This window comes from Homo sapiens, chromosome 10 (assembly GCF_000001405.40).
Source record: "Homo sapiens chromosome 10, GRCh38.p14 Primary Assembly".
Taxonomy (NCBI): domain Eukaryota; kingdom Metazoa; phylum Chordata; class Mammalia; order Primates; family Hominidae; genus Homo; species Homo sapiens.
This window is the reverse complement of record NC_000010.11, coordinates 4,199,368-4,271,456: the sequence shown is the minus strand read 5'-3', so window position 1 is coordinate 4,271,456 and position 72,089 is coordinate 4,199,368. Positions and strand designations below refer to the sequence as shown.

The 72,089-nt window shown below is 39.8% G+C and overlaps 2 long non-coding RNA genes across 2 annotated transcripts, besides 1 other annotated feature; one reads left to right on the top strand and one right to left on the bottom strand.

The window, feature by feature from the left end:
- Positions 1-14,605: 14,605 nt before the first annotated feature.
- Positions 14,606-24,411, bottom strand: LOC105376369 (uncharacterized). The gene is made up of 2 exons (XR_930588.2): positions 24,097-24,411; positions 14,606-15,637 (listed from the first exon to the last, which is right to left on the bottom strand). It is a non-coding gene; the product is annotated as an uncharacterized LOC105376369 (long non-coding RNA).
- A 3,133-nt stretch (positions 24,412-27,544) lies between these two features.
- On the top strand, positions 27,545-64,581 carry LINC00702 (long intergenic non-protein coding RNA 702). The gene is made up of 3 exons (NR_108040.1): positions 27,545-27,634; positions 27,770-27,953; positions 64,291-64,581. It is a non-coding gene; the product is annotated as a long intergenic non-protein coding RNA 702 (long non-coding RNA).
- Positions 51,096-51,606: an enhancer, noted in NCBI's record as "NANOG hESC enhancer chr10:4262043-4262553 (GRCh37/hg19 assembly coordinates)". NCBI's record gives its function as "activates a minimal SCP1, AML or CMV promoter by ChIP-STARR-seq in naive H9 embryonic stem cells {active_cell/tissue: H9 hESC(naive)}" and the evidence as "EXISTENCE:reporter gene assay evidence [ECO:0000049][PMID:30033119]".
- Positions 64,582-72,089: the final 7,508 nt, after the last annotated feature.

Genomic DNA, 72,089 nt, shown 5'->3' with positions numbered 1-72,089 from the left:
GCTCCCGCATTTCAGCGGCTTGCGGCCCCTGCATGTTGTTGCTGGTGTTCTGTGGAGTGTGCTGGAGACTACAGCTCCCTACGCTACTCCTGTCTTCTTCTGGGACCAAGGCTGGATAAGCGTGGTACCCTGCAGCAGCTAAGTGTGTCTGTGCCTGCTAAACGAACTGCAAAAGGAGCTGCATGCTACCAGCAAATCCTAGACACATGTTCCTAAAAAAGACTAGCAAAAAAAAAAATAAAACATCCTTCACTCCGTGCACTATTATTAGAATCAGTCTTAAGGAGCATAACAGAAGAAAAGAAAAATAACTGAAATATTCACACCACAGAATACTACAAAACAGTTAACAAGTTTGCTTGGGTAACAGAATAAATTCTCCAAAAACTTTGTGACAAAAATATGTAAGAAATGGAATGTGCAGTGTGAGACACTTAAATTTTAAAATAGATAAAGCACTGCATGAAAAATTCATGAATATGCATATATAAAGGTAGCATAAAATATGAATAGGGTGACTGAAAACAAATTAAGGGTAACAGGTTATCTCAAAAGGGGAGAAAAGGGGTATTTCAGGGCTCAATAAGGGACCTCATGTTTAGTTTAATTTCTTTGAAAAGTGTGAAATGCATATGCCAAAATATGAAGATTTAAGAAAGCTGGCGGTTCATTATGTTATTCCCTATACCTTTTTTTATTCTTCATAATAAATTCTAAAATCTCAGACACTATGTAAACTGTAAATGCCCCTCTTATTGTCATCATTGGTGCAACTTGTGCAGCCCTGGGCAAGTACCTTCTGAGTACCTGGAGGTAAGGCTGATTATCTGCTTCATCTACTGGCATAAAATGAAAACTTAAAAAAAATGAATCAAAATTATGACCTCAGCAAAACTGGAGACTAAAATTAACATCCCTTCCCAAAACTCACCCTATCACCTAGTACCAAACTGACAAGTCATTGTGCTTATATATTCATGTGCATTCTTGCTAACTGACAGTTTCCCTTACAAAACTTTTTGCCCATTGTCTATCCTCTGCCTAATTCTTATCCTTCCCCAAATGCTCTCCAGGCTAAGTAAGAACAGATACACATGTAGTAGCCGAGATGACATCACAGCTCCAAGATTCACTTCCTGTGGCTGTCTGTGTTCTCTTACTGTGACGGTTATGGGCAGCCGGTGAGCAGGTCCTGCCCAGTAGTCCCGAATCTCAAACCCTTAAGGCTAAACTCACAGGAATTTAGCAAACATGCAACAAAGGAATGTAAAGGAAACAAACACATTACACAGTCCCTGTTTGCTCTCTTCCCATTTCTCTCTCAGGCATTTCTAATAGTTTTACAAAGTATAGCTAAAACAGGGAAAATGTACAGTTTTCCTAAAGCTAGGGTGGCCCAAGCCTAAGGGAAAAGAAATGTAGAATATCCCTTTGTGTGGGATCATCGCAGAACCACCACAAATCGATTTGTATTTTTTTAAAAGCAATAGAAATTTCATTTCCAAAAAAAAAAAAAAATCCTATGCTAACCTCTAAATTTTTATTTATGTATGTATGTATGTATGTATGTATTTATTTATTTTGAGCTAGGGACTCACTCTGTCACCCAGGCTGGAGTGCAGTGGCACAATCATGGCTCACTGCAGCCTCAAACTGTTCAGTTCAAGTGATTTTTCTGCCTCAACCTCCCCAGTAGCTGGGACTACAGGTGTGTGCCACTATGCCTGGCTAATTTTTTTTAAATTTTTTGTAGAGAAAGGGTCTCACTTTGTTGCCCAGGTTGGTCTCGAACTCATGGCCTCAAGCAATCCTCCTGCCTCTGCCTCCCAAAGTGTTAGGATTGTCGGCATGAGCCACTATGCCTGGCTCACATGCTCATTTTAGCCAGGGATCATTAGCAATAGCGGTTATAGAGTCAAATCTGTGTTTGTGATTTTTGGATATTTTATTGCCTGGAAGGTAAGAATTAATTGATTTTTTTAAGTTTGCTTGTGATTATATTATGTTCCTGAGCCATGAATATCATGCAAACCTTGCAATATCTTGCTGTGTTTGGCACTCAGAGTGTGGCTCTTGCTGACATGAAGTGAAGACTGCATTGGCTCTGACTTAGTCACATGCAGAATCTGAAATCCGATGAGCCCAATTCTAAATCTTGGGTCACCTTTAGCCTTACCTTTGAATTGTTTTCTTCACTTTCTTCCCTGGGAGAAAGCTCATTGCTAAAGACCTATGATAGCTTCAACATTTGAGTGAATTTTCATGCTATAAAATGATATGGGTTATTTTAAAACAAAATAGTACAAAATAATTTATCATTCATAACATTTTTCTATATCCATTTGCTCAAGCATGAGTTAGAATCCTCTTAAATTAAGGAAATGAAATTTCCTACACTGTTCTCTGGCATGGAAGCAGCATTCATTATGCATCTCCTAAATTTCCTCTTTACACCACCTCCCCTAAGGAAGGAGCTTGAACTCCCATGGAGAGTTTTCATCTCTTCTCATGTTTCCCTTCTTCAAGTCAATGGCCAGTCCTAAGCCACTTTGTTTTTCCTATCTGTCTAGTTTTATCTCTTTTCCCATCCCCGTGTCCATGGCAAAGCTTGTGGCAAGTATAGGTAGGTAGAAATAATTAATGCTGCGATATGGTTTGGCTGTGTCCCTACCCAAATCTCAACTTGAATTGTATCTCCCAGAATTCCCACGTGTAGAGGGAGGGACCCAGGAGGAGGTAATTGAATCACGGGGGCCAGTCTTTCCCATGCTAGTCTCATGACAGTGAATAAATCTCATGAGATCTGATGGGTTTATCACGGGTCTCTGCTTTTGCTTCTTCCTCATTTTCTCTTGCTGCCACCATTTAAGAAGTGCCTTTTGCCTCTCGCCATGATTCTGAAGCTTCCCCAGCCATGTGGAACTGTAAGTCCAATTAAAACTCTTTTTCTTCCCAGTCTTGGGTATGTTTTTATCAGCAGTGTGAAAACAGACAAATACGTGCTGAGACACGTGGCGTGGTCGGGGTAGAGCGGCAGATTTTATCAGGCTCCGGGTCTAGGTACAGCTGTGATGGGCATTGTGTTACTGTCCGTTTGAAAACTCAATTTACCATCTTAACCTCAGCCTTGAGGTAAGAAGCATGTTATGTTTCTTAGCATCTACTTATTGAGTACAAGTAACAATGTGTCTTCCCTGAGCTGGGTTTGCCTTTGGAGTTGCTCTGAAGTTTCAAATACAATAAGTCACGCCAGATCTTCCCACGGCTTAAAAACGCTTTAAACGTCACTTAGGATTCCTGAAGTCTTGCACATACCTCTTGATCATTTCAATAAAGTGGAATCAAATTTATCTGTCTAATCGAATGAAGACTTTTCCATAGGAAGTCCTAGTAAAACACTGAGTCTTTTGATCCTGAATACTCAGCCTCCATTGTATTTTCTCAGTGTCTCATTGTGTCACTTTATTTTGTTTTAGTAAGCTTATTTTTTCTTTGTTTTTCTTATTTTGTTTAAATTTTCACCATCAGACATTTGTCTGAAATCCAAGCTGATTAAGATAGCAACTTTCCCCAAAAGTTAAATTTCACTGGGACCTTCATATTTATTGCCCTCATAGATAATACCACTTCTTAGCAAAGACTCATAAACCATTTCTCACAGTACTGAAAACCTTTTCTGTTTTTTGAATTTTTACTCTTTAGAGCAAGGATCTTCCAGTTTCATATTTTTCTTACATTCCTGAAACAGCGAAATGGAACAGCTACCACTTTTTATTTGAGTAGCACAGAGAACAGAATACATGTAACTCATCATCACAGGGGCTACCATCATAAATACAGTTTGTAAAAGGAGACAGGATCCTTGGAAATGTTTCCAGCAGGTGGAGCACATCATGGCTCCAATCCATGTGCGGCTCCCCTTTATTGCTTACTAAGGATGCATATTTCATATCCTTTAAAAAAATAATAAAATCACACACATGACAGCAAGATTTAATAAGAGAGTCTCAAGCCAAAGAGTAACACCTAGTGCCAATCTGGATATTTTCTGGGGCATAGGATTGAGAAATTTCAGGAGACCTCTGAAAAAATACACATACAAATCCCCAAAATAAAAGCTCCAGAACACCTGGTGCTCCTCCCTGGGCCTCTGCGCCTGGCCATGCCTAGGACACAGGAGAAGGTGTGGGAGAAGTGCAACGCTCAAAGTCCACTCGTAATCCCTGCAAGACGCCCACGCATATTCCAGGAAGATGAGAAGGTATTCATTTTAATGCAGCATTCATAGTTTAACTAAATACATGACAGAACCCACGAATCAAAAAAAAAAAAAACAGCAAAACCCCATTTGTTTAAAACTGGGCAACAATTCCAGAAACTAATCAGTAAGCTCTTTCTACTCAACACACAAATTTGTCATCAACCTAATCATCGTCCTCAGCACACAATTACTAAGTTCCCACATCTGCAGGATGCTGTGCCAAACACTCTTGAAAACAAGTTACTCTGTCCCCGCAGGACTTGAGTCTTGAATACAGATGCATAAAGCAGGGCATTTGGATTGCACAATGTGAACACACACACACAAGCATGTCCATTCACACACACTCACATGTGAACATATACACACACACACACATGCATACCCACTTACACACCCTCGTGTGTGTGCATATATGCAGACACATGCATGCACACATACATGTGCATGCACACACTTGTGCACACACACACAATCTAATTATTAAATATATATATTGCAACCAACTGGGACACCCTCAGCTCTACTAAACAAAGAGGAACTTTATTGTATGCCATTGTATTGCATAATGTTTATGAATTAAAAGCAAAAGCCTTAGTGTGCTTGGCAGAGAACATAGATGCATACATCCTGTTTTCCTTCTTAGAGGAACAAATTGTATCTTAACTGCTTCACAGAAAATCATTACGTGTAGTACTCTCACATAGAATCTTTTAGTTATGCAATAAATACTTGTTGAATATAAATGATTACTTTCTAATCTATCTGTATTGTGAGAATGATTTTTTCCTCTATTTCTATATTAGCTGTTATTAAGAAGATTCATGCCTAAGTTCTTCTTTGCTGTCAATCTCTAAAACCCAATAGTCTGGTACTCCCTCAGATGAATCTATAACTTATTAAAAAGATCCTATGAGAATAACACAAATTCTATTATTTGTTGCCATTTTCTAGTCTACCACTGGGATATGATGGAAACACAGGTGTTAAGTGCCACCTCAAAAGCAATCATCTATGTACATAGACCGACTCCCTTTTACTCTGTTGGCTGCTAAGGGAAAGTACCTGATGTGCCATAATTAACATTCAACTGATGCCGCTGGAATTCACAGAATTTTAGTGTTTCTTGTTCCCCCTCAGCTTGTTACAGCCTCAGAGCATTCACCCACCGTGTCTCTGCCTGAAACACACTTCCTGAAGGTGCTTGCATGGACTGCTTCCTTGCTTTATTTAAATCTTTGCTTAAAAGCTTATTGCCACCACCACCAAGCTTCCCCACCAAGTCCAGTCTCTCTCACTTTTGCCAACCCATCAACCTTCCGAGTGTTCATTTATTGTTTCTCTCAGCCAACTAGAATATCAAACAGGAAGGCAAAATATGTCTGCGTTTGGTCACTTCTGTGCTCCCAATGTCTAGACCAGGGCCTAGCACATACAAAGTGCTAAATAAAGATTTCTTGAATTAATAAATCATTGAGTTAAATGTCTCACAGGATATATATTTTTTTAAAAAATTAAATGTGACATCCATTCTTCTGCATCCTCTGTGTTTGTTTTTTGAGACAGGGTTGTGCCTTGTCACCCAGGCTGGAGTACGGTGGTATGATCACAGCTCATTGCAGCCTTGACATTTCAGGCTCAAGTAATCATCTTGCCTCAACCTCCAGAGTAGCTGGGACTACAGGAGCTCATCACCACATCCACCTAATTTCTTTTTTTTTTTTTTTTTTTTTTGAGACAAAGTTTCATTCTTGTCGCCCAGGCTGGAGTGCAATGGCGTGATCTCAGCTCACCGCAACCTCCGCCTCCCGGGTTCAAGCCATTCTCCTGCTTCAGCCTCCTGAGTAGCTGGGATTACAGGCATGCACCACCACACCTGGCTAATTTTGTATTTTTTAGTAGAGACGGGGTTTCTCCATGTTGGTCAGGCTAGTCTCAAACTCCCGACCTCAGGGGATCCACCTGCCTCGGCCTCCCAAAGTGCTGGGATTACACACCTAATTTCTTATATATGTAGAGTTGGGGTCTAACTTTGCTGCCCAAACTGGTCTTGAATTCTTGGGCTCAAGCGATCTTCCTGGCTTGGCCTCCCAAAGTGCTGGGATTACAGGCATGAACCACCTTGCCTGGTCCATTCTTCTGCATATTCTATCACACACATTTGCCAAATGGTGAAAGGTCATAAGGAACTTGTTCCATTCACTTCTGCTTTCTGCATCCCCTACTCCCAGAAAAGCTAGGAAGCAGACATTCCGGTGCCTGATCTCCAGGGAAATGTCCTCACCAGGCTCCACTCCCTGGGCAACCACCTGAGCTCCTCAGGGTTTATCGAGGGTGCTTGTGCTTTTACCAGCTCCACCTGGGGAAGTAAATCTCGCTGAGCTAGAAAAGGACCACACTCTTCATAATGCATGCTCCTTTCCTAATGGTCATGCCCAGGCGCCCTGAGAAAGCTTTTAGGCATCTCAAAAATTGGCCATCAGGCACTACCACTGTTCGCTCTTCACAGGTACATGCCCTCATAAATTCCTGCAGCCACCAGCCCTGCTGGCCCCAGGAGCCAGGGCAACAAGGATAGGCCGAGAAGCTGAGGGTCAGCAGAGACAATGACGCAGCTTATGGAAATGGGGATGTAAGAATTTGGTGAAGAGAGGCAGGATCTTCCTCTTCGAGAGCAAGGTTCTCATGTCCCCAGCATCCAGCAGCACCTGCCTTCTCTGCGTGCCATCATGGCAGCCAAGGTGTGGCAGTGAAGGGTGCAAATGAAGCTGCTGTTTCCATAGAGAGTGTGACTTACTGGAGGAAACCAATATTCACATAAACAAAGGATGCATAATTACAGATAGTAATAAGTCTCATCAAGGGAATAAACAGAGAAAATATAAAACATGCAGCCCAGGCTGGAGGCAGTGCCCCCAATCCCAGGGACCCCATGCTTGGGATCCTGGGGGGCCCTGGACTTGAAACGAATACTAGGTCCCTGAATGGGCTGTCTTTGTCAGAAGGGGGTTGGAGGTGGCTTTGGAGCTGCCATTTGTCTTGCCTCAGACTTCCCAGAGGTACATGCTGAGATGAAGATTTACCTGTAAGCGATCGATTAAAGAACTGCTTCCAGAAGAAGCCAATCTGGCAATGTAAGGGTCAAGAGAGGGAAGCAGGAGATGCCAGGCGGGGACAGCTTCTCAGGGGGTCTCAGCCTCAGCCTGTGTGCTCAGATGCTTGGTGATGATGCTACCTCTGCAGTTTGCTGTGGAGGGAAGGGAGCTGGGCTTCACACACCCACCCGGCAGTCACCTCCCTTGTGGGAGGCCTACAAGCCCCAGGAAGATGCCCTGAACCAGGATGCAACTCCCTAGAAGCTGGGCAGAGCCCACAGAGCTGGTTAAGGGGTCTGTGGGAGGTTAGGCAGAGCCCCAGCAGTGCTAGAAGGAGCCAGCTTACAGAGACCAGCCCCAGGGAGTGGCCATCTCAGGCTGAAGAAACGGAAGGAGCCTGTGTCCTAAGGCTGGCAGGAAGCCAGTGAGGTCTAGGGTGGGAGCTTAGAGAGCTGGGGTGGGTTGGGGGCAGTCATGGCGTAGGAGCTAGGAGAGGCAGGCTGTAGCCGGGAGTTTAGATTTGGTTCTAAGTGTGATGCCAGCCCTTTCGAAGGTCTAAAATATTTGTATTTTATTTTTAAATCACTTTGGCTGCTACAGGAAAGATAGTTTGCAAGAGGGCAAAGGTGAATGTTGGGAAATAACAAACATACACACAGGATTTAAAATAGCTCAAACCTTTTATTTTCATATGCACCTGGATGTAATTAGGAGTCAAGATGTGACAATATATGATAATTTAGGTACCTTAAATGTCCATATAGCTATCTTCCGTCTGTATAGCTATTATTTATCATCTATCATCTATCTACCAATCTACACACCCTCACACACACAAATACACACATTGTTTTATTCTGATAGTTATCTATGGCATTCCACTTTAAACCAAACTAAATTTACATTTCAAATTAAAGGAGACAAATAAGAACATCTTTGTTTCTCAAATGCTAGCCATCTCAGACATACTGTGTCATAGAATACATAGATAACCTTTTATAAACATTTTGATTTAATATCTCTTGCAATTCAAATGGCCCAGAGATTATGTAATGAGACTCATAAACAGCAAATGACTTACTTTCTAAAAATTCTAGAAAATAGCTCACTAAAGCTCCATCGAAGATTAAGCTAAATTACATTATTAAAACAAGCTGATTTCCATTACAGCTTAATGTTTGGAAATAAAGAAATATATAACTACACATTATCTGTGTTCTCTAAAAAGAAAATAAATGTGTGTGTGTGTGTGTGTGTGTGTGTTTGTATTTTTCTATGGAAATATGGAAATCTTTGGGTTAACTGCTGCTCCTTCTTGCCTGCCATATCCCAGATCATTTTGACAGGAGCCCCTGTCTCTCTTGATGTCTGCTGCCACCCGTTATATGAGAAAGGTCAGAAGATATTCCCATGACACATACTCTCTGATAGTCATCTGTGACGAGCTGGACATCACTACTGCCGGTCATCTGTGATGGGCCGGACATCACTACTGCTTTGTGACATATACCCATTACAAATACTGTGTCACATCAAGTATTCAAACCTAAGGAGTATTTAATTGCTTTTATTAGTACCAAATTATATGCAAACATTATTTTTAACATGGCTGAACATTATACCTTTCTCCTACTATTTATCTTCTATACTTTTTTTAACAGGTTTCTGTCTTAGAGTTAATGTTCTTATTCTCCATTTAAAATATGTGTATCTATTTTAAAGCCAGAGACATTTGTACTAGTCTGCTTTCTTAAAGATTACAGTACAGATTGATATTCTTATGGGATTGAAATAACGGCCAGGCATGGTGGCTCATACCTGTAATCCCAGCACATTGGGAGGCTGAAGCAGGTGGATCACCTGAGGCCAGGATTTCAAGACAAGCCTGGTTAAGATGGCGAAACCCCATCTCTACTAAAAATACAAAAATTAGCCAGGTGTGGTAGTGCCACGCCTGTAATCCCAGCTACTTGGGAGACTGAGGCAGGAGATTCGCTTGAACCCAGGAAGTGGAGGTTACAGTGAGCGGAGATCATGCCACCGCACTCCAGCCTGGGCAAAAGAGTGAGACTCCATCTCAAAAAACAAAAAAAAAAAAAAAAGAAAGAAAGAAAGAGGGAAAGAAAGAAAGAAGGAAGGAAGGAAGGAAAGAAAGAAAGAAAGAAGAAAGAAAGAAAGAAAGAAAGAAAGAAAGAAAGAAAGAAAGAAAGAAAGAAAGAAAGAAGAAAGAAAGAAAGAGAAAGAGAGAGAGAGAAAGAAAGAAAGAAAGAAAGAAAGAAAGAAAGAAAGAAAGAAAGAAAGACCCATTATTTCTTCTGCCATAATTTTCAAAAGTTGCTTATGTCTTTAACTTCAACGAAAATAGATTCTAAAGAGAAAAAAAAGTACCAACGACTGCCTCATAAGCAGCCAACCTTGGTTTCATCCCCTGGATTTAAAGCTGCACCTTGACAGATTTCCAACCTTGTTCGGAACTTGAACCATGCCTGTTGCATTTGAAAATAGAACTCATGCAAATAAAGATTTAAATCTCACCAAAGTGGCCCTCTTCCCTTGAATTCTTATGTCTGCTAGATTGTACTTTTTCTATACAGGCAAAAATAGACAACATTTCCAAGGTGTGATGATCACAGCCCAAAAATGAAAATGTAGGAAACTAACTCAGTCCTACATTCTAGTAATAGCAACCATCCCCATCCTCTTCACTCTTTATTTTTGTCAGAGAATTTTTCAGGCTTTTAAAAATTACAGTAGATTTAAATTTTCTATTTTTATTTCCTTAATTATCTTTTTCTTCTTACGATTTAAAAATGTAGTTTTGTCAAAAAATGTTTAATTGAAACTTTTCGGAAAGCACACTTGTTACTGAAAAATTAATCAGCAAAATCAGTGAGCTAATTTTAATGATGATTACTATTTTAATGGGTGAATATTTTTAGCTCTATCTCAAATGCAAAAATGCTCTCTGACTTGGTGAGATTTAAAGTGAGTACAAACCGCGTTATGCCATATCTAACAAGCACAGATAGCACATTATCTTAATTCAAACTAGAAAGATCTTTATAGAATAGATGAAGATGCTGCAATATAGGTAATGAATAAATGATGCCAGAGGAGCTGAAATCCCTATAAGTGGGTAATGACACTGCCCCGGCCCTGGCTGTAGCCAGTTAACTGTTGGGCTGAGAACTGCAGTAATTTTACTTATCCCATTTTTCTTGTTTTATGAAGAAAAAAATATATCTGTCAATTTAGGTTAGAGCTGTAAACTACTGTATTATACCTGGTGGGATATGTTTATGACTCTCATTAATCAAAAATGAGTGCTGTGTGTCTACTATTTAGTTGGAGTGGAGAATGGAATTTTCCATAGCACACCATGTTATGAATTGCTATGACTCATAATATGTTCCCATAAATAAGCTCTCCATGAAATGTGTAATAGTTGCCATGTGGAATATCTGTACCGATAGTTTTTGACCTCAGTATCTGTTATGTGAACTACATTTTCTGTCTTTTGTTTTCACAGTTGAAGCATTAGATGAAACCATAATATTTACTGCTGCACATATGCTCACTGTCAGTATAATATATTTCAAAGCAGCCTCCTGCTATGATGGCGAGGGGAAGGGAGAAACCAGGAAGGGAAAGTGTCAAGGTTTATTCGGTGTGTCAGCTAAAAAGAGCAACAAGCAACTCACTTGTTTCTAGAATACCCTTGTGAGTGAGGTGAATTACACTGAAACTTGTTTTGAAATAAAGAAATTGCTGCTTGAGAAAGCAGCCTCATGGCACTGGGAACAAATATTAACAAATAATAATAATAGTCATGATGACAACCATGTCACTAACAGCCAGGTGGCTGTGCTTACCTGCTCCCAGGTGTCTTACTGCAGTGGTCATGCTGTCTCTTCTGGGCATGCACTACTGTCAAGGACAATGACCCCTGCAAGAGAAGGCATCTCTGTCTTCCCATTTAGCCCTTTTCCTCACCCAGAAAACTGTGGATAAATGAACAATTAGAACTTTTGACTTCAGTAGCAACTGGCTTGAAACTAAAAATATTTCTTATTTGGCGACTGGCATCCATCAAACTGTGGAAGACAAAGAGATGCATCCACTATTTACCTCTCTACCCCCAGCCCAGAGACAGGCCCTGGAATCAACCCAGTGGATCCCAGCCTTCCCTCCTGTCGCAAAAAGGAATAAAATTAAACTGGAAAGAATTATTTTCCTTTCTCTGAGAGATGATTTTTTTTTAGTGATGTCCCTAGTGAAAATGTTTACTTAACCTTTGATAATAAATGAAATAACCACCTTATCAGATAGATACCCAGTTCTATTTTTAGAGTGAAGATTTTAAATATTCAAAAGCATCTAACCATTTGCAGAAAATACCATATGGCCACTGCTCTGAGGGGTTCTTTTTACATGCCTAGGATCACACCGTCGTACCCACTAGATGTTATGTATACCACACACCAACACACTCACATTCACCTGCATGGACCTCCTTTCCCACCACTTGAAAGATAAAGCTTACTTTCATTCACCTTAAAAGGGAGATTTTATTCTTTCTAAATATATACCTAGCAGCAAATTGCTATTTCTATATGTCAGAATGGGACTTTGGTTGAAATCAGAGGGTAGATTTCAGTCCTTGTGAAACTAAGCAGGAAGCAATATAAGGCCAGGTGCCGTGGCTCACACCTGTAATCCCAGCTTTTGGGAGGCCAAGGTAGGAGAATCACTTGAGGCCAGGAGCTTGAGACCAGCCTGGGCAGTACAGTGAGACTCTCATCTCTACAAACAAGGTAAAACAAACAAACAAACAACAACAACAAAAAACCAGCGGGTTGTGGTGGCATGCACTTGCAGTCCCAGCTGCTGAGCCTAGTGCTTGAGGCCAGGAGGTCAAGGTTATAGTGAACCATGATTGTGCCACTGCATTCCATCCTGGGCAATAGCATGAAACCTTATCTCAAAAAAAAAAAAAAAAAAAAAGAAAAAAGAAAAGAATAAGGAATATAATGACTTTTCTCCCTTCTCATCCCCATATAAAGGCATATTATTTTTCCAGCACAACAGAAACAAAAATTAATAGAAAATAAAGTGAGATTCTATGACCATTCTTACTGAGCTCTCATGTATTTGACTTTTCTTGTACACCTTTGATATGCAAGCATTGCCAAAAACAAAGGAACATAAATATTTACACAATAAAAAATCCTCTCACCTTAGAAAAGTCTACTGTGAAAAATATAGGCACCCAGCCACTCACCTCACACCCTGAAGCCTTTGATAATACACTGCCTTTGCATGATTTAATTCTCTTCCTTCTATTTTACTGCTCTCTCATAAGATTTTCACCTAGGGGGCTCATAATTTGCTGAAACCCATTTGTGGTTCTAAAGATCTTCCTGAAGGATTTTGACCTTGGGCTCTGCTAGACACTGCTCACATGATCAGGTCATCCGAATTAAGTCCCCATCCATCCCAGCTCCACACCCAATCTACTGAGCATGGTATCATAGAGAAGTTCTCATTATTAAGATTTCGAGACGTTCATCTGCCTTCTTTTTGTGAATTCCTTATATTGCCTCACCTTCTCAATTGCATTAAGTTTGTGCCCCTACATTTCTTTCTTTCCTTAGACTCTATCTGTACATTTCCATCTTAGGTCGAGTTCTCCCAGAAGCAAAATTTGAGGCGAGGGTTTGGGTGCAAGTGTTTGTGAAATAAATTCTTCCAGGAGAAACCAACTGGCCAGGAAGTGAGGACACTCAACAGCAGGAGGTTCAAGCGCAACCACAGACTCAGCCTGAGCTTGCAGGGAGACCAGGACAGCAAGTCACACTGTGTGGTTAGCTGCTCCTGGAGTCAAGAGCTCAGTCCTAGGAGGGAAGCAGGAGAACAGCCCTCCTGGAGGAGGCGATCCTCTGACGAAGGCCCTTCAGCAGCAGAGCACAGGGCGGAAAATGCACACGTTGCAGGCTGAAGCTGAGGGCAGGATGGGTGAGAGCAGCGCCTGCTGCGGCTTTGCTCTTCCAGGTTCCCGAGTTGACCGATTCATTCGTTCACTTTCTGCCCTTTTATTAAATCAATGCATTCGTGATAGTGTACTTTGCTCTGTACAGCAGTGATGTGTGAGAACTCTTTCGGAGTATCTCACATTTAACACATGCCATTCATGAGGGAAGCTTGAGTTTGCAGCACCTTTTAAATGAAGATTTGCCTCCAGAAATGTGTAACGAGAATTGGAAAAATAAGGAAAGAAAGGCAGAAAAGTTCTCCTGTTTACATTACCTCAGCCACACCACTATAATAAATTAATGCCACAAATTAAAGTTGAATTTGAGTACTTTCTTTAAAACAAAAGGAAAAAAAAACATAATTAGTTGGTTGTAGGTTTTTATAATTTGATATTTGTGTTTAACTTAATAACTCTTATTCAGGAGATGCAAGAAAATGAGTAAGAACTTACTCATTTGTTATTTATGATGGAAATAATATAAATTTAAAAGTGCAGCTGCCATTTTAAAAGTAGAAAGAAGGAAAATAGACATCGAGTGACAGAAAAATACTACTTAAAAAGTGAGTCTTTGAAATCTGTTATTTCATCCCTAATTTACTAAAAAATTTAACCAGAGACCTAAAACTGTCTTTATTTCTGTGGAATATTTAAATGATATTAGACTCTCCATTTAAAATAATGTGTTTTTACTGTAAACTATGACAAATATTAAGTCATGATTGAAAATTGCATTACGCAGTTACAAGTTGCATACATTTCCATTCACTTGCACATTCCTTCAACAAATTATTAGGCATTTACTATGTTTTCTGGGGACTTGGGATAAAAAGATGATTAAGCATAACCTCTAGCATCAAATGAGCTTATTATCTAGTAATTGGAGTCAAAGAAGTTCACTAAAATGCTGTAGGATCAGATGAAAGATGTGCTTTGTACCATAGGAACATGAACAATAGAATGGCCAATTCCACATAGAAGGCCCAGGACGGGCTTCATAAAGAAGATTCTGTTTAATCAAATACTTTAAAATTAATAGGTTGACTTCAGCTACAGAGAAAAAAAAAGAGAACACTCTAGGGAAAGGGAACCAGAAAAAGTAGATCAACAAAATTCAAATGTGTGCATCAGCATGGTTTTGTAACCTAAGTATAAGTGGAAATTCCTGTGACCTGGGATATCTGGATGCATATTCAAAGAAAAAACAGGCCAACTAAATACATAAGTTAAAGAATTTAATTAATTATAAAACATTTGAGAGACTGTCCAAAGATAAGATGACCATATTTTCTTTTTTGTGTTTATTAAACTATTCATTGAAGAAAAAAATACCTACAGAAAAGGCAACACATTATGTGAATGGTTTGATGAATTGTCACAAAGGGAACACCGCTGCATAACTACCACCCAGGTCAACACAGAAACCTCCAGAATTTTCCCTGTTGTGGGATCAAGCTGGGGCCTCAGGCCAGGAGGAAGGACTCACTGATTCGAGTTTCTGTGTGTCCCATTTGACCGCCTGGCTTCATGAAGGCCAGACAGCGGAAGTCACAGAGTCAGTGGCCCTGAAAACACAGTTTGATATTTCCTTCTTTGATTTTCTGTAGCTACTGACAGAAGAGAATTCAAGCCTCCAGCACCACCAGGTCTTCCGAGAGAATAGATTTTCCATGCATTGAGAAACTACCCCATCCTCTCCTCTAGTGTAGAATGTCGTTGCCACTTCCAGCTCCTTCATTCCGTACTCTGCAACCTTCACTTACTTTGTTCCTCTGTCTCTGTTTTCTTTAGTTTTCTCCACCTAGAATTCTCTATATTCACTTAAGACTGGTAGATACTTGAAATCCTCAGTTGACCTTTCTTTTCTGGGCATACAGTTACACTAAGTCTCCCTGCTTCCCTCTAAAATAGAGGTGGTTGTGTGAGTAAATTCCTACCAAGGGAATAGGAGCTGGTATGATAGGCATCACTTGGATTATGCCTCCACAGAAAATGGCTTTCTAAGTTCCTTTATCAACTTCACCAACAACATGCACAAGACAGGGCAGAGCCATGAGGAACAAAATGAGTCCCTGAGTCATCATGTGGAGGGGAGCTTCCTGACAACCAGGAATGTAGTCTGAAATTTTTCATGAGGAAGAATAGAACTCTTGTAGGAAGCCACTGGAACGTTGGTGTACGTTTGTTACATCAGCCAGTGCTACTCATATACCAGCCAGCAGCAAAGCCAACGAGCAGGAAGCATTCACCCTGTAGAAAAGAAAATGCATTCATGTGAGGGATTTTAATGTGCATGCATGAAGGAAATATGGACTGTTGGGAGAAAGGGGAGGGGATTGAGGATACAGGCCCTAAGAGGGAGGAGACAAGAAGAAAGCACTTTGCAGAAACGTGAGCTCATGCGCGTCCTCTGTCACTGTGAAGTCTTAGCTTATTGCTGGAGCAAGAGGGATAATGACAATCACTGGGTAGGAAAGAGATATGATGGCATTGTGTTTCCAAATGATCACCATATATGCAACTAGACTAAAAGGTGGAGGCAACGAGAGCAGCCTCTAGTCTCTTCTCAAGCCAGGCTCCAAGACCATGAGGTGAGACAGTAGCAAAAGAGAAGTGGAAGGGCGAGAGAAAGGGGTAAAAGAGTCATCACTCATGAAAACAGAATTCACCAGATCTGGTTGTAAGTGAAAAGAAAATGGAAGGCAAAACACAGAGACAACATGTTCAGTGGTTGATTGGATGTGGAGAGAGAGAGGGAAGGTTGAACAGGTGGAGCACTGGATATTATCAGGGCAAGGAATCAACACTGTGTGATGCTGCAACAGAGGATGCATTTATCAAAATCCATAGAATGTGCAACACAAAGTGGACCCCAGCATCAACTATCGACTTTAGTTAATAATGACATATCATCGATAATATTGGCTCATCCATTGTAACAAATACACCACATTAATGGAAGGAGTCCATTATAGTGGAGGCTGGAGCAGGAGAGAGGAAGCGTCTGGGAACCTGAGTACTTTCCATTCCAGTTTTCTCTAAATCTAAACCTGCTCTAATAAATAAAAGCTAATAACTCAGGAAAAAATGGATGCTTACAAGTTATAATTTGGATGCATGTTTTAAGATATGATTGTACATTCCTAACCTGGTTTATGTCTTCCTTTGTGTAGATCTTACGTCATGCTCATCCTGGAGAGTGGGAAGAGGAGGCCCTTCTCATGTTACTTTGTTGTGTCATCACTTATAAGATTAGAACTTGCCATCATTGCTTAAACATTCAACCACTAGCTTTAAACACTTTAAGCTAAGTTAAAAAAAAATCACCACAAGTTCAGTTTTAAAAAATCGTTTTCCATTTTACAGTTACTCAAACAAAAGAAATGAAAATTTGAGTGACTTAATTTTGATCTCCTTCCAAGGGTGAGCAGAGGCTGACAATGAAGTCATTACTAAGCTCCAGAATTTTCCCTGTTGTGGGATCAAGCTGGGACCTCAGGCCAGGAGGAAGGACTCACTGATTCGAGTTTCTGTGTGTCCCATTTGACCGCCTGGCTTCATGAAGACCAGACAGCGGGAGTCACAGAGTCAGTGGCCCTGAAAACACAGACCACTTGATATTTCCTTCTTTGATTTTCCGTAGCTACTGACAGAAGAGAATTCAAGCTTCCAGCACCACCTTCAGAAGGTACCACTGGAGTGAGCCACTCTAGACCACAGCCCCAGATCCAGTTTCAGACAAATGTTTTCCCTCTGTAACCACTGCTGCAGATCCCTGGGCTGAGGAAGATGAAACGTGATCACTAGTCTACAGGATGCACATCTAGGAAGAGCTTCTCTCAGTATCCTATTCCCGCCCGAAACACGAGCCTCTCTCAGCTGCACATGGGTGGGTTAGCCACCCTGGGGATCCTCGAACCCAAGAAGGGACAAAAATGGGTCACCAGGACCTGCCCTTCCACTGAACTGGGGCCACAGGCTCTCGCGTCATGTGTGGGATGGCACCAGAGTTGGGAGGGTCTTTACTGAAGGGACATGGGCAAAAACCAAGTGGAAGACAGGTTCCGACAAGATTCTTCCACTTGAAAGAAACTTATCAGGGTTCAGAACAGGGTATCTCCACCTCCCAGGTGACTACTGGTTTTTTGTTTTGTTTTGTTTTGTTTTGTTTCTTTTTTTTTTTTTTCTTTTTGACATGGAGTCTTGCTCCTGTCGCACACGCTGGTGGAGTGCGATGGTGCGATCTCGGCTCACCGCAACCTCCCCCTCGCAGGTTCAAGTGATTCTCCTTCCTAAGCCTCCCGAGTAGCTGGGATTACAGGCTTGCACCACCACGCCCAGCTAATTTTTGTATTTTTAGTAGAGACAGGGTTTCATCATGTTGGCCAGGCTGGTCTCGAATTCCTGACCTCAGGTCATCCACCTGCCTCGGCCTCCCAAACCGAAGTGCTGGGATTATAGGCGTGAGCCACTGCATCTGGCCCCCAGGTGACTATTAATACTTTTAGGTCTTATCGTTCCTTGTCGTGGAGGGCCGCCCTCTTCACTGTAGGATGCTTAGCAGCATACCTGGCCCTGACCCACTAGATACCAGCAGCAATGTCCCAGTTGAGACCATCAAAAAAAGTCTACAGACATTGCCAGATGTTCCCTGGTGAGGAATGAAGGGTCACAAAAATCACCCCACAATGAGAACGACTGGTATAGGAGATGCCCCTAATGTTACAGGGACTGGTGTTGGACAGGACAATAACGCTTACCTACTTTTCAACTTTTTAACTAGTAGCTGCTATGCGGTGCCCAAAGAAATAATCCACTGGATTCATAGTTCAGTAAATTATCTCTCCATTTTCAAAGAAAATGAGGGCTGAGAGCTGTCTATGCATCCATTCAACACAGAGCAGGTGAGGCTGAGTTTTAGCAAGCAATTTCACCAACAGAGCCTCCCAAGGTACTAAATCCCACAACAGAGAGGCTGCTTCTGATACAAAATGTATCTTTATGGGGAAAATTGCATCAGAATAGTTCATATGAAAAGGCCAAACTGCATGATTCATTTTGGAAGAGTATTTCTAAAAGTGAGCCCTATTTTAAAAATTCACATTTTTATTTTTATCCAGGACTCTGATAGTTCCACTAGAGATCAATGATTCGTTCTCAGAGGGGAAATAAGAAGCTGTTGAATCTTGGTCTTCTATTGCTTGAAACCATTCCACCTCTGTGAACTCATTTCATATTTTAAGCTCCCAAAAAAGACTAAAAAATTTAACAAACTCCCATGTGACCACATATTGCTAATAGAACAACTTATAATTTTTAAAATGTCCACCTTTCTGAAAAGATACTTAGTATCATCCGCCATAGGATAGGTTTCAGTGCAGTTCCGTCCCAATTTTGAGCTCATCCAAAACGTTCATATATATGTATTAATTTATCTGAAATATTTTCATTGAGACTACTTTATTCCAGAAATTATCCTAAGCATTGGGAATGATTCTTTGGCTAAAAGGCATGAGAAAGCCTACATAAGTCTGACAGTTCCATAGAAGATACACTCAGCTAACTGGAAACTGAAATCTTATGCTACAAGGTCTATGGCTGGGAGTGCAGGGTGCTTCTGTGTGGAAAGCACATAACCTAGACCCAGGGCCATGCAAGGATCCCCGTGGGCACAAGAAAACCCTGGCAAGATAACAGCAAGGAAGATTGTGCTACGCAGAGGCACATGCAAGCCCCACATCATAAAGGAATTGCTACTCTGTGGTCTCACATGTAACTACAGGACTGGCATGCCTGATGTATTAGCCTGGAAGATTCACCCCTGTCCTAGGGGAAACACAGAAGGGAGGATCATGTGCAATGAGGATGGTGGTGAGAATGACCCCCTCCTGGCTCAGGTGCAGGTGAGTCCCTCTTCCCTCAGATGCTTCACAGCCCTTCAGATTGGACTCAAGTTCTCTCCTCCTGGAAGCCTCCACTCCAGCTTTGATTTTTCCCTTCTCAAGTTGGCTCTGACTTTCTAGAAGATCCTAAGTAGGCTTCCTGTTAGGGTTCCAGAACCCTAATTGCCAATACTATTCAAATAGGCACTTATTATACACTTTATCACTTATGTGTTTCCTGTACAAATTCTTTTGACTTTTTAGAAAAAAATATCGCATAAATTCTTTAGGCATGGAGAATGCCTACCCTAAGATTTGCTGTGTTGTTTTGTTTTGTACCCTTGCCCTGTGAGCCTTACTCAGTTCTACAAATAAATGGCATTTCGATCTGCAAAGAAGTGACTCAAGCAAGTGTAAAACAAGAAACAAACAAGCACATATGAGTAGAAAATAAACTACTCTAACAAATTGACCTCAAATGCAATGGTTCATTGCAATACCACATAGAAGTTTCCTTCTCTGTCCAGTGGTAGTCTAGGGTGGATAGGCAGGTCCATCCACAAGGTATCAAATCCAGAACCAGGTGACCTGAGCAGCTCACCATCCTCAAAACACATTATCCTGAGATGCTCCAATCTTTGCAACTTACATCTAGCAGGAAGGAAAGAGGTCTTTTAGATTCAAGTTGAGCATATCATGGGTGCTCATAGTCTCCTGATGAGAACTGGATCCCATGGTTATGTGGGAGCTGGGAATTACAGTCTTCCTGGACACCTCTGACCAGGAAGAATGAGGAACTGATGTGTGCAGAGAAATGAGTGTCTCCTCCACCAAGCTCACCTCTTTGATACTCTCAAGCCTATTTGCTAGCTCCCATCAATCCATTATAAGCCCTTCCTTTTGCATCTCTACCATAGGTAGAAGTACGGAAAACATTCTAAGAAAATGTTACTTCCAAAACTGTCGAAAAATAATTATCTGGGATTTGTGTATCTGCAATAGAATAGAAAACTACTCCACTATCCCTGTACCCCCACCATAGACCAAAGAAAAACAATGGTTTAACTTTTTGAGCTAAAATAAAAGAATCATGATGAAAGAGCTATTTACAAATATGACATTCTTTTATGTACTTTTAGATAGAAGACATTTATCAGCAATGGTATCTAAAAACTGCAAAAGTAATTTATTGCTGAGCAGGGACAATGCACATTAAATTAATTTTTAATTTTAGGACTTACAAAATATGACAAAGGAAGAACAACAGAAAACTTGCATAACCCAATTGAAAGTAGGTAAAAGACTTGAATAGATATCTCCCTAAATAAGGCATAAAATAAGCCAATAAACTCATGAAAATTGTTCAACATCACTAATCACTATGGAAATGCAAATTAACACCACAGTGAGATATTGCCTTATATGCATTAGGATGACTACTATTAAAAACAAGAACAGAAAATAAAACAGAAAGTAACATGAGTTGGCCAGGTGTAAAGCCGTTGGAAACCTTGCATACTGTTGGTAGGAACATAAAATAATGACGTAGCCACTATGAGAAACTATGGTGGTTCCTCAAGAGTTAAAAATGGAATTATTACATCATTCAGCAATTCCATTTATGGGCATATATACTTGAAAGAAGTGAAAACAGAATATTGAAGAGATATTTGTACACCCATATTCATAGCAACATTATTCACAATAGCCAAGAAGTGGAAGCAACCCAAATGTTCTTTGGTAAATGAATAAACACAATGTGGTGTCTACATACAATGGAATATTTCTTGGCCTCCAAGAGGGAGGACATGTTGACACATGCTACACAGATATTTTAAGACCGAGGTGTAGATACTGCAGGGAAGTAGAGCAACACAGGCCAAGGAAGACAAAAGACTGAGTGAGACCAAATGGCGATGAGTATCTACCCTGAGGATATGATATTTGAGCTCAGGTTTGAAGGATGAGTAGCAGTTAGCCAGAGAAAAAGGGACTCTGAGGGATGTGGCAGTGGGAGTAAGACTGAGATCTTATGTACGAAAGTCCCTGGCAGGATAAAAATTGGCACATTGTAGGACCCAATGTCTCTGAAACACAAAAAGCAAAGGGACAGCAGAGGGACACAGCCACATGAGACAAGAGGTAGCCCACGGAGAGGTCATGAGTAGGCTTTTGCTTTTTAAGAGGCAAGGGAGAGGTCAGGCACAGTGACTCATGCCTATAATCCCAGCACTTTGGGATTACTTGAGGTCAGTTGTTTGAGACCAGCCTGGCCAACATGGTGAAACCCTGTCTCTCCTAAAAATACAAAAATTATCCAGGCATGGTTTTGGGCACCTGTAATCCCAGCTACTCAGGAGGCTGAGGCAGGAGAGCCGCTTGAACCTGGGAGGTGGAGATTGCATTGAGCTGAGACTGTGCCACTGCATTCCAGCCTGGGTGACAGAATGAGGCTGTCTCAAGAAAAAGAAAAAAAGGAAAGGGGGAGATAAAAACAGAAGGATTTTAAAATAGTGGAGAGGGTCATGTAAAAAACATTTTTATCTTGAAAAACCCTTCTGGCTACAGCATGGAGAAGTTCCTAGAGGACTCTTGGAATGGGTGCAAAGATAACAGCTAATAGCTTTCTCAGTATCTGGGGCAACAGATGATGGCAGGTTGGGCCAAGGTATGGTAACTGAGATGGGAATGACCCAGTGGCATCACGGGGAGATTGTAGGTGTGCAGTAGGATATGGGTTTTCCAATTTCAGAAGAGCTGTAGCGCTCCTTTGTTATTTTAGTGTTTCATTGATGTTGAGCTGACAATGGGAATTGTGGGAGTGAATAGGAAGAGTCTAGAGTGAATATGAAGATGACCTGCACTTAAGTAACTCCAACACAGATTGTTCTATGTTTAGAGGTGACACTGAAAAAAAATAAAAATAAAAAAGACTGAGAAGGCTAAGTCACTGATGTCAGACAAAAATCAGTGCAGGTCGTCTACTTGAAACCGAAAACATAAGTGTTTCACAAAGGAGAGATCAGTAGTACAAATGCTCTTTCATAGTTAAGGAAGATGCATGGAAGTTGTCATTAGATTTGCTGGCCTGGGAATCATTGGTGGTCAGGAATATATCAGTGGAGTTAAGGGGGTGGCGGTCAGGCTGAGGGATTAAGACGTGAAAAGTTGGTGAGAAGACAGCGGCAAAATATAGTCTATATTCTTGAGACACTTCCCTGGGACAGGGGAAAGATGGGTCTATAAGTAGGGAGGGATTTTGTTTGCCTGTTGTTTTTTCAAATGACCTAATAGAGATAGGTTTTAAAAATATTAAACTAATATATTTTCCTATATATTCTCAATGAAACATGTTCTCTGGCGCTGTTCAATCACCACAGCTCTAGGAAAGAGGGAGAGCAGAAGCCAACAGAGGACGGGAGGAGATAAGAAATAGGGTAACACCTGGACAGAAAGGTGGAAGCACGAGAGATGGAGACAGAAGGGGGCAATGTTGGGGCACACATTCTCCGACCCTCTTTCAGAAGGGGAAGGATTTTGAGCAGCAGCTAGGAGGAAAGGCTGTCTCTCTGGGATGAGAGAGAAGACTGATGAACAGGGTGCCCACTTACCCACTTATGATGCTGCTGTCATTACCTATAATGCAGTATCTGTGAGCATGCAGCTTGGTGAGGCGGGGAGAGCCTGGGGTGATCTTTCCTGAGGCATCCTTAGGGTGTCTGCAATATGATAGCAATGCAGTTGTTTTCCTTTGCCCAAAGGATTAGGAGGGTTCTGAGTACAGAGCCAAGGAGCTTTTCTGGAGGTGCTTCAACAAACCAGCCGAAGTCTGCAGGGAGAGCTGCACTGGCTGAGGACTGAATGGGGTCAGATCCAGATGCCAGGGTGTACGTACTGACCTCAAGGCCTGATATTAGATAGATAGAGTCCAGCTAAATCACCAAGTCATGAGAATACACTGAACTCACCACTCAGAGAACTGGAATCAAGTGTCACTAGGGCGTCTAGCAACCAGAATGACAAGGAACATCTTCAGGGACACACAAGAAGCGTGAACCAGGAGAAGGAGTTATGCACGGGGCCCAGGCAATTCCCCCTTGCTCAGGAACCTGGAGGAAATCTGAGTTGATGAACAAGACCATGTTTCCTGAACACACTTTAACATTTAGAATCAGTCTTAACTTTCTGGATTGGGTATTAAGGGGAAGTTTGAATCAGCTTTAAATTAATAAATAAGCTTCTGTTCTTTGTATGTGATGTGCTCTTTGAACTTGATGTGCAGAATTTGGGAGCCTCACTAAATGGGGAAGATGTGGGCGCATTGATTAATGAGGATGGTCCAGGTAAGAGTGAGCTGATGAGTGTAAGGGAGAGAGATTTTCATCGTAGGATACGAAGCTGCTGAACGTTAAAAAGTTAAAATGTTTCATCCAAACTTTTTTCATGCCACCCCACAAAATCATCTTCTAAACAATTAGTTTGGGACTTTCTGTGTGGGCCCCCCCTTTTTTTTTAATTACAACACCATCACCTTTTGCCTTTCCCTAAATCAACACACTAAAGTCCTGCTGACATAATCTGCTTCCGGAGAAGAGGTTCTGCATTGTGTCTACAAAGTTTCCGTCAAGTGAAAGTTGGCAATGTAAGTCTGTGTGAAATTGTACCTCCATAGAAGCAGATTTTTGAATACCTTTCTTCATCAAAATGCTGGCAGCGAGAAGTAATCCTGATCCCACTGTATTTACTTGTCGATCCTGAATAAGCAATGCTGCATTTTTATTCGATCATAACTTAGACAGTTGCTCCATGCCCTCTCCCATGCCTTACCCTTGTGTGTGTTCATCCTCAAAGCAGGACCAGTGTAAGAGAAAACCCAGGGTACATGGAGCCATGTTTGCCCAGCTTCTTTCTTTCTTAGGTTTCTTTTCCTCTCATACCTTCAATGGGAAGCCAGAGCTTCTCTAACCTCAAATTTCATTATTTCTTTGCTCTCCCAATCCCAAGCCAGTAAAGCACTGACCACAAAAATTAAACTAAAAATTAAACTACGTTGGTGCAGTGATTCATCTCATCCTCTTGTGTTACTCATCATGTAGTGAGTACCCCTGAGATTAGAACAGGAAACAGACAAGGATCCCTAAATTACTTATTTGACAATGAAATCGTATTCATCACAGAAGGTCAGTAGAGAAACTTAGATGTGTAGCTCATGGCCACGTGTGCCATGTTTTACTTAACAATGATGTTGTTGAGGATGGTGATGATAAGATAAAGAAATATTCTGAAAACCTTCGTGGAAGAGCAAGTGGAATTTGATAGCAGTGTGCTGGTTTTTAAGAATGCCTCTAGAGGACTTAAAAATAGCCATTAAGCAGTTTTGCTGAAGCAATTAGAAAACCTTAGAAGAAAGTCCTCAGACATTTAATCAACGTTCCCTATAGCTGCATCCTAAAAATAAACGTGAAGAAAAACAAGAATATACTCTGCATTGCAGTAGGAAAGTTTGGAAGGCAGAGAAAGATAAAAAGTTGCAAAAGAAAATGGAAAATGAAAGCAAAGTGATGTGATAACTTTGTAAGGTAGCATCTAGGCTCAAACGAACTACATTCTCAAGGACAATCTTTCCTATGTTTCTTAATGTTTGTAGCCACTGTTGTGGAAGATTTAGCCTGGGGAAATGGAGGAGCAGCCTTTCCTCTAAAAAAACAAGTTAATATAGGGTCTTGCTCTGTTGCCTTGGCTGGATTGCAGCAGTGCAATCTCAATTCACTGCAGCCTCTGCCTCTTGGGCTCAAGTGATCCTCCCACCTCAGCCTCCTGAGTAACTGGGACCACAGGCATGCATCACCAAGCTCAGCTAATTTTTAAATTTTTGTAGAGATGAGGTTTTACTGTATTGTCCAGATTGCCTTTAAAAAAAAAAATCTTACATACATTGTCACTTATCTGCAGATATTGATGGGAGGCACCAGCCGAACTTGCATCTTCCTCTTTTTGAAGCTTCTTTGATTCCTGGGCTAGATGTGTGTGTGTTTAGCTCCATGACACAGAGTCCCGTCCTCTGCACCCACATAAGCAAAGGTGGAGGTGATGAGAACTGACATGAGCTCAGTCTGTCATTTGGGCTTCAACCTGTGCTTCTGGGGCCCAGCTCACCATTCCTCCTCCACCCTATACCCATGTTTTCTTCTCAGGTGTCCAGTCTATGGACTTCAAGATCCAGCATTAGACACAAAGGCAACTCTGCAGAGATGGTTTAACCAGCTCCCAATGTTGTGTAAGGTCAAATACCTGAAGACAAATCTGTAGAGTTGCTATATTTCTGGTTTAAACCTGACTTACACAGAATTTGGTACTAAGGGTGGTTTCAGAGGAATGGGATCTTAAGGGTACAGTTTTTGAGTTGTTTCTGTGTGTGTGTGTGTGTGTGTATGCGTGTGTGTGTGTGTTTGGAATTGTTTTTCTGATCTGATTAGATTTAAAAGCACTAAGTACCCTATTCACAGTGGTAAAAGAGGGGTAAGTAGTTCCTAGCATCAGATGGAGAGGTCAGAAAAAAAAAGAAAGAAAGAGAGATAGAGAGACAGAGAGAAAGAGAGAGGGGAAAGAAAGAAGGAAAGAAAAGGAAGAAAGAAAGAAAGAAAGAAAGAAAGAAAGAAAGAAAGAAAGAAAGAAAGAAAGAAAGACTCAAATTATCACCTTTACACATCTTTTATTAAGTGCCCATCTGAGTAACCAAGAATTTATTGAGTTTGACCATTTTAATGAAAATGATGAATATAATTGTGTTGGTTGGCTAGTTCTAACTACACTGGAGAAATTCAGGGCTTTAAGTACCAAGATCAAGTTCTATATAAGGGTCCTGAAAGCTTCTAGATTGGTCCTGAAAGAAATCCTATCTCCTGTAGCCAGAGAGCCAAGGTTTTTGAACAGGAAACCCAAAGTTTCATCCTGTGGGTGGCTGAATTATAGCCAAAATTGAATTCCAAACCTCATAGAGTCTCTTTTATTAAATTTAGGACATTTACTGGGAAGGAGTGGGATTCTGAGGTTTGGGAAGGGAATATATGAGCAAATTCTAGTTAATCTGGAAACCTAGAGCCCTTAATTCTGACAGCTTTCCTTGCCTTCTTGGCCAGTAGAAGCAGTCTGCAGCCGTGCCTGAGGAAGTTAGTCTCCCTTTTCTTGAAGAATCTCTAATGCCCACCACCGCCCATTAGTACTGCATTGAGAGCCCTACTAATCTTCATTAAGTTCTACTCCCACTCCTTTTTCTTCCTTTTAGACCTAGAGTTGACTCAAGTCTCAAACCTGTGATGGGATATGATACACATCCAAAGAGTTGCATGATCTGCCAATTAATATCAACAAACCCTGGGAAATAAGAATGACAATGTATCTTAAGAGTGTGGGATTAAGATGGAAATAATATACAATTGTATCATGGTATATGTTTTGAAGCGGATTTATTGATTCAGTGTCTTAGCTTGAGGGTCTAATAATGGCACTAATAATTTTCTCAATCGGTTGGCTGAATCATGGAACCAGAGGTGACCTATACGACTTGAGGTTAAAATGTCAGAACGTTCTTGGTATAACATCGAGAAACATACCCAAAGGCTCAGGGAAGTTAGAATGCAAGAGTGAGTTCCTGTAGCAGACCTGCTCACCCACCTGGATGTGCCTTTCCCTCAGCTGAGCCGCAGTGCAGACTTCATACTCAATTGTAAGCCATGGCATTACCAGTCAACGTGAGCCATCATGAACCCGTCATTATCTGATGTACTTTTCCAAGGATTTTATTACATGTTATTGCAACTCAGGGAGATAGGCAAGATTTATTCTATTGCTACTTTTCTGAGTTGAGAAAATTGAAGTTCACTTAACATTATGCATTTTGAATATTGATAAAAATAGTACATGTATCTGTGTAGCTATCAATTTGAATAGGTGAACAATCACGATAATAATGGATCGATAGTAAATTTATTCAGTTATGAACAGTGCATTCAACCACATCTAAGGATAAATATTAAGCAAAAACAATTCAAGTCACAAACTTAAAATACTCTAAGTAAGGTCATGCCAAACTACTTTAAGAATATATCTGTGGTAAAAATACATTCTAGGCTACATTACATAGAGTGAGATTTGTGGGAAATAACTTGCCCTTTTCTTCTATTAAAGGGCAGAGTTTTTTGGAAAAAAAAAAAGATAGTTCAATTTCCTCTCTCCAAGCTGTCTTTTTAAAATAACATAACATAACACATAGTTTGACACAACTCCACATGACTCAGAAGCCCTTCTTAAAATAAGACCAGACCACATTCATGGAGGCTGAGTCACCTCTAACCTTCCAAACTTGGTGAGGATTACTAACCAGAACATATTTTTATTCCTAAGATAGTATGAGAAAGTTCTGATCTTGACAGTTCACGTAACATTCAATCAATTATACCATTGCTCTATCTCTAAAGTTTTCTTTTTCTCCTTTTCTCAGTGTCTTACCAAGAATGAAAGGCAACCTATGTAAAAACTATGGGCTTTCTAGTATAAATAAAAACTACTCATCTCCAGAAAATAAACAATGACTGCTAAGATGATTGAAAAAAGAAAGGAGAAGAAAGTAGCTTGTAAAAGCGTGTGAAATGCATTCACGTTGGAATCTCCTACAGGCACTTCAGGTAAGAATTCTACCTTATCCTCTGTGTTTTACTCCAGAAAAGCATTTCCTTTTCCAGATCCAGGAAAAAAAAAAACTTTTTAAACAAAATTCAGCATTTTTTAATTAAAAATTGACACTAATGCGTATATCCTAGACTGCACTGCATTGCATATTATGCTGTTGTGTGTGATAAGTTTACGTTTTCACGATTCTGTCTGAAAGCTTAAAGATGTATGTTTTACAAAAATAGCTCTAGTACAATAGGACAATAAAACGTGAACTCTTGAAGATCTGAATTGGAATTATTTTCTGACAGACTATATTTTCAATTTCTTTATTTGATAAATGAAGATGGATAACATTGACCTCATGTGTAACTACAACGAATTCAAGGGTGTGGACATGTTTTTCAGGTCTTCAGACTGTAAACATTTTAAGTGTGATTGCTGTGAATGAAGGAAACCCAGAGCCATCATGACAAGCCTAAACTCAAAGGGGACTGATTTCTTCTACACTGAATGTTTCATTAGTGACAGGGCCCAGATAATAAAGAATTGTGCTCACTTCCTGTGAGTGATGGCTTTCCCTCAATTGTATGCTGAGTAACATTTACAGTATTCATTTTTAAGCACCCATCTTCCTGGGAGCCCTATTTCCCCTAAGCTTTCAATTGATCCTCCTAAGAGCAGAGATCACTTAGGCACTGAGCTATGCAGCTGCTGCCTGAGTCTCCTGGACGCCTGCCCTCACCTCCAGCCACATGAAAAACATTCAAGCTTTAACTTCAGAAATGTTCTCTAACCCACTCCCAGACACCCAACTGATTAAATCATAGATTAGAGGAAAAAATTCTTGCCTGAAATTGTCATCTTGCACGTATGCTGATGTCCAGAAGGACACATCCTGGTGGGAAGTGACTGCATGTTTTGTTCATATTACAAGTCCTGTTGACAAAAGAGAATAATACAGGTGTCCTCCTGAAACTGTCACCACAGTGACCTTCCTCAGTCAAAAAGAAATATAAATATTATTGTGTTTCTCGTGTCTGAGGCACCTCTGAAAGCATTTATCTTTTCAGAGAGTTCAGCACTTCATCTCACGGGTTAATTAAACCAACCTGTAGTGGCAAAGTTTAGTGGTAGTGAAAATAAACATAATCCTCTTTCTGTTGCCCAACCTTTCAGTTTCATTTTGTAATTTTTCAATACAGGGGCACAATAAGTGATAATCCTGGATTCCAAATGATTTCCACTTCTTTCTCTGCCACCTTCCCTGCCCCAACACCTGCCATCCCTCATTTACACAATTCAAGTAATCAAGGGGCAGTTTGGCTCCCTTTTTCTGGAGGCAAACTTTTGCAGAGTTTTAACTTACTCAGTGGGAAGAAAAGCCCCCAAAACACTGAAGCATACCAAGCAAATAAATAAATAAATGCACAAAGGCTCCCTGCGGTTGTCTGACGAGGATACTGGAGCAAGCAGCCTGAAGAACAAACGTCTGACTGTTGAAACAGCGAGACAGGAATAAACCCATGGGGCCACATCTGGGAGTGTGAGTGTGTGAATGGAACTAAGCTGGTCTCCCACACAACAGGAATTCCACCAAAAGTATGCGCTCTGTATGGGAGGACAGAAAAAAAATGTGTTTAAAATATCACTAAGGAAACCCAGATACATTATCTCTGCCAGACTACAGAAGACAGTACAGTTAGTGCTTGTCTCAAAATGACAGAAACAGAGAACATGCTTTGATGATGTCGAAGATGCAGGAAAATAGAAAAATAAAAACGGTGGAAAGATTTTTTTTTAATGCCCTAAAATGAGCAAGACGCCTCCCTTTTCATAGCACCAGGAGACATTTCCATTGCTTTTTTTTCATGCTTGTGGCTTTTTGAGGGCAAAGAGTAAGTGAAATCCAATAATTTGGTCTTTCTGCTCCAAAGTTTTGGCTGCCATAAACTTATTGTTCGAATATCAGAATGGTTGTTCCTGCTTTGACGCCTGTGAAACAATTTGTTTCAATATCATAGCACAGTTTTAAAAGTATGTTTTGACTCCAGAAATATGTTTGACCTCAGAATTTTGAAAGCGTGTTTTGACCTTTAAACTCTTACTTCAAGAAGACATATGTGTGCATGTGTGTGTTTGTAGGGTGTGTGTGTGTGTCTTGTAGAATCTCACATTTTATTCAGTAGCTTAGCTCCATTTCAATGCCAGTTAAATTTTAGCATTATAATAATACAATGAATTACTCTCTAAAAATAGGTTGAAATGTATTTCTATTTGTGAAGTTTAGGCAAATGACACCATCTGCAATATCCTTTAACAGATTAGCTATTGTAAAGGCATCATCTTTAGGAATAATACTTTTCTGCATCATAATAATTTCCTGTTATTCCTAAGGCAAGTGCTGGATGATTGTTGTTTCAGTGTGGATCAGCCTGACTTCAATCCATCTGTGCTTCCCAGGGCCGACTCCTGAATTCCTCCTCCATGCCATCATACCTTATTGGCTCTCCTGCTGTTACGTTCAGTCATAATGTTAAAAACTCAGACTATTAAAATGTAAAGATATGAATTCTTTTTGAAATTGTCAACATGGAAGAGTCTATCTACAGTCTGCTTTTAATTTAGCCGCAAAATGACTTAGCTGATGCAACAATTTCACATGCTGAGGAAGAGTTTTCGATTGCCGAATTAGTGTGATAAAGTGATGGTGAGGTTTTCTGTTGACTCTGGAAGCAACAACAAAAATGGTGGTGCTCTTCTCCATACCCATGTTCATAGATATATCGTTACAGATGACACTCAAACTTTGATTTTTTTTCTTTTTTGGCTGACTGCTTGAAACACATGTAGCCCCAGGAAACAAGTAGAGCCACCCCAGGGAACTAAAAAACAAGTGAGTAACCGAAGACTCTAAACCATGTGCAGTAGAAATCCTTGACTCTTGTTACAGAGATGCCTGGAGGTTAATCCACATGACAGGGATGAATTATCTATTGATGGGATATTTTTAAAATATCACCCAAAAGTTTGTAAGCATATACATAAAATTAATTCAAATAATTTAATGTGAAAGCTGAAGAATGAATCAGTAAATTTTAAGAAAAAAGTAAACCCAGATAATAAGACAAATTGTAGATAAGAACAATCACAAATTGTTGATTCTAACATGCAGTTTTCTACTGCTTAAAACCCTTTGAAGTCTTAACCAAATACACTGTCACCATTTTTATAAACTCATTTATTGTGAACCATTTATTAATTGATACACAAGCACACACTTTTTAGAGGTAGATATTGCAATAAATAATTCTGACACTTTAGTTAACAGTTTAATCAACTAAAAGATAAATTCCCGACAAATGTGTTAAATGACAAATTTTATTTTTCATCATAACCCACGTTTGAGTCTACAGGTGGTAGTTACAATATCTAAAGAGAAATTTATATCATATGTCACTGGATAAAACAAGAGGCATGGTCTGACTTTGGGAAAGGCTGAATATATAGCACAGACAGGCACTTTTTAATGGGCTTTTGCAGGCCTCAATAATCATTTTCCAAATACATTTGCAATAAGTTTCAAATAACACACTTCAAATTAAAGATCATGTAGATTCAAATGTTTTACTACCAATATTTATCCATTTACATACCATAAAATTGCAAAATTGAACATTCGTACAAAAGCATTTTAAAATGCCCCTGACTAAAATAATATTTTCTGCAAAAATACAAGTCATAGACTCTTAAGGACCCTGACAATTTTTTTTCTGCATTAGAACACAAGGAACACAGAAAGGTATAAGCACAACAAAAATATCATCAATAGATTCTGTTATTCTACTTAAGGCCAAACCAATTCTCAAGCTAAATTACACTGCAGATAATTCGGAATTAAACAGGCTTTTGTTTGCCCAGCTCTCCCACCTTCCACCCAAGTTCTTGATGTTTCAAGTTTTTCTATTTTTATATCTGGTATATGGGGATTTTTATATGAGTAACTATTCTTGTTATAAAATAGCAAGAATGATCAGTAACATAATCAACAGCAGTTAATTTGGCATTTATGATGTAAAATTGCCTGCAAGAAATACTTGTAACCAATAAAGTATGCAACCTAATTTACACCAGCAATAACAGCATTTTTCTATTAACTTGTAGGGCGATGAGTTTCTACCGTGGGGATTCATTTCCTAGCCAGCTTGCACGGGGATGAAAGGAAAATGCATATCTCCTATTTTACAGCAGGCAAAGAATATAGACAACTAATGGGAGGGTTAATCCTGAAGAGGGTTAAAAAAATACAATGTACATTTATTTATAACAACAATATAAAATTGATTTTTGCAGAACAGGTAAAAATACAGATATGACGCATGATTTTCTACATCAAACTCTGTGACACCTCCCTTACATACCATGCATCATTATCCTAACAACATCCTACTCTTTCTCTCAATCCTGACAAACAAATCACAGTATATGTGTCATCTTAATTCTCAACTAATTTCCATCATGTTTTGACTGTCAACTTTAAAGTTAGGCAAAAGATCCAAGACTAATATCCAAACTGTTTAGCAACCATGATGGTACAGGCAATGAATAATCCACAAAGATTGGCTGAAAGCAACAGAAAGCACACAGGTGTGAGCCGACAGAACATTAGCCTTCATATCACCGAAGCCCGTCTTAAACCAGCACTAGCTCTCTCTGGCCGCCTTCCTGGGGAATGGAGGGAGGGTATCGTGGAAAGGCAGAGTATTGTGGTCAGGATGGCCTGTGCAGGACCTCATGCAATTGCTGTCTCCCTGTTTCTTCCTGGGCAAATCCCTGAGACTCACTGGGTAGACATCTTCATCTGAAAGAGAGGGTTCATAGAAAATAATCCACACTTCTGGATGTGAAAAAACCATGAATGAAGGATTGGTCATTACATCATCCATAGAATGTTTACCTCTACTAGGTAGCAAAATCGAAAAGTCAGAACAAACAAAACAAAACAAAAGCACCCAATGCCTGGTTGGGAGCGCTAAGCTGTCTCCTCACTGAAGTTCTCTTGTACTCCCTGCACTAACTTAGCCACGCACTTCCTCATAGCCAGATGTCCATTGACAGGCTGGGCACACAGGCAGCCCAGTCCACAGCCCCCGGGCACAGTGGGCACACCAGTATGTGACCATGCACACACGGGCAGTGCTGCTGCTAGGGACAAGGAAGGCAAGACCCTGAAGCAAAGCTTGGTGTAAAGACTGTTTCTGAGGTCACCCTTGGCTGGTGAGACAACTGTTCCCCAATGTCTTCACGGAAAGGAAAAAAGGGACCCTACATTCTTAGAATGCTAGAATAACCCTGGTATATGCTTGGTGCTGGCCATGAGAATGGAAATATATCTCTGTTTGATTGTAAATTCTGTCCCAAGACCCATAAGAGGGCATGTCTTGCACACCTGCATGGCACGGTGCTGAGTAAGGCTCTGAGCCAAATGACTGTGGGAGGCTCTGCCAGTCTGCACTGTTACGGGCTCTCAGGGTTTGCACTAGGCTGAGGTTTCCAGGTAACATTAATACTGGGAACACTGCTGTGGACCCTAATAACAAAGGGAATGCGAAATGGGTCTAGGAGCAACAAAAGCAGTAACAGTAAAAACTGAGACACAACCATTTCTTTTCTGAATTTAAAAAAATATAGTTACAATCTTTAAGGAATCTCCACTCTGTTTTCCATAGTGGTTATACTAGAAACATTCCCACCAGCAGTGTAGAAGTGTTCCCTTTTAACTGGATCTACACCAATATCTATTATTTTTTGATTTTTTCATTAAGGCCATTCTTGCAGGAGTGAGGCGGTATCTCATGGTGGTTTTGATTTGCATTTCTCTGATCATTACTGATGTAGAGCATTTTCCCATATGTTTGTTGGCCATTTGTATATTGTATATCTTCTTTTGAGAATTGTCTATTCATGTCCTTAGCCCACTTTTTGATGGGATTGTTTGTTTTCTTGCTGACTTGTTTGTTCTTTTCTTGCTGACTTGTTTGAGTTCCTTGTAGATTCTGGATATTAGTCTTTGTTAGATTTATAGATTGTGATGATTTTCTCCCGCTCTGAGGGTGGTCCATTTACTCTGCTGACTATTGCTTTTGCTGTGCAAAAGCTCTTTAGTTTAATTAAGTCCCACCTATTTATCTTTGTTTTTGTTGCATTTGCTTTTGGGTTCTTGGTAATGAAGTCTGCCAGCAATCCCACTACTGTGTATCTACCCAGAGGAAAAGAAGTTATTATATGAAAAGGACATCTGCACATGCATGTTTATAGCAGCACAATTCACAATTGCAAAAATATGGAACCAGCCCAAATGCCATCAATCAATGAGTGGATGAAGAAACTGTGGTAGACATATACGACGGAATACTACTCAGCCATGAAAAAGAAATGAATTAATGGCATTCACAGCAACCTGGATGGGATTGGAGACTATTATTCTAAGTGAAGTAACTCAGTAATGGAAAACCAAACATCACATGTTCTCACTCATAAGTGGGAGCTAACCTATGAGGATACAAAGGCATAAGAATGATACAATGGACTTTGGGGACTTGGGTGAAAAGGTGGGAAGAGGGTAATGGCAAAAGGACTACAAATCAGGTTCAGTGTATACTGCTTGGGTGAAGGGAGGAACCCGAATCTCACAAATCACCACTAAAGAACTTACCCATGTAACCAAATAGCCCATGTTCTCCAAAACCTATGGAAATAATTTTTTTTTTAGAAAAAGGTCCAATCAGTTTGTTAAAATAACCATCTTTCAATCTCTAATTTCAAAAAACAACACATCTTTATTTTCGGAACCATGTCAGATTAAAGTCCTGAGAGAGAGAATCTTTCTCTTAAGGAAGGGTCAATGAAGAGTTAGCTTTCTGTCTCAGTCTTAACTGTAATTCTAAAGTTTGCTTTTGCTCACCATTTTATCCACATAAATTAAATATCGGTTAACACATTTAATTATAGTTTTTTTTTTCAAAATTGAGTACGTTTACTGATTTTGCCTTATTAAGTAACATATACTTGGTGTTAAAAACAAAAAACCTACACACTCACAACACACAAACGTACAGAAATTTAAATTCAAATGAACAGAAATTTAAATTCAAATGTAAATTCTACTCACCCCCAAAAACATTCTACCTCTTGCAATAAGAACCACATAAAACGTTATTATTATTCAGAGTGCTTTTATGCCTGATCAGTAGTGATGCCTGGTAGAATTTTTGACGTGACATACTGTCAGGAAAAGGGAAAACAGCTGCTCTGGAGTTATGTTACAGGTTCTCTGTGCCAACCTGGAAGAATCAAGACCGTCAAAAGCAATCAAACTAACACCTAAGTCCCCATTCATTGTGAGTGAAGGTGTTTTGCCAGAGTGCCAGTGGAAATTTCTGGGGACGCTGCTCTGGCAAGTGACAAGAGTAGTGACTTGGCTTCTCAAATTCTCATCTTTCTGGTCAAAAAATGGTTGGAAGATTTTGTCCAACTAGAAAGGTTTTGAGATTCATTTTTCCAATGGAGAAGCATTGATTCATGTAAACCTCAAAGCCTGGTAAGCTAAGCCACTTTTAATAGAACTGTAAAGTCCAAGAGAGAAGAAAGCAGAGAGAGTTTTCTAAACTATGGCTTATTTGATAAGTCTCTGTAAATGAAACTTGTCCCCTGAACACATTTTGTGTTTCTTTAGGTCAAAGACTACCGATGTCCAGATCATAATGCGAGGACAGTTTGAGCCCAGTGCTCTCTGACTGAGGTAGAACCCCCGGGAAGGTGAAGAGGGCAGCCGTCTGCGAAACAGCCCAGCATTTAAGAATGGGCAGCACCTGGCCAGGTGCATTTGAGAACTAGGAATGTGGCAACAATAACATTTATTTATTTGGATGAAGAGAAGAAGATGTATTGGATTCCCTGAAACAATCATTGACCTGCCTGAATCCCAACTGTTGCACTGACTCCACTAATTCACCAATCCACTTGAGCTGGGAGGAGAGCCCATGCACAGAAGTTTATGGATAAACAGACCTGAACGTCTAGCATGATGTCAAATTTATATGGCCACAGAACTACAAAAGGAAATAACTATAACCTCACTGACCACAGTGCTGCTGACACTTGGACAACATGGGTTTGAGCTTCATGGGTCCACTTAGACAATAATTTTTTCACTAACTATATTGGAAATGTTTTTGGAAATTTATAACAGTTTGAAAAATATTGTAGACCAACATGTAGCCTAGAAATATTAAAACATTAAGAAGCAAGTATGGCATGAATACATAGAATATATGTAGATACTATTCTATTTTATCATTTACTACTATAAATATATGCAAATCTATTAAATGAGGTTAACATTTATCAAAGCATGTGGTCACAAACTCTTATAGTTTGTACATGGCACCATTTACAGACAAGGAAATAGAAGCCAATGTAAAAATGCAGTATTAAGTCATAACCGCATAAAAGTAACTGTGGCACATACTGCACTACCATGATAATTTCACAGGCACCTCCCACTGCTATTGTGGTGAGCCCACGTGTTGTGAGCTTCCGCATAAAGCCCTGCAATTCTGATCATTGCCACGTGGGCAGTTTGTGTCTCTAGTTAGTTGTGTACTGTAGTAAAAAGTGATCTCGCAGTTCTTGCATAATTTCCGTGTTTAGTGCGATATGGTAAACATTGAATAGCACCATGAAACCCACACGAAGGGCCACTGGTGATGTTGGAAGGCTCCCAAGAAGCAGAGAAAATTCATGACATTACAAAATCAGTCAAATTTCTTCATATGCACTGTAGATTGAGGTCTGCAGCTGGGGTTTCCCATTGTTTTAAGATAAATGAATCAGCCTAAAGATCATTGTAAAAAAAGAAAAAGATATTGGAGAGGCTATAACTGCAGCTATGCCAGCAACAGCAGTAGTTACATTTCTGAAGAGACAAAATTTGTCAGTGGGTTTTCAAGAGCTCAAGGGTAACACCCTAACCCCCACGTTGTTCAAGGGTCAACTGTATTGCAGTCAAAAACAGAAATTTAAAAAAAAAATTCCTTCAAAAAAATAAAATTGTATTACACACTTGCTAATCCAATTTTGACACACAATTTTCTTCACCATCAATATAAGATATGCTATGCCAGGTTTCCTTATTTGTAATAATTCATGTATTACTTATAGTTTGCTTTAGATATGGTGGTTCTTTGTGTAAAATGTATTTGTTTATTTTTATTATTTATTTATTTCTTATTTTTCATTTTTGAGACAGAGTCTCACTCTGTCGCCCAGGATGGAGTGCAGCGGCATGATCTCAGCTCACTGCAATCTCCTCCTCCTGGGTTCAAGTGATTCTCCTGCCTCAGCCTCCTGAGTAGCTGAGATTACAGGCATGTGCCATCATGCCCAGCTAATTTTTCTATTTTTTTAATAGAGACGGAGTTTCACCATGTTGGCCAGGCTGGTCTTGAACTGACCTCAAGTGATCTGCCCACCTCAGACTCCCAAAGTGCTGGGATTACAGGTGTGAGCCACCATACCTGGACTTCTTTGTGTAAAATTTAAATGCTTCTTTTTTTAGCTAAGAAACATAAAACTTTCTATTCATATTTTACCTTTTCTCCCTTTTTGCAAATATGTATGATACCTTATTCTTGTGGTAGAATGTTACACATAGAAATAAAAGATTTAGTTAGCAACAGCAAACCTGAAAATGGATTAATGAAATATTTAAGACAGGGCAAGCAAGTCCATTTCCGAATGATGGGTGTTTGCATTTATCCAGTGGAGCTGCTGTTCATGGAGACACAGCAGCATCCCCCGAGAAGGCTGATAGCCCTGGCTTCCCTTCCCTTCAGGGGCAGGAGAAAGCTGAGCCTCTGGTGCTGTGTTTGACAACACAGACACAGCTTGGAGGTCTTGCGGGCTTGGTTCCAGACCCCTGCAGTAAAGTAAATATTAAATAAAGCAAGTTTTACACAGGTATTTGGGTTTCCCAGTGCATGTAAAAGTTAGGCTTACACTATACTATAGTCTATTAACTGTGCATTGGCATGATGTCTAAAAAATGTACATAGTTAACTAAAAATATTTTATTGCTAAAAATGGTAACAATCAGTAGTGAATTTTTTCCAGATGTTTTCAATTTACTTTGCCCAGACCCATCAGAGGAATCATTATCTGTGGCAGTTTTAACCATATCACAAGTATTTCTTAAGTAGTAAAACTTAAAAGTCAACATTACTCTTTGATCCATGGGCTGCAGAATGGGTGTTGTGTTTGCAGACATGAAACAGTATTAATCTTCTTGCACATCTCCATCAGACCTCTTGGGTCACCAGTGGTACTGTTAAGGACCACTAATATTTTTAAAAGAATCTTTCTTTTTTTTTCTTCCTGAGCAGTAGGTCTCAACAGTGGGCTTAAAGTGTCTAGTAAACCATGCTGTGGACAGATGTGCTGTCACCCAGGCATTTATAACGCACAAGGCAGATTAGGTTCAGTACAATTCTTAAGGGCCCTAAGACTTTTGGAATGGAAAATGAGCACTGGCTTCAATTTACGGTCACAAGCTGCATTAACTCCTACTAAATGAGCTAGCGTGTTATTTGAATCTTTGAAGTCAGGCATTGGACTTCTGTCTAGCTGTAAAAGTCCTCGATGACGTCTGCTTCCAAAAGAATGTTGCTTAATCTACATTGAAAATGTATTATTTAGTGTAGCCACCTTCATCAGTGATCTTAGCTGGATCTTCTGCACAAGTTGCTGCAGCTTCTCCATCAGCACTTGCTGCTTCACCTTACACGTCATGTTATAGAGTTGGCTTATTTCCTGAAACCTCATGAACCAACCTGTGCTAGCTCCAAACTTTTCTTCTGTACCTTCCTAATCTCTCTCAGCTTTCATAGAATTGAAAAGAGTTAGGACTTTGCTCTAGATTCAGTTTTGGTTTAAGGAAATGTGGTTGGTTTTATGTTCTGTCTAGAATGCTCACACTTTCTCCATATCAGCAATAAGGCTGTTTTGCTTTTTTGTCATGCATGTGTTCACTGGAGTAACATTTTTAATTTCCTTTTAGAACTTCTTTGCATTCACAGCTTGGCTAACTGCTTGGTGCAAGATGCCTTGCTTTTTGTCTATCTCTTCTTTTGACATGCCTTCATCACAAAGCTTAATTCTTTCTAGCTTTTGTTTTAAAGTGAGAAAGGTACAACTTTTCTTTCATTTGAACATTTAGAGGCCATCGTAGGGTCATTAACGGGCCTAATATCAATATTATTGTGTCTCATGAAATAGTGAGGCCTAAGCAGAGAGAGAGAGAGAGAGACGGGGGAATGGCCAGTCAGTGGGGCAGTCAGAAAACATGTATTTATCTATTAAGTTTACAGTCTCATATGGGCACAGTTCATGGTGCCCCAAAACAAGGTCAATAGTAACATAAAGATACCGATCACAGAGCCCCATAGCAGATACAATAAAAATAGAACCATTTGAAATATTATGAGAATTACCAAAATGTGACAGAGGTAGAAAGTGAACACATGCTGCTGGAAAAATGATGTCAATTGATGAGCTTAATGCCGGTTGCCACATACCCTCAGTTTGTAAAAAACACATTATCTGCAAAGTGAAATCAACTGAAGTGCAGTAAAATGAGGTGTGCTTCTACTTTGTCTCGAGAAGTTTTATTTAAGGCATCCAGGACCTGGTGCACCAACTTCCAGGACTCCCCAAGTCCATTCATCTTCTCTCCCGAGCATAGCTCTCCCAGCACCCTTCTGCCACCCCTGGAGAGCCCTTCACAGAGCCGGACAGGGGACCTGGGGTCTAGCACGAACAGGTTCAGCAGCCCTGGCTCGCCCACCCCTTCGAGGTAATACAACCTCCCCGGGGGTTCCTCCACTCTATGGGGCAGAGCCAGGCCATCAGTCTCTGTGCAAAAGTCAAAATATTGACCATACTGCATTGAAATTTTTTTTATAAAAGAAACTTTGGGATGTAAGTTTTTTTTTTAAAAAAAAAAAGAAAGAAAAAACACTTGGTGTGGAGAATGAAACTAATATCAGCCACTTACTATGCCAAGCTTAGTGCTAAATGTTCCACTGACATATTTTATGTATGTTAGCAATAAAAGAAAAGGCAAAGCTTGAAATGTTTTTCATTTCTATCTACACTCCATGTGTGTCTCATTTTATAATAAAAATCATGCTGACAAGTAGCAGAGTATCTCAATAAAACAACATTTTAGACCTATATTACAATGTTTTTCATTTTTTCTTCTTTCAGTAATTTTTTTAAGTGCTAAAGGCTCCTAGCTTCCTGAACATCAACTTTTTTCTTCTCTAGTTCTCATAGAAAAGTAAAATAAAATTAAAGGATCTCACTATTTAAATCAAGATCATTCTTTTCATTAAAAAGTAATATATTTTTCAGTAACAATGAAGATGAAGTCTTTAGCAAAATTTTATTTTGAATACATAAAGCACTTTGTAAAATTCTTCTTTAAATATGTCTAAAAACTCTTTGATCATGATGATCAAAGGATCAAAACTATTTTTTATACCTTTAGCATTTTTCAATGTGGGTCATAGTTACAAACCCTATAGATTGACCATTGTCTTGAGAGAGACAGAATAATTGAATTGTAGCAATGAAGAGTAGACACTTCCTTGTAAAAGAAGGAGAAATTCCCATGCACAGCTTCATCCCTAATATGTCAATATGTCACCATCTGAAAGGCCACCTCACCTTATTGAGGGAGGTGCTACAGCCCCACTCATAACATCATAACTGCTGGGAAGGAAACAAAGTTTTTATAGCACTCATGTAATTAAAAACAAAACTCATCTGTAATGAAAGGAACTTTTCAATTAAAAAAAGGGAAAAGTTATTCAGAAATACTGTCCGCTTCTAAAACTGAAAGGCATCACTCTGATACTAAGAAAAGATTTTAAGAAGAATGTATTATGGACAGATTCTCAAATGCAATAGGACAGCAGCAAATTGTATAATCACTCTTTGTTCATTATACATCTGTGACATAATCAGATTTAGGGATAATACAAAATTATAAAACTGAAGGTTTGTCAGATTAAATTGATGAGAAAAAATATAGCTTAAAGAGACCTTGTGACATATTAATAAATGGGTATATTCTGTAAGGAATATTAGCAAAACCTGTCTGAACTAGATTATAAATCTCCAATGAGTTTTTAAATTACTCATGCCTCCAGGACACAGAAACACAAACTACTGGATGGTAGACATGTCAGATTGGCAGCTACAAGGCTTAAAAAAATAGCAAGATAAAAAGCAGTGCTTAATTAAATATGTCTAATGATAAATTCCAGGTTACTTTAATTTTAATTGTGTTTGTGGTCTGTGTAATATGCGTGCACCTGTGGGCATGTGCCTGCAAGTACTGTCAGAGCAACTTCATCTAGTATTTATTTAATATAGCGTTTTATTGGCCTTTTTTTTTTTTTGCCAGAAGAGTAAACTTACATTGATGATTTATAATTTAAGTTAAAAAGTACTTTTCTTAGGCACTTGTTGATCCTTCAAACACCAATCACAGCAAATATATTTAGAGCACATACTACACTTTGGCCACTGTTCCAAGTGCCTGAGATTTATTTCTGGTCAGTTTCACAATTGATGACTCTGAAGCTCATAACACTGAAGTCCCTTGGACCAAGTGACATTGGTAGTCAATACTTCTTGGACCACAGGTTTGAAACTAGGCAGAAAACTGGCTCCAACTCGGTTTTACAAACATAACTGCACTGATTTCTATATTGTCTCACAGGTTATGAGGAAACCAGCTCCATTGAACAGTAAACAGTTTTAGTAAACCTGAGCTTATCAACAGAAACTTCAGCAACTCATCTGAGAATGTGAGAGATAATTTAGCATCTATTTATTCTATGTCTTTCCCCATATGATTTTCCTTGGCTCTCCTGAGAAATATGTTTATATTCAGGTGTGTGAGACGTATTAGAAAACATGGTATTTTCCTCAACTTGCTTTACCAAGGGGCAGTGTTAGGGAGAAGTGTAATTGGCACATATTTGGTGGAGCGAAATTGGCAGAGTTTTCCCGATCCCCGTGAATCCATCTTGCTGTGGGAGGCAACGCTGCTTTATCCAGCATGGTTATTGTGGTTTTGGTGATAGCTCAGGTATTTTAAGTGGCCTTGACTGACATTTCATACCTGTGGTTGTTGAGGAACTATGGCTGTTACCTAGCTCTTGTCTCCTGGAGGAAAGCCTTGGATTTCCCTGGGTGAAGTTTGAGTCCAGGGTGAATGCTCATGGGGTTGAATCCAGGCTGCAAAACAGACTGTTGACCTCTGACTTGGAAAACTTATTTGGAAGCCTTATGAAATAGAGTTCAAAGACACAACTGGCAATTCATATTTTCTTTCATATGGATTTGCTTAATGTATGGAAAAAAAGATAACAAGACTCCATTCATTCATTCATTCATGCATTCATTCACTCTTACATTGTTCTGTTTGGAAAAAACTCCTATATGCATCTTTGAAAATGCACACGTGGTTTGAGGAGCTCCAGTATGACTACATTTTCTTTTGTTTTTGTTTTTGTTTTTTGATGGAGTCTCGCTCTGTCACCCAGGCTGGAGTTCAGTGGCGTGATCTCGGCTCACTGCAAGCTCCGCCTCCCGGGTTCACGCCATTCTCCTGCCTCAGCCTCCCAAGTAGCTGGGACCACAGGTGCCCGCCACCACGCCCGGCTAATTTTTTGTATTTTTAGTAGAGACGCGGTTTCACGGTGTTAGCCAGGATGATCTCGAGCTCCTGACCTCGTGATCCGCCCGCCTCGGCCTCCCAAAATGCTGGGATTACAGGCATGAGCCACCGCACCCAGCGACTACATTTTCTTAGGCTAGGTGGGCAGGGCTCTGAATCTTCCATTTTTGCTTTAGCTAATATTTTATAGAATAACACTACTTGGAAAAAGAAGAATTCCTTTGCTTAAATTAAAGTTTCTGTTTTTACTTTTTTAAACAACTGATCCAGACTCCTTTAATCTCAATTTCAGATTTAAACATGTCAATACAAAATTGACGTAAGTTTAAGTATACAATTACCAATATTATTAGACGTGTTAGCATCAAATATTTTTCACGGTGAATTATTTCAAGTGTTATTTAAAATTATATGCCTTTGTTTTATCTCCCTTGGAGGCCTATTGTGATTTACTTTGTCATATCCCTCAAAATCCCCGTTCTAGTTATGTTTTAAATTAAAGATATAATAGTTAAAACTGAAGCAATTAAAATTACTTGATGTTAGTAATACATTTTATTATTTTTAAAAACCTGCTAATATTTTTCTACCAGAATTATCATAGAAAATAACTGGTGAAAGATTGAGTATGGTGGTGATATTTGAAAAGAAAAAGAGGCAAGAACTAATTCATGCTTCAAAAATAATTAAACGAGAAAAAATGTCTGGCATGAATAAGTTTCAAACTGGGTAGAAGTGCTTATCTCCATGGTTCAATAAATATTTAAAATGCTATCCATTATATTATTTTGAGCTCCTTACTGAATTTAACTCTACCCTCATTCATCCTATATCACTTTCTTTCTTAAAATATTTTCTTCATAGACCAGCTGAGTAAATCTGGAACATCATCAAGGTCCCCACAGCCAAGAGTAAGGAAACAGGAGTAAATTATTTACATGGGCTATGGTGACTAATAAAATCTCACATTGAATGGCTTAGATCTGTCTATTCTGCTGTAAACATTTAAGTACTTATATCAATGTTCTTTGCTTAATGAATAAATATATTTATTTTCTAAATATTCCTATAGTTTACATAATTTGGACACTTCCTTTCCCTTGTCATGAGAGGCTATGGAACAATATCTCCCCATGTTATTACACTGGGATTCCCTATCCTTTACTTGTAAAATGATTTCTGAGCAAGATAGTGAGGGGCTCACCTACCTAATCAAAACTAAATTTCTCCGGTCTAAGTAGTTAATTTACCAGAAAGCACTGCCCATTATCTTTTGCAAACAAAGCAAGGTGACGTGCATTTTTATGTATGTTTGTATTGTGTATCTTTTTTATTAGCATATAAAGCCAAAGATAGCAGGAGCCTTGATGCTTTATTGACTAACATATCTCCACTGTGTATAGTAGTGCCTGGCACAGAGCAGCTGCTCAATAAATATTTATAGGATGAGCCAGTGGATGGAGGAAAAAATGATTAGATTGAGAGAAGGATGGAGGGAGAGAAGGATGGGTGAATGGATAGACAGGTGTATGGATGGATGGATGGATGCATGGATGGATGGATGGATGCATGGATGGATGGATGGATGGATGCACGGATGGGTGCATGGATGGATAGATGGATGGATGGAAAACAGATACATAGATGAGTGGACTGATGGAGACTGGACAGGTGAATGAATGGATGGGTGAAGAGGAGGTGGATGCATACGTGGAATATCTGATATAACTTTCTTTGGGCCTCAGTGTGATGCATTCAATTAGCTGTCTTTTTCGCAGGGTCTTTATTTCAAAATGAGAGCCACTTAGAAGGCAAAACAGAGATGAGATTCCTCTGAAGCTGAACTGAACTAAAATTAAACAATTTAGGAAGAATGATACATCTATATCTTGATTCTAAAATTATCTTAGTTTTCAATGAAACAAATTTCATTTTAATTTTTGATGTAATAAAAATAAATCGTAATCTGTATAACACCACCAACAGGCTTTTGAGCTAAAGTTGCTCAATGTGATTGTCATGATCTCTTCGGATCATTTAAAATTAATATTCAGCCTAACAATCTATCATACAGGTAGGTCTGAAAGCTGAACTTCTAATGCCTTAATGATCTTACTTTCCAAACAGCTTGCTGGAAGTCATCCTAATTCAGTAGTGCTCTTTATAATGCTTACCCGAAAATCACTGTCTAATCAAGTTAATGCTTTCCTCTACTTTGTAACATAATTGCAAATACTCTTATGAGATGCCTTTGGACAACAGAACTCTGAAAATGGCTATATCCAGAGTCACTGCAAAAGACTCTGACTTTTGCATTTGGATTGGGGTGAAAGATGTACGGAAATCACAATTAATGATGATTTATTACTGTATGATTTAGTATTAGGCACTGGAAAAAAAGAAAATGTTAAAGAGAAAAAGAGTGAAAAAGCAAATCTTGATGTTAAATTCAAGTATTCAACCTTTATATTTTAATTAAGATTACACTTGTTTTATCTATGATTTTCTGAGAAAGTTGTATCAAGATTCTCTATTATAAATGTTGTTTTATCAATTTGTTCCTGTGGTTTTTTCCACTGTTGCTTGATGTACATATTTATATGGCTATGCTTTCAAAAAATGTGTATCTCTGTGGTGAATTGTGTCTTTTATCACTTAAAATATACCCTTTTTTAACCCGATAGTTTATTTCACCGTAACATGTACTTTTGCTGATATATTTTCTTTTATTGGTCAGTAATTTTCTGATATATATTTTTTAGTTTCAACCTTCTGTGTCAGCCTAATTTCAAAACTTTTGTTAGAATAATGCATAAAGTTGTGGTATCAGTCAGGGTTCTCCAGAGTGAGGAAGATATATTTTAAAGAATTGGCTCATGTGATTATGGAGGCTCATAGGCAGTTCTGTGGGGTTAACCAGCAGGCTGGAGACCCATGGAGAGACAATGATGCTGTTTAAAGGTCATCCATCAGAAAATTTTCCCCTAATTGTGGGAGGTCAGTCTTTTTGTTCTATCCAGAATTTCAAATGATTGGATGAGGCCCACCCACGTTATAGAGGGCAATCTGCTTTACTCTACAGATTAATATGGTAATCTCATCCAAAAGCACTCTTACAGAAACACCCAGCATGTTTGACCAAATAACTGGACACCCCATAGCTCATTCAAGTTGACACACAAATGAATCATCATAGTTTTTTTTTTTTATCAATTCTAAAAATTTCTGTCTTTGGCCAGGCTTGGTGGTTCACGCCTGTAATCCCAGCACTTTGGGAGGCCGAGGGGGGTGGAACACGAGGTCAGGAGATGGAGACCATCATGGCTAACATGGTGAAACCCCGTCTCTACCAAAAAAAAAAAATACAAAAAAATTAGCCGGGCGTAGTGGCGGGCGCCTGTAGTCCCAGCTACTCGGGAGGCTGAGGCAGGAGAATGGAGTGAACCCAAGAGGCGGAGCTTGTAGTGAGCCGACATCGCGCCACTGCACTCCAGCCTGGGCGACAGAGCAAGACTCCATCTTAAAAAAAAAAATTCTGTCTTTTAGGAAATGATTTTATATTTTTACATTGTAATTAATGACATATTTGCAATTCATATATTAGTAATTTATTTTTATCATCTTATGGCTGCTATTTTTTTATGTTTTCCCTCTTCCTTTTATTTTCTCTTCTCTTGTCTTCCTTTGCATGGTTTGGATTATTTTACTCGCCATTTTCCCTTTCTACAGCTTTCATGCATTCTCCTGTGCAGTTGTACCCATGAGTTTTCATTTCCATGCTTTTAAAAGATATATTTTTGCATTTGACCTTATATATAGCAGCATGCATAATTGTCTAAACAAAGTGTAAAGTTAATATATGTGTCATTTTCCTGATAAGACATTTAGAATACTTTTATATTAATCATTCCGATCTTGTTTTACATGTTATTTTATTCATATATTTCAATTCTCCACTTAAAGTACATCAGATTAATTGCTATAATTATTACATTTTATAGTCATTTATTAGAGTTATTTATCCATTCATTTGCTCTCTTTTGCTTCTTAGAGGTATATTAGAGCCTCTTGTCTACCTTTTCTGTCTTTTTTTTTTTTTTTGAGACATTCTCACCCTGTCACCCAGGTTGGAGTGCAGTGGCGCTATCTCAGCTCACTGCAACCTCTGCCTCCTGGTTCAAGTGATTCTCCTGCCTCAACCTCCAGAGGAGCTGGAACTACAGGCATGCACCACCACCACCCGGCTAATTTTTGTACTTTTAGTAGAGATGAGATTTCACCCTGTTGGCCAAGATGGTCTTGAACTCCTGACCTCAAGTGATCCACCCACCCTCGGCACCCAAAGCGCTGGGATTACAGGCATGAGACACTGTGCCCGGCCTATCTTTTATCTCTTAAATTTTTTTTTAATTTTCTATGCTATATATTAGGCAATCGTAAGTAAACTTTTTTTCCCTAAGGGGAAAAATACATAATATTTTAGGCTTTGTAGGCCACATAGTTCTCTGCCAAAGCTACTCAGAACAACCACGGACAATGCAGGAAAAAATGGAAGTGTCAGTGTCCCAACAAAACTTTATTTAAGAGAAAAAATTCAGTTGGTTGGCTGGATTTGGCCTGTGTGTTACTACCGTTTCTGATACATGTTCCACTTGTTCCAGATAAATTTCTCAGTGCTTTCCTCCAATTCACTCTATTTCCCTTTGACCGGGTCCCTTTGAGATAGTCTAGAGTTCATCTCATACATGTTGTTTTACTTGACAGTATTTTTCATAGTCAATCCATATTAATTGAAAGTAATATGAAATATGGAGAGTTCTGGTGTTAATTTAATGGCAGGGTGTGTACATAATATTTACACCACACACATAAACCACGAATGGTTGCCACATTTATGAAAATGCTGATACATTTTATTTTGTTTTAAAATAGAGGATTAGGCTAACTCCATAATTTAGTGTTTCTTTATAAATTATCTTTCTAGGCCGGGAGCAGTGGCTCATGCCTGTTATCCCAGCATTTTGGGAGGCTGAGGTGGGCGGATCACTTGAGGTCAGAAGTTCAAGATCAGGCTGACTAAAACAGTGAAACCCTGTGTGTAGTCCCAGCTACCTGGGAGCCTGAAGCAGGAGAATCGCTTGAACCCAGGAGGCGGAGGTTGCAGTGAGCCAAGACTGCACCACTGCACTCCAGCCTGGGCAACAGAGCAAGGCTCCATCTCAGAAAAAAATAAAAATAAAATATCTTTCCATACTTGACATTTTGAGCACACGTAAGAATGAGCTTGGAATTCTAACATATTTTTATTTGTTCCTGATTGCTTTTATGGTAAATCTTGTCAGTGAAATGAGGTTTAGGTGTCATTCAAAGTCAAAAGAAGATGGGTGGTGAATGATATTACGTTTAAAAACATGGGCCATTAATGATGGATGATTTTCTTTAAAAGAACTAAAAGCAATAATCTTAGACATTATTGAAAACAACCAGGAGTTACAAGTTTGCACACTGTTATGAATATAAGGAAACTCACTATAGTGTAAACCAGCATCACTTCAACCCATCTTTTACTGTATGGTGTGGCTGTAACACATGCTTTATTGGTGACTTTCTTCTTCTTACTGTTAACCTTTTATGGCCAGAATAGTAGATCCTGAGGATTCAAAGCTTCTCCTTTACTTACGTGATGTATGCCCAACATCACAATTATCTCTCAACCCTATTTGAGCTTGTATATGAGGCTAGTCTCAACAACTTTTAAAAATAATAATCCCGTTTGCTGAAAACCTACCTTAAAGACTGGAACTTGATAATGACATAAAGTACTCAGTTTTTAGAGTGCCTCAAGTGCTACTGCTTTGTAATATGTTGAATGGTGGATGCTGTGCATGCTTTGGGTTTATTCTCTGTAGTCTAGACAAATGACAAAATGATGAGGAAAAGGCTTTGGCCGCCATAGGAAATGTTGAATGCAGACATACACCCAGAGAGCCCACCATCAATCAGTAGATCATGACAACATTTTTTCATTCATTCATTCATTCATTTATTCATCCAAAAATATTTATTGGACACCAACTACAACCTGGCACTAGATGTTGAGACTAGATGGGTGATTAGACATGCTTTTTGCCCTCATGAAATTGTAGACTACTTTTAAAAATATTCAGTTTACCATAATTATATGTTCTGGGAAAGTTGTTACCATATGGGTTTTTTTTTTTAACAAATCCTATTTTCCGTAGGGAATAATATACCTATTAGAAAAAATGGGGCAGAATAAAGTGAATATTTTTATGCATTTTAAGCACAAATTAAATATATTTTCTTCAAATGTATATTTGATCAATTGATATTTGATTCATACATAATGCATAAAATGTTCTTAATACTCTCTGAAATTTGAATAAAAACAAAGACATAATTGCATAAAAAGGCAGACAGTCTCAATATGTTATAATAAATAAATAATGTTTGCTTTACAGAGGCTCATTTATAAGAACAGAAGCAACTTACTATTTTCTGGGAGAAGAAAAGTCTTTTCTGAGAACAGCTGATAAAATTTCATTCCTTTTGAGTTTTCTGAACTTGTCCAATCCCTGTTGAAGTATATTTTTAAACTTATGACTAGATTTTCAATTCTACAGATAAGTAATACCTAGAAAATATATTTGCATCAATGTGCTTATTTTTGCCAGCTTTGACAAAAAAAAGCTGTATTTTAACTAAATAAAAATAAAAACCTTCCTTTTATTTAGGTTTTACATATGATATTCTTCATATGTGAAGCTGTGAATCCACCATCCCAGGGCTTGAATTTTTCTTCATTGGTCATGATGGATTTATGTCTATTTCTCCTCATCAACTGATATCAAAGAAGTTGTAGGATATCTCAGGGGGCTGACAAAAGGAATCTGTGGTTAAGAAACACAACACAGATTGTTGCCCCTGAAAGCTATCCTTGAGCTAGACCTTTGAAAAGAGTTCTTTGCCCACTTAACCACCCCGATTTACTTTCAATTATGCACTTAAAAAATAAAGTAAAATTTCTACAGTTGAAGGAAGAGTATGTTTTGATATAGTTTGGCTGTGTAGCCACCAAATCTCATTTCGAATTATAACCCCCATAATCCCCACATGTCAAGAGAGACCAGGTGGAAGTAATTGAGTCATGGGGCAGATCTTTCCCATGCTGTTCTCATGACAATGAATAAGTCTCATGAGATTTGTGGTTTTATAAAGGGGAGTTTCCCTGCACAAGCTCTCTTGCCTGCTGCTATGTAAGATATGACTTTGCTTCTCCTTGGCCTTCCACCATGATTGTGAGACCTCCCCAGCCATGTGGAACTGTGAGTCCATTAAACCTCTTTTCTTTATAAATTACCCAGTCTCAGATATGTCTTTATTAGCAGCGTGAAAACAGACCAATACAGTTTATAACCAAATATGCCCAGGCCACTTCCAGTGTGTGAGGAGGAGACACCAGCCTGTCGATGCCATGCCTGCACAGGGTCTCCACCAAGAAAGCACAAACGTGCATTTTTCACTGCCCAGCATTTTGCAATTCTTTATTTTTATATTAATCATTTCAATCTCGTTTTGCATGTCATTTTATTCATACATTTTAATTCTCCTTCCTTTAAAGTACGTCAGCTTATTCATTGCTATTATTATTGCATTTCATAGTCAATGCTTATCTAGAGTTATTTATCCATTTATTCACTCTCTTTTGCTTCTTTGAAATGTATTAGATCCTCTCATCTATCTCTTATCTCATTTTTTTTTCTTTCTCTGTTTCTCACTTGAGAAGAATATGTATGCTTCTCGCGTCAATTATCTTTTGAGTAAGGTCTCTAATCCTGACCATCCACCCATACCTGAGTTTTGACATTTTTGTATCAATTTGATATTCCTGTAAGACTGACCCACTTTTAACTTCCTCATATTCCAGACCTGCACAGCATGTTCATCTTGCTAGACATCCTCTCTACTTCCTTTCTGGCAGTAACATTATTTCAGTAGCCCACCAGCAAGTTTCCTTCTTTCTGGCTTTTCTTTTGTTTAAATGCTTTTGTTTACCTGCTGTCTTAATCAGGGGTGTCCAGAGAATCAGAAGCAATGGGGGATATAGACATATATCCCATATATTTCCTATATATGTATCTATCTATATAGATAGTTATCAATTTATATCTATATAGTTATCAATATATCTATATAGTTATCAATTTATATCTATCTATATATCTATATAGATAGAGATATTTATAGATACTAGCTAGATACAGATATATAGATATCTATATCTATATGTATGTATTTATTATGGAAAATTGGAGCTGGAGACCCAGGAAAGCAGGTGGTGTGACTGCAGTGCGAGGGCAGGAGAAAACCTTTGTTCCAGCCAAATGCTGGGGCAGAAAAAGGAAGGGGGCAGGGTAGAATTCTTTCTCCCTTAACCTTTTGTTTTATTCAAGTCCTTGAGGAATTGGATGATGCCCACTCACTTTGTGGAGGGTAATCCGAATCCACTTTACTAAATCCACCAGTTCAAATGTTAATCTCATCTAGAAACACCCTCACAGACGCTCCTAGAAGTAATGTTTAATCTGGGCACCACATGTCCCGATCAAGTAGACAATAGGATTAGCCATGCTCCCTGCTATGTCATATCATTCATGTCATTGCAATGCAATCACTGGTTTTACACAACCCTTCTAATGACCAGAATTTGGACTCCTTAATTTCAGAGACTTATTTCTCGTCTTGTTTTCAGGACCTAACATAGGGAAAGATGCAAAGTAGGCATTCAATGCTTTTTTTCTTGAATGAATTAATAAATGGACAAAGAGAAAAGCAAATAAAATATATGAACACCCAATCTTGTTAGCCCTTCTTTATAATACTTTTAAACTTTGTTTCTTGCTCTTCTTTGCCTCTCCAAAACAACTCCTGTTTGGATGACTACAAATAAGATAATTATGTGTCTCCTTCCTCCTAAATCAACCCTTTGCAGTTCATTCTGAAAATCTCAATCTGTATTATATTTTACAAACATTATTCTCTATTAGTGTCTAGAGATCTCAGAGCAATAGGAGCTCAATAATTATTTGTTACATGTTACCTAAGCTTCTAAACAGGCACTATATTACCCATAGATTTATTGGTAGCATAGTCTAATGAAGACTTTCAACAGAGAAAAAGAAGGAAGAGTGGAAGCAGCTTCAATCATTAAGAAAGACATCAGAAATCATGTCCTTTGCAGCAACATTGATGGAGCTGGAGGAATCTAAATGAATTGATACAGAAGCAGAAAACCAAACGCTGAATGTTCTTACTTACAACTGAGAGCTAAACATGGAGTACACATGGGCACAAAGAAGGGAACCATAGGCACAGGGGTCTAGTTGTGGGTGGAGGGTGGGAGTGTGAGGGTTGAAAACCTGTCAGTATATGCTGATTACCTGGGTGACAAAATTATCTGTACACCAAACTCCAATGACATGCAGTTTACCAATGTAACAAATTTGCACATATACCCCCTTGAATCTAAAATAAAAATTGTAAGGAAACAAAAACCAAAAGCTATATTCTTCGAAGAAGAAAATTACATTTCAGTGTTCAGTTAATTTCATTTTGAAGTTTTCACAGGAAAACACACAGCTTGCCTGAGCTTTTCCCTTCTTCAAGAAGTCTAGAAAATTGCCTTCTTTAAAAAAAGATGGAAATAGAGTTGACTTTTAATTATTTTCTTTTCTTTTCTTTTTGGTGGGGGGTGGGTGGGGAGACAGAGTCTCGCTCTGTCACCCAGGCTGGAGTGCAGTGGCATGATCTCGGCTCACTGCAACGTCTGCCTCCCAGGCGCCAGCAATTCTCCTGCCTCAGCCTCCCGAATAGCTGGGACTACAGGCGCCCACCACCATGCCCAGCTAATTTTTGTATTTTTAGTAGAGACAGGGTTTCACCATGTTGGCCAGGATGGTTTTGAACTCCTGACCTCAGGTTATCCACCTGCCTCGGCCTCCCAAACTGCTGGGATTACAGGTGTGAGCCACCATGCCTAGCCGACTTTTAATACTTCTAACAAACAAGTATGTAAACTGAAGATTTCCACTGGGATTACAGAAATTCTATAAGAAGAACTGTCTAATAATCTAGGCTTGTGTAGCTCTGGTAGACGTTTGTAAACTATAATTTGAAAACACATTAAAAATAATTATACATAACAATTGAGGAAGGCTTACTACTTAAATGCATTAATTTATCATCAAAGATCTTTACAAATATTAACTAATAAATTCTTATAATATTGGCCCTATGATTAAGCATTGATCATTTCTGTACTATGTTTCAAAGAAGAATGGATGAATACAAGTAAAAATACTCTCACAGAGAGAGGGAGGAAGAAAAGTGTTTTTGAGAACAATTTAAAATGGAAAATCCAAGTAAAGGTGGATTTGAGGACTTACAGATATTAAGTCACTGCAGCAATCCCTTTGGGAGTTATCAAGATTAAAACAAAGCTGGTTTCTTCATATCTGATAATAATCAGTTTCAATCTCTGCACAAAACACAAAGCAATAAAGCTCTTTTCAGAAGAAACTGAACAGACGAGAGGCTTTAGATGGAAGTTACACCTTAATGGGAAGTACAATTACTGCACAGGCCGCTCATTGCCAGAGAGCACAAGGGGTCTCTCACTTAGAAGCCTCAGCTTGCCCTGAAAGTCGAGGTAAGAGAATTTCTGTGGGCCAGCTATTCTGCATGTGGACCTTGGCAAGCATGGAGTGTTTGAGTGCAGGAATTTTGCGCCCTGCAACGTAGACTGTACGAGAGAATGAGAAAGGGAAAAGCAATCAAATACCAGCAGTCTTTCTTCATTGCGAGGAATATTACCGGTGGCACTGACAGCTATACCAGTGGCACTGACAGCTAGGAGAGCAGTCTTGAGCGTCTCCCTGCCGCCTTGCTAGCAGAGCAGCCATCAGAAGAAAGCACAGGTTCCTCTGCAGCTGAGAGGTCCCAAACACTTTTACATACTTGCATCCTTTTTAAGGCTGGGGGGTCCTGATATTTCCCCAACACTTCACAACAGGTACGGGAGCAGAACCAGCATCAGACTCCGGAGGCTGACCCCCTGAATCTGAAGATTAGACTCGCAGATCTCTGCCTCTGGTTTTCAAACATAGACAGCGTGAACCCAGAAATGTGATGTGATCCAGCTCAGAGCTTCAATTGCACACACACAAAGATCAGACAAACCAAATTCTTATAACTCCAAAGGTTAACGAGGAAACAATCATTTCTCTCTTGACCCAGAAAACAATGAAAATACCTCACTTGATATTGGTGACAAAGTTCCTCTCCATCACAATCACACAGAGTCACAGGTCGAGGGTCAGAAAATAACAACACAGAAGAACTGGTAATGACATAGCACAGTCGAAGGGGACCAATCTCCACTGCCCAAGGTGCTTCAAAGTCAATGAGATGTGTTTGACCTACAAAAAGCTAATGGCTTAGAGAATGTCATGCTGGGAATATCTAACAGAAGCTTTTAATTGCCTGTAAGATAAACCCTAGTTTCCTGCATGAAAATAATTTATGATAATGTGGTACTGTGTAATAATTTTAAAAACTGCAGGAATCTGTGGATCAGAAACATATACATTTAAGCATTCATTTCCCTTGAAGACATTGTTCGAAAATGTTTGCATAAAAAAAGATGCAATCACAAATTTACTTTTGCTTTGCTACAGAATATTGGCAAATTGCCTTCCATCGTGAATGTCCCCACATATTAACTATGAACAGCCTCTGCTGAGTTCAGCCATTCCCACACTCACAACAGGAGAATCAAATACCAGGGAATGGGAAGTGAATCTTAATACTGCTTCTGTTGCTAAAGTTCAGTAAAGTCAGTCATTGCATTATTTTTTTGTAAGTTCGTTATCAGCCATGTTTGGGAGATGATTATTTTGATTATGGAATACACAAAATGCCTTGTATGAAACAGAATGAAAATTTATCTTATGCCTGTTTGGTTTTCCTTTCTTTGGCAGGGAGGGGGTCAAAATACAAAGCCACGGAAATTCATTTAGAAAGAAAGATGCATGGAATTTTTAATTTTCTTTTGCAGACATTGTCCCTTTAACCATCCTGAAAGAAAAAAAATGTGCGTATTTTAAAATCAGGCAAAACTGTTAAATTAAGGGCAGCTCTAACCTTTTTTCCTCCATCCTTCTTCCCCTTCCTAAGTCAATCCAATCAATCCATCCTTAATCAGCCAGGAAGAAGTTGTTGAAGGTCTGGAATGAGCTCGGCCCTGTGCCAGCCACTGGGGAACCCTGGCCATGAAGAGCAGGGCTTCTGCCTTTTCGTATGTGTGTGCCAATTAGACCCGAACAGGGATGAAGAGTAAAGCATTTCTTTAAATTCTGAGTGCAGTCTGCATTAAATTTAGGGGATTTTCATGAAGCTTTCTAGAGGAATGACTCTTCTGTGTTCTTGGCTATCAAGATGTGGGTTCTTGACTATGTCATGGAGCAAGTCAGCTAACTCATGTATTTGCATATCTAAAATGAGATTCATTACAAAAGTGTATGTTAATAAAGAACACCATTAGCACTCAATTTTGCATTCCAATTGATGCTATTCAGGGGCTTACTAGTAGGCAAAGTACAGACCCAGTTTGTATCTTATGTGAGAGACAAGAAAATTAGATTATTAAGATCCAACCATATATATCTGCTGTGGATTTTAGGGAGCAGGTTAGAATAACTATGGTTAATGAGGTCATTACCTAAGGATATGCCATTAGATCTATTTTGTGTCCAGTGAACCAATCTTAAATATTTTAACATCTTTATTACAGAATGCACTATTATGATAATACCTTAAAATAATACTAATTCGTATCTACATGAAGTTTCCATTTTGGTGAGTCACTGCAATTAGATAAGTAATTGGAAGAAGATGGTCGCTCTCATCGGAAAGAAATTGTGCATCAGAATAAATCAACTTCCTCTTGTGTGCTTGTAAAAAGTACATGATAGACTTTGCTCTCTGAGCTCTACTCTGCAAGCAATGAAGGCATTTATGAACATGGTGAATTCTGTTGAGTAATTGAATTGCATGTAATCAAATAAGAAGTGATTAAGAAAAAGGGCAGGGGAAACGGAAATAACCAGGGTGGATACATGATATGGACATATAAGGGTGGGGGAAGGATAAAGGCCAAAATTATAACCAACTACAGGATGGTGCTGGGGCTGGCTGTCTTTCTAGTTCAGGGTCGCTTGTGTGAAACCTGCTCATACATTCTCGAAGCAGAGGTTCTGACTTGAAAAAAGAGGCTCAAGGGCCACACAACAACAGGTTTTCTTCAGTCTACCATCTCAATGTCCCCTTCTGGATTTGAGAATTACAAACCAGAGAACCAGTCTGTGATGGAAAGATTTCATATTCCTCCATAGGCTAAAAGGCTGATGGAGCTGTAACTGGTGCAGCAAATGCTCACACTGAGATTTGAAATCAGAAGCTGACCTTCATGCAAGAGCTCTGACTGTCTCTCATGCTGACCGCTGAGACTGTCTTGCATTCCTCAAAAGAGCTCTTCATTTGTCCCTGGCATCTAACAGAGACCCAGAGGGTGGATCTCACAGCATGGTCTAAAAATAGAATCTCCCATTTCAGAGAGAATAAAAATGTATGCAAGCAATAGGTATTCTGGTTTATTTGCAAAACAAAGCCTACTTGCCATCTCAGAAAAAGCTTTGCATCATTTCAGAAGAATAGTTCAGAGTGGAGATGAGCTTAAAATGCAGGAATAGAAGTGGAGGTTGGAAAACAAGGGAGAAATGGAAATCATTCCCAGGACTGGCAGAATCTCTATTTCTTCTTGACCCTTTGGGCCAACTGTGGATTCTAAATGACACTTAGAACAGTACTCAAAAATAAAAAATAAAAAACAAACTTCAGGAAGAACCAACATGCTTTGTTCTTTTTGGGAATTATAGATGAAGCAGAAAATTTTTGCTTAACATTTCCAACAAATTGTTTGAAGGGCACGGAGAGCTAAAGCTTTTTATGCACTACAATTTTTAAAAAAAAAAAAAAAACCTCCAGAGTTTGTTATTGTTCTATTTATTTTTTCTGTGTTTACCTCAAGTTGGCATGAACAAATTAGTAAAATAGCTTGCAAATTTGTGCATCTGTTAATTATGTCTAAGGCCCAGTACTAGAATATATGAATTTAAACAGACCCTTACATTTTAAGTTATTCTAGAAAGAAACAAAGAGAGAAAAAGGGAGGGAGAGAGAGGGAGGCTATCACATTATTATTCAGAAAATATTCAATTATATAAGAAATTGCAAGTCTTACACAGAAGAGTCCTTTTCCCAGAATAGGATTTATATTCAAATTTAACTATCTTAAAGTAGTTACTATGTGGTACAGTGGGAGAATATAAAAATTCTATTAAATGGGACACATGTTTCATTAAGCTAAAAAGCCTTCAAATAATATCAGTTTATTTTCTCTAATTTTGATCTCAAAAGATTGGAAATTCAGCCTGGATGACCCTTCCCTCTCTTGACCAATATGGCCATTTCCTAATATGGTCATTCCTAGACAGTGTGAGGAGTTGAAGAGTGCCATTGAGTGTGTGTGTGTCCATCCAGCTCACCTGGATTGACACTCAGGCTCGGATATTCACCATCTATGTAAACCTCAGTAAGCTGCCTGACTTCCCTGCACTTCAGTTTCCACAACTGCAACTGCAAACTGGGGACCATTTTAGAAAGTGCTTTGTAAGGTTTGTTATGGATTGACTTGTATCTCCCCCAAAACTCATATATTAAGGTCTTCAGAATGTGACTGTATTTAGAGATAAGGTCTTTACAGAGGTATTCAAGTTAAACTGAGGTCATTAGGATAAGCCTTAATGCAATATGACTGGTGTCCTTACTAAAAGAAAGAAATTTAGATACACACAGAGAGAACGCCATGTGAAGAGGAAGAAAGAGAACTGGGTGATGCTTCTATGAGTCAAAGAATGCCAAAGAGAGTCAGCAAACCACCAGCAGCTCCTGAAGAGGCTGCAGACAGCACCTTCTTCACAGCCTCAGAAGAAACCAACCCTGCCAATGCCCTGACCTTGGACGTGCAGCCTCCAGGACTGTGGGATGATGCATTTCTGCTATTCACGTCGCTCTGTTAGTGGGACTTTGCTACAGCAGCCCCAATAAACTAACACAAGGTTATTGTGAGTTTATAGGCTGAGAAACGTAAAAAACAGCGACAACGAAAATCCTTTAAAGCATGCCAGGAGCAATAAAGGTGAGCTCACATGATTGTTGCTATTAACACTATGCCTCCAGTCATTTTAAGTGTTAATGGTATATGTTCTGCATCTATTTCCTTAAAATAACATACCCACCTTAGGTTAGAACATACCTACCTTAGCTGAGAAGTCAACTGACTTCTCCAGCGGCTCCTTACCAATGTGTTTGATTGATAGTTTGACAAAACTGGCCAGTGGATTTAGTGGGAAAAGTTGCACAGTCATGGGGGTAGATGCTGTCCTCAGTGGCCTGGATCCGTTTTCTTTCTCAGGTTTCCCCTGATCAACTGGAGGACGGCACCACACAGACCGTGCTTGCACACACAGATACAAACACTGGCACCCAGCATGTACACCACTGTAGATAAGGCCCATGTACTCATTTCCTTTTCAAGAAAATAAGATAAAATGACATAGACAAAATAGAACAGAGAAGAAAAGCAATTTCTCAGCCCTCACTATACAAGGCCATGCAATTTCAGGTTACAGCAGATGCCCCGGCCCTAAAACATTTCATTATCAGCTACAAAGCATGAATGCTAAAGTGTATTTCCAAACTTCCCGCAAGAGCAGAGAGTGCTTTGGAAAGGCTGCTGTGTGCACCAGGGTGCCCAGGGCTTGTCCCCTCTCGGTGAGGGATACAGTCTCCTGTCTCCGTAAACATTTCAGAACTTCCATTAATGGGTATAGGCCATTGTCTCCAAGTAACCTCCTAATACTCAGCCGTGCATATCTTATGCGTCAAACACTTGTCTCAGAATCTCGGGCCTTATTGTTTTGTCTTTGAGATTTTTCTCTTCACCTCTCCCAAATTTTAACTTGCAGATGAACCCTCCACCACATGCAGCTGAGACATGACAAATGTCTTCCTTGTGGGTTACTGGAGGCTGACTGTTCACCAGACCAGCAAGGAATTCTGCACAGCCAGGGATTTCTACCTCCCCACCCTCCCATCTCTCCACCCAAACAAATGTGAAAATGACATTCCTAGAGAGGGCTGGGGCAGTGGCCAGTCTTCCTTCAGGATCATCTGTGGGGCTTGGGAAAAGTGTCTTATTACCCAAATTCTTGAACTCCTTGCATAACACTTCCCAAATCAGCCTTCTCTTATGAATCTATCTTTAGGCAAAATATGGTCTAACCATTTCTTAGATGTTCTAATTTAGATATTCAAGTAACTCAATGGCTTTTGTGGCATTTCAGCTTGACATACCAGCAACATGTGAGTGGTTTCTTTGTTTACATTTGTTACTGGAAACTTTAAATATTCAGTTATTGTGATAAGCCAGGTAGAATCCCCTTGAATACACTTATATTGTTGGACTATTGCTAGAAAAGCTCATTGTCATGGAAAACTGATATATTTTTATGCTTTAGAGAGTAAGTCACCATTTATATACAATAAATTATATATAACTATAATTTATTTAATATTGATTATATATGTTATAAGATCTACAGTAGACTCTTGAACAATTATATATGTAATCCACAATGATATATACTACAGTAGACCCTGGAACAACATGGATTTGAAATATACAGGTCAACCTACATGTGGACTTTCTTCTGCCTCTGCCACCCCTAAGGCAGCAAGACTAACCTCTCTCCTTCCTCCTCCTCCTCGGCCCACTCAATGTGAAGACCACAAGGGTGAAGACCTTCATTATGACCCACTTGCACTTAAAGAATAGTAAATATATTTTCCTTCCTTGTGATTTTCTTAATCTTATTTTCTGTTTCCTAGCTTACTTTATTATAAGAATATACTTTTATATATACATATATCACAAAATATGTATTAATCCACTGTTCATGCTATCAGAAAAGCTTTGGGTCAACAGTAGCTATTAGCAGTAACGTCTTTGTGGATTCAAAAGTTGTATCTTTGACGATGCAGGAGGGTGATTAGGATTCCTACCACCTTGTTTTTCAAGACTCGGCTGTAAACCTATATCTATATTTATTTTTAATACAATGTAAAATATTGTTTCAGGAGATGTGAAAAAATGCCTTTCTTATTAAATGAAAGAAAACATTTCAATGACAGCCCAATGGCACCTCTGTTGTATGGGTCGAGGTGGGTTCTCAGATACCCAAATGGTCTTCAGGTTTTGATTGACACATCAAACCTCTATTGAGCCCTCAGTATAGGCCAGGCTTTTTGTAGATAAAAAGTGAGCACTGTGAATAAAATAGCTCTTGGCTTCCTAGAGTTTGAAAAACATAGAAATTATAGCACCATATAGTGCTTATTTAACAGAAGGACAGTTAAAGTTGTTTATTTTAATTAATTTATGTAAATGCGTGTTTAAAGAAAGGACAGTGCCCAAGTACAGACTTGTAAATACACGTGACAAATTCAAAGAAAGGCAAGGTTCTTATGTCGATGGTCGTAGTGTGGATGCATTGCCAGCAGCTTTCTTTTCCTACCTCTGGTCAGAGAATGTTGTTTCATGCTCAAATTATTTATTAGTTAATTCAAAGGGTGGGCACCCAAGGAATTTAAAACACAGACAATTTGAGATTTTTCAGGAGAATTCATCTTCAACCTATACAAGACGTTATGTGGTAATGTTGATGTCCTAGGAAACAAGTGTGTACACATTGGACAAAGACTTCATGGATTTTACCTATGAAGTAGTTAAATTAATATTATGGTTTATTCAGTAGGCCTCTTAAAGATATAAAATTTAATTTATAGTTGTAAGTGAATATTTAATATATGATCATTACTGTAATAGAACTACTTGCCAAATAGGAAAGGAGCAGAGAAGCAATATAGTAATTTTGCTTGCCTTTGAAGTGAAAGTCTTTTTAGAAAAGGTGTGTCTTGAAGAATGAGTACACTGTAGAGTGGAAGGTTCGGCACATCCATAGAAGGGCATTTTAGGAAAAGGGAGGACAGCGCCCAGGCATGGACTTGTAAATACAAGTGACAAATTCAAAGAAAGGCATTCTCATGTAGATGGTCATGGTATAGATGTGTGTCTAACATCCTTTTTTTCCTACCTCTGGTGAGAGAATGTTCTGTTTCATTATTTCATTATTAGTTAGTTAAAAGGGTCTTATCCTACATGGAGAGTTAGTGGTTCTGGTTATTTTAAAGATATATTCAGTCTAATTCACCAAGTATTGGTTGGACACGAGTCTATGCTGGTCGGTTTGGATACAGGGAGGCATGAAATACCTGGGGATAATTTGGAGAAGAAAAGGATACGGACCAACTGATACATACAGACTTCCTTTATTCACAGAAAGTGAAAAAGAAGGAAAAAATATGTTTGGTTGATCCCTGTCTTCTATTTTCAATTACTGCACTAGGAGAAGATTAAATTAATTAACCACTGTCTTGGGTATAAGAATAGAAATATTTTTAATATGTTGAGAGGCTGGCAAACCATTTTAGCAACTAGTTAGAAACCGTATCACATCTACCTGGTAATCTACACCCCAAGAACAAGGGCAGTCCCACCTGAAATTCTGGAGGCCTGGACAGTTCACCCCGACTGTTGGAATTGGGGCTCTAGGGACCTGCCACCTGGCTTCAGCAGACTCACAGCCCTGGTCGGTCTGTAGAAGCTAGGGTCTTGTTTTCCACACTGGGCACTGCTGTATTTGTCTGATAACTTGCGGTTCTACTTTTGTTTGTCAGATTTCTCTATTAGTACCTTTTATGGATAAGCCCCGTTTTTTTTTAATTGAAGAATAGGCATTTTATGCAAAAAACAAAAATGCAGAGGCTGTGGAGGGTATCATCTTCTGAAGGAGAGTCACTGTGTTTTTTGGAAGAGAAACCAGAATAAGGGTGGGCAGCCAAGTCCAAGGACGGACGTCTCTGACTTGAGGCTGGCTCACTTTTTGTAAGACAGCTGCACCCCATTCCCGGGAACCGTCCTTCAGGGGTGCCATTAAGAGCCTGGGCATGGTCATGGCCACTCCACCTTCTTGGGTCTTGAACTCTAAGTTGGTATCCAGAGCACCAGGAGGAAGTCAAAGACCTGTTTGCCGTTACAACTTCTCTCTGTGCCGGTGCGTGGCTCTGACCTGCATAAAGATCGGCAAATGCCTTGAGAAAAACCCTGGGTTAGTAGCAGGGTCCTGCAAGTTCCACCTAGCTCAGTGGATCCCAATCATGGTTCTATTTGTGTTTGTTTTCTCCAAGATGCCCAAAATCTCTGCTTTGGACTTTCTGCTCAGAATTACCTGGTTTCTCTACCTCTAGCCCTGAGTTCACAACAGCCTTTAGGGAAACAGAAGTGCGTGGAATAAGTGGCTTATCTCTGCAGGCATTCTCTGTCTCTGCCCAGCCTCTCTCTCTCTCTCTCTCTCTCTCTCTCTCTCTCTCTCTCTCTGTCTCCCTCTCTCTTCCTCCTTCTCTTTCTCTTTTCCTCCTTGTCCTTCTTTCTCTTTCTCTCTTTCTCCCTTCTTTCCTCCCTTTCTTGGATCTTGGTCTCTCAAGTCCTGGCTGCTTTAGAAGTTCCCAATGCCTTCAAACAGATTTTATTTATTCAAAAAATCTGTTACTTATTCACTTACTTATTTATTTACTGTTTTTCTCTGCTTTTCTCGCTTTTCCTTGGGAGTATCGGTCCAGCTACCCTTCAGTAGCCTAACACAGAATTCTTCTTTCCATGTAGTTTAGCAGAACCAAAAACTGCCTGCCAAGTCCTGGAGATGGCAGAATAAAGCACTCTCCTTCTTATCTTTCCCTAGAGTCTTCTGGATGTTTTTCAACAAAGAATGAAGAACTGTTTTTTTTTTTTTATTATTGGTTTATGATTCCCGAAAGCCCTTCCGAATTTGTGTAATCTTTTAAGAACCTGGTTTGCCAGTGAGCCGATAGATAGCTATGTCAGAATAGTAAATCATCAATGACAAAAGGAAATGTTTTAAAGGCTCCCTTGAAATCAATGATTTCTGAATCAGTCCAGCCTCTTCTGTATTCAAGCTGCCCAATGTGAGCCATGTTCTCTTTGTGCAGGTGCATCCAGCCCCAAAGGTTCGGGGCAGCTGATGCTATGGGGCTGTTGTCAAGTCATTTTCACTCAGTCCAAGGGCATGGTTAGACATACCAATCTGTCACCAAATTAAGTGCTTTGGGATTTTTTTAAAGGTTGAGTTGAGAGGTTAGATTTTCTCCCTTTGATCTTTCATATTTCAAATAAAGATGAATTGGCAACTTTCATTTCTGATGCATATTTAGGTTTGCCTAGGTTTGGTTTATGCTGGTGTGAGTCTATGGATATGTGGTTTATGCTGGTGTAGGTTTAGATAATGATGTGGTCCCGTGTGATGTGAAGTCAGAGAAGCGAAGGACAGGACAAGTGGGCACAATTCTTTTCACTGAAACCTTTTATGTCAAGGTGCGATTACACGTAAGATGCATCCTCCTTTATGTTGGTAGAGTTTATTCACTTTGAGTTTGAATGCCACACACTTTATGTCTCGTTGAGAGGTCTCACCATTAGTATCTCTTTAGTGTGCCATCCAGGCCCACAGCCAAACGGCCATTCCCCTTTCTTGCCCAGCAATATTCAGCCTCTCTTTCCCTCCTTTAGAATAACTGGTCTTTGCTAGTCATAGAAGGATGCCATCATTGTCTTTCTGTGACAGGGCAGACGTTATTAAACACAGTGCTGTCTCTTATATATTAGAGACAGGGGCACTGCAGCTCATGAAATTTATGGACGCAGTGGCAAGTGATCTATAATATGCATGATGAGAGGGATATAGAATGGGCTCTTCCCTTTTCTTATGGGCAAGCCGCTGAATGTTTATTCATTGAAGCAAAGAAATACAACCGCATTTCAGCCATGCTCTTTCAGAAGCTTCCTGTAGGTTTCCTCCCAATTTATATCTTCTTTATATCTGACATTTGCTTTAGAAAGTTATAAAATTTAATGTTTCAAATATACAATGTTTATAGTTCATACCCCTCTTGTGTTTATCTGTGGTAGGTTTCACAGTGATTTGGATTCAAAAATTTTAAAGGATGCAGGGGTTAATTATCTTGTTGAATCATTTAGTACTCCATAACCAGGCACTGTAGCATGGGAGCATATTCTAATAGTACCTTAGTTTAATAATAAATGAACTTTGTTAATCTAATCCTGGGTAATTCAGGAAACAGAATGTCTTCCTCTTAATGTCTTTCCCTGATAATGATGGAGATTTATATTGATAAAATTGCTTCCACAGAAGACGAAGTGCTCCTGATGGCTGCTTTCAATCACTGGAAGAACCATGAAAGTGCGAGAGATTCCTCCCGGTGAATGAAGCCAGCTCACCACCGTCAAGGGCAAGGGATCAGCGTGTGTTCACATGGAGGCCTCTCACCGAGGGAACCCAAGGGGGACAGCACAGGAATTGCAGAGCCAGCACCCATGGAATGGGCAGGGATTTGGGTTTCATCCAACCAGCCAGTTGATCAATAATCACTGAATGTCTGTCACCCATTGCATCCTCTCCTGAGTAGTGAGGCTAGGCCAGTGCCAGTCACCTGGAAATCCTTACTGTTCTGCAGTTGACATTTTGAGAGGCAAGTCAAACAATATATATAAACAACTAGAATGTCTAGTGTGTTTCAGGAGGTAAATGCCGTGCCGGGATGAGCAGAAGGAGGATGGAGCCGTTGCTGGGCAGATAGACTGATTTTAGATAAAGCCGTCTGGGTGCAGGAAAGAAGACCTTAAAGAGGGAATGACATTTGAGCAAAGTCTTCAACAAACTGAACCCAGGAAGAAAACATTCCGAAAGTCAGAGAAAAGAGGAAGTACGAAGGGCCAGAGCCAGGGAGGACATTGGCGGAGATGCAGCCGCAGAAGCGTCAGGGGCCCTGCAGCCGCGATGCAAACAGAGAAGTGGGCGCATGGAGCATACGGGGCAGAGAACCAGCACCATCTGAATACACTGCTTAGGCTGTTGGGGCCATGGCTTCTCTCGATACCAAATAGGAGGCTGTGGACATCATCTTGGCAGGAAACGACAGTGGCTAGGACCACAGTAGTCACCGTAGAGATGGAGAGAAGTGGCCAGATCATAGATACATTTTGAAGATTAAGCGGACAGAATTTGCTATGGATTAGATGTGGGTGAAACAGAGAGAGAGAGAGAGGATAGCTCCAACATGTGCTGTCTGAGCAGCTAAAGGGGTGGAGCAGGATGAATAAAGTAAAGAAAAGATTGAAATGGAGACGAAGGGCCACTGTAAGTGAGACATCCAGACGCAGCCCAATACTCCCAGGGGAGCTTGCTTACGGCAGATTCCAGTCACAAGAAGCACCAAAAATGTCTCCTCTTTCATTTATACATGACGCAAAATCAAGAGGATAAGCTGCTCCAATTTGAAAGCCACACGTTCCTTTAAGGGCAGGGCTGGGCGAATGGGTTCAACCCTGACTGCTCTCCACCGTCCATGCAGGACCACAGCCTAGGGTGAAGGGGGCCCTTCTCTGGGTGTTGCTGGGAGGGAGAAATATTCCTGAGATGAGCTTAAGACACAGCACTTCTCCCCTGTGGTGTGAGAGCCACTGTGCCTACAAGGACACTCACAGAAGCTGTCATTTGGGATTCGCTGCCAAGAGCAGAGCACGGCTGTTGATGCGTCGAAACTGAAAAGCCTTCTTCAGCTGGGTGGGCAAGACGGCTGTCTATGGAGACCCTCCTGAGTACAGATGCACCTGCTTTTAGCCTCACATAGACGGGGGCTCTTTAGGACTGTGGGCTGACCCTGAGAAGAAGCCCCATGGAAGCCTGCTTATCTCCAAATCCCCCGTCCTTTCTCCTGAAAGACAGTCTCAGTGAGTGAAGTTCTAGCATTATAGATTTGTTCCTTTGTAAGTCTGACAGGATTTATGGTTTGCAAACATTTTTTATGAGAATGAAAATTACTTTGGGAAAAGTCATTCATTTACCACCCTTACTAGTCCTTCCATAGGAACTGATTTCCTATACGAGCTTGAGACATATTTGGAATTGGGCAAATTCCTGCAGAGGGTAAGAGGACCAGGAACAATGAAAAAGTGTGGCTGTCCATGCAGGTAAAAGGGCCCCACAGGCTCATGTGAATTACTTTATTTAACAGCATCCTCTGCTGTTGCTGAGGAGAGAGGAGTGGCCCTGGCTTCTCAGTCATATTTTCCAGCCCTGACTTGTTTACCTGTCTCCAAGAATTGACCCAAAGTAACACCTTTAAAATGGAATTTATTCTCTCCTCTATTTTAAATAACACCTGGATGAATGAGAGTCTTTACAACAGATACGACTAGAAGGAGAGACGCTAGGAAACACAGAGGGAAACATGGGTCATTTGCATCTGCAGCTGTGTGTGTGGCAGCTCAACACTGGAAGCTAAGTTTTCCTATTCAGGAAGATGAAGCTCTCGGTGTCTGTGCCCCATCCCATGCCCCTGGCTACCTATTCACATCCGGGGCCAATTAGTGCTGTTGAATTTATTCCAAAATCCTCAGGCAAAATAGAACTCTTTTTGATTACCTTGGAGTTGACTTCTCCCTAGTTCCTCTCCACAATGATTTCTTGCTTTTCACCGAAACTCTTTGAGAAGTTCTATTTTTTTGTCATTGGTCAGAGCAGCATTTTATTTTGCATTTCAATTCAATTTTTAGTGATGGATTTTGGATTTTTATGTTCACCTGCCAACTACTTTAACCCAGAAAATAGCAGCATTGAGCAGTTCCTGACGTAGCGGAGGTCTACCAGTTGTCATACAGTATCAGCTGCCATTACCCCTTCTGTTGTGTGGTCCTGAGACTGGTGTGCACCTTCACAGCTCAAGGGTCAGTGGTTGCTGCAGGCAATTCTGCTGTTGGATAAATGCTTAGCCCTTTGAGCTTTACATATTTTTAACAGAAGATCAAAGAAGCTGAAAGAGTGATGGAAATTAAACTGGTCTTATCTATCTATATTTTAATGACTGACTTGGCATCCTAGTGTGGTAGCAAGAACTTTGGACTGAAAAAAATATCACTTCACAGCTGTTCGGCTGTGTGACCTGAAGCTTTTTTTTTTTTTTTTGAGACGGAGTTTTGCTGTTATTGCCCGGGCTGGAGTGCAATGGCACAATCTTGACTCGCCACAAACTCCACTTCCCGGGTTTAAGCACTTCTGCCTCAGCCTCCCGAGCAGCTGTGATTACAGGTGTGCACCACCATGCCCAGCTAATTTTGTATTTTTAACAGAGTCAGGGTTTCTCCATGTTGGTGAGGCTGGTCTCGAACTCCTGACCTCAGGCGATCCACCCACCTCGGCCTCCCAAAGTGCTGGGATTACAGGCGTGAGCCACCGTGCCTGACCAACCTGAAGCAATTTAAGTGGACTTTCAAATTTTCAATTTTCCCATTGGGAAAGTGTAAGTTTTGGGAAAAGTCAGTAGTTTTTACATTCTTTTGTTCTGATGACGCTTTTTTGTAAAATCCACATGTGGAAGCCATTAGATCATTTTGTGGGGCACAGTTTGAAGACCACAGGACTTCATGATTTCTGAGATCTACCCATTCTTCCAATCCCAGCTTCCAGCATCCTCTGGGTACATCAGAACCTCCCAGTAAAAGGATGGTGTTGGCAGCTGTCCTGGAAATGCTCAGCCTCGCTGGGAATGGGTCCCCTCTTACTTGCTGGGTGACCGTGAGCATGTTGATCCCACCTCAGAGCCCCCGCTTCCTCCTCCTCTATAAATAGGACCATGGATAGTAGCTTGGAGAATTCAATAAAATATAGTGTGCTGAACACTCAGCACGTGCACTAGGAAGAACCAAAAATGAGCAGAACCCTCACTGATATTTAATGTCCCCTAATTTGTCAAGGGACATTATATTGCATAAGATTTGCTTTAAAGAAAGTAAATTCCTTTCAGGCAAGTTGTTTGAGTCACCAATAGGTTTAAATCAAAGGAAGTTTTTGTCCTCACGATTTTGCATTTTTTAGTGCCTTTCCACAACAAATGTATAAAAGGAGCATTATTTTTAAGTGTAACTATTTTGGAAACTTCTTACTTAAAAGCAATTTTCTACTACAAGTCAAAGGATTAAAGCAAAAAAAAAAGGTGAATCTGCAGCAGCATATATTGTATATGTTTTCTAGAAATACTTTTTTAAAGAAGGCAGAGAACCCTAAGCTAAAAGCAGAATTTAAATTTCTAGCATTCATTCAGCAGCTGTCTCTATAAGGAGACAGGGTTGAATTGTGTCCAAGTCAAGCATCAGATTTCCAGGGAAAGCAGAGGAGAAATTAGAAAGTGTGCAGGAAGCAGCAGAAATGGCTGTTAAAAGGTGATAGCCTTCTAAAATTGACAAGACTTCTTGGGTCAGATAACAGATCCAAGGGCTAGAGGTCTGAATTCAGGCATGGTCGGGGGAGGAGGAGGGGGAAGTGTACAGAAAAAGTGGGTCAGTGCCAAGGGCATCTCAGCCTGTTTGGAGGAATTCAAAATCATTTAGGTAAAGGGTTAGAGGTCAGAAAAAATGATCAGCACAGCAGTGAGGGGTCATTGGGACGTCCTTGGATGGAAGTCCTTCAACCCAGCAGTGTTGCAAGGCCTCAGGTTCCCGGTACCTGTCAGTTTTTGCAGCTCGAGGAGGACAGCCTGGGATCTCAAGCTTATGTTTCATAAAGTTGCCATCCTAAGCTTTGGCATGACAAAGTCTCTCTCCTTGACAACGTTCCTTAGGGCCTTCTCAGCCCTTTTCTCAATGAGGATTCCACGTTGGCTCCCATCCTCGCTGGGCCTGCATACCTCCTTTTCAGCAAGAATCCTGCTGAGGCAGTTTCACAAGAACTTCCCACCCTTAATGCCTGATCATCACAGGCATCCTATCAAATTTCATACCCCTTTCTTTGATGCCTTATCACCTTGGCCTGCCTTCAGCAAGGATTTGTTGTTATTTTGGTTGTCATTTGTTTGTTTGTTTGTTTTATTGAAACAAGGCAGATTCTAGGCTTTATGATTAAACTCTAAACTAATCCACAGGCTGAGGGCCAGATATTCTCTCACCACAAAGCATGAGCACATATAAGTTCAGTCCCATGCCACAAACATCTGTGGCCCTTTCAAGCCAGATGTGAAATCACATCCTGACCAAAAATACAATTTTTTTAATGTGACGTTTTCGAGTGCTTTTAAGATTTTATCTGTACCTACCATGACATTCATCATTTAATCAGTCTCACTCTGCCAACTCAAGGCGACTGTATATCATGCTTTTTAAAACCATCGAACATGCTACAATGCCCAAAACACATCCAGATTGTTATTGCATTGGGTCATTGCATAATCTTTCTGGCTTCGCGCCGCTGCCTCCTAAACTTCCCCAGCCACCAGCACAATCTCTCCAGGAGCACTATACTGTCCCTGAAAGCTCCTCACCCCATCCCTGGAGGGCAGTTCCTGCTCCCCAAATAGCTCGAGCCTCCTTGCTTGTCCCCTTTAATCCCCCAGTGCTTGGGGTACCCATATATTGACAACGGGTGTTAAGAAACAATGTCATCTAAAACCCCTTCCAGATGCAATTACATTTTAACTCAATGGGAAATGGCTTGTCATACACTTCACGAGGAATATGAATGTTGGCATTTTAGGAAACTGCAGCCAGTGAATATGAAAGAGATGCTGCCCAAAGGGCTGGTCATCCAGGGTGCCACCTGCCAACCTTGTGGTACGAGTGTCCTGGGCTGGAGGAAACCTGCCTCTCCAGGGACATGGGAAAAGAACTCATCATGGGAAAAAGAACCATCTTCTGCCTCAAAGACAGCATGGTTATGTAGGAAGATTGAGAAGAGTAAATAGCTCCAAAAGAAAAAACAAAGTAAAACAGAACACCAAGTAGGAGAATATCAACTGTAAGTATACGCCAAAGTGAATTAAAATCCACCATGGAGAAGAACACGCATGCTGAGAGGGGCTCTCTCCTTGGCTCTGCCGTCCTGAAGGCAGTGTGGGGAGAGAAGGAGCTGGCTTTTGATAGCAATACGGACACTCTGGGAGCTGTGCTGAATGTTTCATACTTTCCTTAATGTAATTTCCACAGCATCACCACAATCATTACTGTCTCTGCTGTACATGGGGAAAAGCTTGAGTTAACAGAAGTTAAACAATTCACCAGTGATCACACTTACATGAAAAAGCCAGGTATTCTATCTGTCTGATAACTTGAGCCTGGCCATTACATTCAGTTCTGCTGTCTTTAAAATAAAAACCCTGGATTAAGTCATCTCTGGTGGTGTTTTTTTTTGTTGTTGTTGTTGTTGTTTTTTGAGACGGAGTCTCATTCTGTCGCCCAGGCTGGAGTGCAGTGGCGCTATCTTGGCTCACTACAAGCTCCGCCTCCAGGGTTCACACCACTCTCCTGCCTCAGCTTCCAAGTAGCTGGGACTACAGGTGCCCGCCACCAAGGCTGGCTAATTTTTTTTTTTTGTATTTTCAGTAGAGAAGGGGTTTCACCGTGTTAGCCAGGATGGTCTCGATCTCCTGACCTCGTGATCCGCCCGCCTCGGCCTCCCAGAGTGCTGGGATTACAGGCGTGAGCCACCACGCCCGGCCTGCTTTGTCTACTTTTATTTTGAAATCTTGGGGATCATATATGGTAGATGTGTTAAAACTACAAAGAAATTGTCATATGGCCAGGTCTGACTATTTTTTTGTTGTACTTAACTTACTCATTTATATATTAAAGAAAAATGGGTCTAAAATTAATTCAATTTCAATAAGATTATTCTACATAGCAAATATAACTGGTGTTTTATTTATTACATTACGTATTATCTATTTTTATTATTATACTTAACAATATATTATTCATAAATAACATGATAAATATTAAATAGGATAAATAATATTAAATATATTTACAGATAAAAATACATTATTCTGTATTATTATTTATAATGATATATTACTTATATCACTGGCATTTTATCTTAATTAAATCAACTACCATGTTTCATTAAATATTTAAGACAAACATGTACATAATATAAGGATTTTTTTTAGTGATTAGTTATATTTGGGAAATAGAAAATAAGGTTTGGAGAGATCGTACTAAAGAAAGTACACAAAATGCATGAATGTCACAGACTGATACTAGAGAACCAGAAATTTAACTCGAAATTTTGAATGAAGTCTAGTAAAAAATACAATTAATTAAGTGATTCAGAGATTCCATGAGGGAAAAGAAAATTACTCATTTAGGAGGGAGGGACACATCTATTTTAGTTCACTGGCACATTTTCCCCATGGGTCTCCCTAAAAAGGACAGTGTGTGACATGGTAAACACTGTTCATGAGTGTTCCAACCAGAAACACAGTGGCCATTTCCATCGTGCCCCTCAAGGCATGGGGCGCAATGCCACAGTGCGATTCCACAGGAGAAGTGTCCTGGAGCGACAGGCTGGAGAGAAGGCATGGGGCACAATGCCACAGTGCGATTCCACAGGAGAAGTGTCCTGGAGGGCACAATGCCACTGTGCGATTCCATAGGAGAAGTGTCCTGGAGGGCACAATGCCACAGTGCGATTCCACAGGAGAAGTGTCCTGGAGGGCACAATGCCACAGTGCGATTCCATAGGAGAAGTGTCCTGGAGGGCACAATGCCACAGTGTGATTCCACAGGAGAAGTGTCCTGGAGGGCACAATGCCACAGTGTGATTCCATAGGAGAAGTGTCCTGGAGCGACAGGCTGGAGAGAAGACCCAGGCGGCTGGCAAGCTAAAGGGCACCATCCAGAAATGCAGCTCTCTTCCAGCCTAACTTAGAGAAGCCTGCATTTCAGGATGGATGACATACTCCTCAGGCAATAGTCCAATTATGTTTTTCAATGAATCCTTCTTGTAATTAGCCTTTTAATAAATAATGAGCATGAGTTAGTAGCAGGTTAGACTCCCCAAAAATATCTGGAATACAGCAGCTATTCCATGCTCTTGGCTTAAGGTAGAAGCGTGTGGTTTAACAAGATTTACAACCTCTTATGAAACCTGAGGTACCTGAC